Genomic DNA, 72,089 nt, shown 5'->3' on the forward strand with positions numbered 1-72,089 from the left:
AAGGCTTGGGGAAAGGTTTCGGAGCCAGTCCCCAGTCCCACGTGTGCCCTGGGGGTCAGGGGGGAGGCGGCTCCTGTCCTGAGTTGGGGATTTGGTCATGTGCATTCACACTTGAGTCCCCCAACAGGTCTCACTTTCCGGGATCCTGCCCTGCAGCCTTAAGCTCAGACCTTGCTAGAGGTGCTGGAGTCATTCACGCAGCAGCACATCTTAATTTGGGATTGGAAGTGAGTGAGGGCCCAGAGCTCTGATGCTTGCCACTTTGGGGAGGCAGTTAGAGGCCCGCGGGGAGCAGGTCTGGATGCTCGCTTATGGCTCTCCTATTTCAGTCAGGCAGTGCTTACATTTACACAGTGCCTGTGACGTGAAAAGTACCACTCCAGATGTTGGAGGGAGGAGATGGGGAATAGAACACGTGCCCTCTCTCCCTTGTAGAAGAGCTTACAGACCATCAGGAAGTTAGAGCACACAGCAGAAAATATATAACAGAGAATTCCCATCACTGAGTGCATTTTTACGAGCTAGGTCTCTGCAGGGGAGGAGGTGGTGAGCTGAGTTGGGGATGGGGCTGGAGGTGCAGTTTAGATATGGATGAAGCTCACCAGGGAAGATTTTCCAGGGAAAATTAACTTGGGCAGAGTTTGGAGCCACCCAGGGACACAGAATCCTGGAGAGGAGGAGGCGGGGGTACTGCAGAAGGGAAAATGGTATTTGCAAAAGTGTGGAAGCAGGATCTGGACAAGAGCTGATAAACCCCAGGATTTCCCTGGTGGTCCAGTGGTTAAGAATCCACCTTTTAACGCAGGGGACAGGGGTTCGATCCTGGGTAGGGGAACTAAGATCCCATATGCCACGGGGCAACTAAGCCTGCATGCCACAACCTCTGACTGTGCTCTGGAGCCCCCAGGCCACAGCTAGAGAGAAGCCTGTGTGTTACAACGAGAGATCCCACAATTGCAACCCGACACAGCTACATAAATAAATAAATATTATAAAATGATAAGCCCATTGATGTGTCTGGAGCAGGTCATCCTTGCGGGAGTGACACGCTGTCTGTGAGATCACTGTGGAGAAGACTGGTGGGCAGGGTGGGGAGCTGCCAATCTCCTGAGAGGCGAACAGACCATTCATGTACACCTGTGGCAGAGGCAAACCTGTACAGAGACCTGAGATAAAGTAAGATCCATCTGGTATAGGTTTGTGTGTGTGTGTGTGTGTGTGTTTGGTTGAGGTGAGTGGAGAATTACTTCAGACTCTTTGATGGCAAGCAACAGAAACCAAAGTGTGACTGCTGGTCCACCCTGGGGCCAAGATGGGCAAACATTCCAGAGGGTTGCAAGTGGCTGGAAGGGCAGTGTGAGGGGCTGGGCTGCTGTGTGGCTTGTCTGCAGGGCAGTGGAAAGGCCAGGAGACCCAAATTCCAGACCTGACTCTACACAGCTTGAGGTCTTGGGCACACGTCCCTCCTCTCTAAGCTTCTGTTTTCTCATCTGTTACATGAAGGGCTGGTTAACTGATGCCTCCCAGCTCGGAAAGTGTGTTTCTCTTGCCCATGGATGGGACGAGGAGGGCCTGGTTTGGGGTGAGGGCCAGGGAAGTGAAGTGGGTATGAGGAAAGCATCATAGGAACAACTGGAGGATGCTGATGAAGAGCTGGTTGTGGAGCATCAAGACAATTCCAGGGACGCAGAAGCTGGAGGATGGTGGCTTTCCTCGTGGCGATAATGACAGCAGGAAAGAAGACCCATCTGCAGAGAGAAAGAGCTCAGCTTTAGGTGGTGGGGTATCCAGGGTGAGCGACCTGACGATCCCCGCGGAAGGTTGTTTGTTGAAAGCCAGGCGGCAGAGTTAGAAATGGAGATCTGAGAGGCATTTTCAAAGGGGAGATGTTTGGAGCCAGCGAAGACATTGATGTTGAGGGGAAAAAAGAGGAAGGAAGGCAAAGATGCCTGGGAGATACAGACAGAAGAGAGAGAAGAGCCACAGGAGAAGGTGCGGCTGGGAGGAAGGGTTTCAGCTGGGCAGGCACTGGGGTGATGCCCAAATGTCTGTGAAACTGTAGCGGCCAGGAGGAGGGTACCAGCCCCTTCTCAGGGAGCAGTGGGCGTGGATGCCCAGTGGTAAGGAGTTTAGAAACGAGAGGCAGCTGGGGCAGAAAATGAAGCCCATTTTTGAGTAAATGAGTTGGACAATGAAGGCAAGAAGGAAAAAGCAGGGTAGTAGCTTCAGGGACCAGTGGACTCAGTGGATTCAGGAGAAGCCTCTCTCTCCGCCTCCCTCCTTTCCTTTTCCCTGTGAGGACACAGTGAGAAGACGCCGTCTGTGAACCGGGAGGAGGGCTTTCACCCTCTCACCAGACGCTGGATCTATGGGTGCTTTGATCTTGGACTCCCGGCCTCCAGGACTGTGAGAACGGTCAGAAAGCTCTCTTGTTTGAGCCACCCAGTCTGTGGTACTTTTGTCATGGCAGCCCAGAGGGACTTGGCCACCCTCCCGCCCTCTCCCTTTTTGCTTGGGACCCTGAGGAGCTCCTGGGAACACAGAGCCAGCCGGTGCCCTCCGTCACGCACCCTTGGTGGCCTTGATAGTTCAGTGTGGAAATTTGGTGCGAGGTGGGCTGTCGAGGTGAGAGATTTTTTTCGCCCCCTATAGCTCCTGGCCTCAGATCATTAAGACTGGGAGGTTGAACAGTGTCTGGGGGACTCAAAGGATGTCCCTGCTGTCAGTGGCTTGTTCCTGTTTCCCAGGCGTTGGAGTCAAAGCATCTCAGTGAAGGCTGATGGACAGTGGACAGTGGACAGTGTCACCTGTGGGTATCTGGGGAACGGCGGCTCATAGGAGCAAAGGACAGGAAGGGCCTGGACCCTGCCACCAAGCTCTGCGCCGGGCAAGCACGTGGTCTTCGTGGCTCCTCCTCCGACTGCCACCCCTCTCAGCAGCAGAATGCCAGGCTTGATTCCTGCATCCGCTGCACCTTGGGGTGTGCAAGCCAAGAGATCGCGATGCTCCGGTGTTGGGGGTTCAGAGTCTTTGAAGGCACACCCTTAGGATGACTGGATGGCACTGGTTACCCTGGGCCCATCACCTCGTGACTCTCTCAGCTTCCCATGTGGCCGGGTTCCCCAGAGGGTTCTGGGGAGGCCTGTCATGTCCTCCCTGTCATGACTCCTGGAGAGCGTGTCAGAGCGTTTTGTTCATCTCCCATCTTGCTTAACCTGTCTCACTGAGCTTTCTCAAGCAGTGGTTTTAAAAATAAAGGACCGCCTCCTCTGGCTTGAAATTCCTTTCTCCTGAAACATCTCTGCCATCAATAGAGCAAGCCTCCGGGACCCGCCCTAACGCTGCTGCAGGCTGCTGGCAACAATGTTGCTCTCTGAGCTGGGAAGAGGCGGGAAGAGGTCTGGGGGCGCTCCTGCACCTTCACACTCCTGTCCTGGGGTTGGGGAGGACAGGGGTTTGGAGGGGCCTGTAGGAGTTAAGCTGCCCCATTTGGACTTGCCTCCTGGGTCAGTCCACCCTTTATGTGCCCTGGAGGAGGGGCGTCTGATGGAGGCAGGGATGGATCCAGAATCGAGGCTGGAGGAAGCATCAGCTTGCAGGCAGCAGCAGCCAGCAGAATATCTGCCTGCGGCAAGGTGAACGCTCCTGCTAGCCTGACGCCAGGGCTGGGCTTTTGGCTTGTGTTCAAGCTCGGGCTGGTGGGGGCTTGGTAGGCACACCTGTGGGTTCCTTTGCCTAGAAGGAACCCAGCCTTTCTTTTTATCTGGGCTCTTATTTGGAGACGGGAGGGCCCCGGCTGGCTTTGGGCTGGGCTGACTCTCCCCTGGAAGGGCCTAGGAATGAGGAGGGGGAGGTGGATCTTTCTATCCTCCAGAGAAGGGGCTTTTCCAGGGCCGCAGGCCGCATGGAAGGTGGGGTGCGCTGCCCTCTGGCCGCGAGGGTCACACGTGTTCCACCACGGACACGGGGACTTTTCAACTACAGGCCTGCTCCTGCCAACCCTTTCTGTTTATCCACTCAGAGGATTGATTTTCTCATGAAATCCTCCTACTGCATGATTTAGGTTCATTTATATAAATTATACAGTGATTTATTTAATGACCTACTTGGAGCACTATAAATTCTACAGCATCCGTGCAATTTATTATTTAACCCCATATAAATCATGCAAGATGAAGAGCCAGAACAGTGGGTAAGGATCATGGGCCAGGTTCAAATTACCTTATGAAAGCTCAAAGAGGGCTTTGTTTTAAGAACCAAAACAGACAGAATACCAAGATGTCAACTATTTTGGGGGGAGGGGGTATCCTAGCAACGTTTGTTTCAGTTGCTAGAACAGTGCACCCCCCCGTGGGATTCACCACTGCTCTGCCCGCAGGTGGTGGGGTGACATGCATGCAGGTTGGGCTGCTGTTGGAAGGGGACCTCTTGGCTGCCGGTGGCCAGGGACCATGTACCCAGCACTGTGACATTTCTGCACTTGGAGAAGTGAGCCATGCTTCATGCAGAACTGACAGAATAGGCCCCTTGGCTCTTGTCTAAGCCCCAGTACATTTGCTAAAAAATGATCCTCTGGCGTGAAACTACCCACCTCTTCATCTTCCTTTGTTGGTCACCTCCTTCTCCATGTTTCCCTCCAGGCAGCAGTGGGCAAAGGAAACTCATGACTATATATAAGGAGACCTGCTCCTCTCTGCCCCTCCCCAGAGCGAAGAACAGGATACACGTGACCTAAAAATACAGTGTGCAGGATACTGTGAATGTGGCCGGAACATCGTTCATTCCTTCAGCAGCTCATCCCTTCATCCATTCAACAAGAATTTACAGAGCTCTTCCACAATCCCAGGTGACAGGAAGAACGAGGTACTGTGTGTAGTAGTTAAGGCTCTCTTCAAGTCAGGACTGGAGCAGAACAGTCTTAAGATCATATAGCATCCCCAGCATGGAGGCAGGCAGCATTTGCTGTTGTTCAGTTGCTACGTTGTGTCTGACTCTTTGTGACTATGGACTGCAGCATGCCAGGCTCCTCTGTCCTCCAGTATCTCCTGGAGTTTGCTCCAGTTCATGTCCATTGAGTTGGTGATGCTATCTAAACATCTCATCCTCTGCCACCCCCTTCTCCTTTTGCTTCAATCATTCCTAGCATTAGTGTCTTTACTGATGAGTTGGCTGTTTGCCTTGGATGGTTTACGTATTGGAGCTTCAGCTTCAGCATCAGTCCTTCCAATGAATATTCAGGACTGATTTCCTTTAGGATTGACTGGTTTGATCTCCTTGCAGTCCAACGGACTCTCAAGAGTCTTCTCCAGCACCACATCAGTTCTTTGGCACTCAGCCTTCTTTATGGTCCAACTCTCACATCTGTACATGACTATTGGCTAAAACATAGTTTCGACTATACAGACTTTTGTCAGTAAAGTGATGTCTCTGCTTTATAATACGTTGTCTGGTTTTGTCATAGTTTTTCTTCCAAGTAGCAAGCGTCTTTTAATTTCAGGGCTATAGTGATTTTGGAGTCCAAGAAAAGAAAATCTGTCACTGTTTCCATTTTTTCCCTATCTATTTGCCATGAAGTGATGGGACCAGATGCCATCATCTTAGTTTTTTTAATGCTGAATTTCAAGTCAGCCTTTTCACTCTCCTCTTTCACCTTCATCAAGAGCCTCTAATTTAGTTCCTCTTCACTTTCTGACATTACAGTGGTATCATCTGCATTTCTGAAGTTGTTGATATTTCTCCTGGCAATCTTGATTCCAGTTTGTGACTCATCCAGCCTGGCATTTGCCTGATGTACACTGCATATCAGTTAAATGCACCTTAAACAAGGTGACAATGTACAGCTTTCTTATATTCCTTTCCCAATTTTGAACCAGTCCATTGTTTCGTATCTGGTTCCAACTGTTGCTTCTTGACCCACATAACAGGTTCTTCAGGAGACAGATTAGGTGGTTTGGTACTCTCACCTGTTTAAGAATTTTCCAGTTTGTTGTGATCCACACAGTCAAAAGCCTTAGCATAGTCAATGTAGCAGAAGTAGATTTTTTCTGGAATTCCCTTGCTTTCTCCATGATCCAACAAATGTTGGCAATGGATCTCTGGTTCCTTTGCCTTTTCTAAACCCAGCTTGTACCAGTAGCCTTAGGAAAGCTTTTAAGCTCTTGCTGGACCCTTATGTTCTTCAGGTGCAAGATGACAATAAGAGTACTCATATCATCCAAGGTCATTAATAAGTGAAGAGAGGTAAGTGAGATGATGCATACGTCATTGAGAATGGGACTTTGCAGATAATAAATGCTCAAGAATACTTGTTATTATTTGACATGGATTCTGGGTTCTCAAACTGTAAAATATTAAGATCTGCAAAACTCATGCATAAATAAAGATGACATAAGATAGAAAAGTATATGTTCTTGAAGAAAGGTACATATGAAATGCTGGACTAAGCTTTTCTTTTGTATCATCTGAATATTTTGTAACAAGTAAATCATACACATGGTGCAAATTCAAAAGACACAGAAAGAAATGCACCAAAGAGTAACTCTTCCCCCAACAGTTATCCCTGGGCATGCAGATTCCCCACCTGGATGCAGCCACTGTTTAGTCCCTCATGCATCTTTCCAGAAGATCTTTGCAATAAAGGTATATGTGCTTTCTTTTCACAGGAATAAGCAGCACACAACCACTGGCCCAGGAAGCTTTCTTTCTTAACTTAGCAATGTGTCCTGGAGTTTGTCCTGCAGCTCTGCCCTGTACCATTCTGTTCTGTGCCAGGACATTGCTGAGTTAACCTACTCTGCATTGCTCCACTTTTACTTCCAATATTTTGCTATTACCAAAAATGGATGCAGTAAATACCATTTCTTGTTAAAGTACTTCTTGAGTTAAATAATGAGTTGTGTAATAGCTGGGACACAGAGTATAAGCATCTGTGACTTTTACAGCTGTTGCCAAATCATGCTTCACAGAGCTTTTACCACTTTCATTTCTACCAGCCAACAAAACTGAGCCATTAAACTCTTGATCTTTGAGATTGATCATCTTTTCATCTTTAGGAGCTATTCCGTCTTTTAGGGCTTCCCAGGTGGTGCTAGTGGTAAAGAACCTGCCTGCCAATGCAGGAGATGTAAAGAGACATGGATTTGATCCCTGGGTCGGGAAGATCCCCTGGAGGAGGGCACAGCAACCCACTCCAGTGTTCTTGCCTGGAGACGCCCATGGACAGAGGAGCCTGGCGGGCTACGGTCCATAGGATCGTAAAGAGTCTGACACAATGGAAGTGACTTAGCACACAGTCGCTCACCGTCTTTTAAATGAACTGTCTGTCGTTTAACTGAGGGGTTAATTCTTTTCTCTTTGATTTGGAATGGCTCTTTATATGTTAAGGAAACTGGCGCACTGTCGGTGGTGCATCATTGCACCCGTGATAGGACTGCCCTCAGACCCCGTCAGAAGGAGTCTTGTCCTGGCCCCACTCTGGCCTCCTGTGGATATTCACTACTCCATGGGTGAGGAATCTGTAGCCCTGAGTGTGCTCACTCTTCCAGACCATTCCATGGTATGCAGGATCCTGGGGTTTCCTGCTCAAGCAGCACCAAACCCATTACCAGGCTTCTTTCTCGGGTCTGTCATCCTCTAGAGAGTGGACTATGCTGCTGGTATGCACACCCTTGGACTCATTGGTGTGTGTGTGTGTGTGGACATGCAGGCTGGGCTGCTGTCAGCATGAGTGCAAGGCCCCCTTTGAATTACGAGATGGAGCCAGAAGTGGGAAGAAAGGGGCAGCTGGGTTAGTCCCTTCCACTGTCACAGGTAGGGCTCCCCAGGTGGTGCTAGTGGTAAAGAATCCACCTGCCAATGCAGGAGACGTGGGTTCCATCCCTGGGTCTGGAAGATCCCCTGGAGGAGGGCATGGCAACCCACTCCAGTATTCCTGCCTGGAGAATCCCATGGACAGTGGAGCTTGGCGGGCTGCAGTCCATATGGTTGCAAGGAGTCAGATGTGACTGAAGTGACTGAACACACATGCACACATGCACGCGCTGTAATGCGTGGTGTGGAGCTTTGAAGAGTTCAAGAATTCTAAGTCCAACCTGGCCTTCTAGGTGGTTTTAAAGGTATATTTGTCAAGGTAGGAGATCAAAACACATTTTATCTAAATTAAGTTTATTACCTTGAATTCCAACTTTTAAATACTATACATACACTATATGGGCCTCCATTTGTAATCTTTCCGTGACCACTTGCCTTGCGCCCTGCAAATGTCAGGGGCAGGCCTGATCACATCCTCTGGAGTCAGCAAGAACCAGCGGGCACATTGGCATGTGTGTGCATTTTACTTTGGTATGAAATCAAGGCCTCCAATTTGTCATGGTTTTCAGAGCTTGAAGGAAGTACAAAAAAGTCATCTTCACTTTGGACAGTCACTGTCTTACCCCCATTTTACAGATGAGGCAGCTGAAACCTGGGGAGGTTCAGTGACTTATCCAAAGTCAGTCTGAGGCTTTCTTTTTTCAGGCCCTCTGATATCTTTGCTAAGGGTTTCCATGAAAACTTCTTCAATATCCAGCTTTTCATGTTGCCATCAAATCAGAGAGTGAGAAAGTCTTAAGCAAGAGAGAGTAAAGATAGCTTCAAATGCAAGGATCAGACCAGATTTCACAGCAGACTGGAGCTGTCTGTCTTCAGCCGCAGCTCCTGCTGGCTGCGTTTCCTAACGGAGGACCCCTCTCTTTGATGTTTTCCCGTGTGATCACCCGGAAGCACGTGCGCCAAAGAGTTGGAATGACGCCACTAAAAATATTGATACTGGTGTGTTGTTTGCTTCTTAGCCTGTGCGCTGCTCTAACGACACAGTGGCAAACATGACATTTTCCTTGAGTAATTACAGAAGCCAGCAGATGTTGAGAGTGAGTTGGCTGTTTATTGACATGGGAAGCACAGCCTCACAGATCGGGGCTTCTGGAATCACGGCCCTTTGTCACCCAATCGGTGCTCCTTCATGGGAGTGAGCAGAGACCCTGCAAGAGAGCCAGGCCCCCAGCTCAGGTCTGAGAAGCACCCCCAGGTGAGAGAGACGCAGCTTCATGGCAGGAGTCAGGAGCCCTGAGCTGCGCCCCACCCCTGCCCTGCCTCCTCCCCTGTGCTGAAGGGAGTCTGGAGGCTTGTGTGTGTGTGTGTGTGTGTGTGTATGAGGGGGTCTCAGCTGGTGTTACCCTCCTCCCCTGGGGACACTGGCAGAGTGGGTGGGGCTGACCACGTGGTTCCACATCTCAGCCCCTCTGCGCCTGTCTCTGCTTTGTCTTTTCCACTGTCGTTCAGTTGCTTAGTTGTGTCTGACTCTTTGCTGCCCCATAGACTACAGTACGCCACGCTCTCTGTCCTTCATTGACTATCTCCTGAAGTCTGCTCAGATTCTTGTCCATTGAGTTGGTGATGCTGTCTCACCATCTGATCTTTTGCTGTCCCTGCTAAGGCACTCTCTTTACTTAGCAGGGTTGCTAAAGTTAGATTTCTCTCAATACACTCCTAGTCTTGCTCCAAAGAGGAGGAACTGTGTCACCCTAGAATCCAGTTCCTTTTCATCGGGGTGTGGTGGAAGGCACAGTCTGGAGCCAGACACATCTGGGTTGAGCCTGACCCTCCCTCCAGCCAATCACCTAACTTCTCTGAGCCTGTTTTCTCCTCTGTTGAAAGGAATGGTAACACTTCTCTCCAGTGTTAAGGGTTTAAAAGGAAGTGAGGTAAGGATGTACTGATCATAGCTGGCGTTGCTCAGTAGTTCCTATTTTTAGAACCCGATATGGCCAATATGTTTTTAACTTTACAAATATTGTCATTTAGGATTTCATTAGTCATCAAGAGTTATAAGGGAAGAAGGGTGAGTACTATCCCACGTAAGCAGAGGGGTCGAGTAAGGCACAGAAAGGTTTTTACAACTTAATCTACAAATATTCTTGATCATCTGTTGTGTTCAGAGTGCTGAAACTTCCGTCTGTAAATCTTACCTTTGAGAAGTTTATAAGCTCACAAGCGAGACTGCTGCTGCTGTGTGGTCAAGAATTAACTCAGTGAAGGGATGCGCGTTGGCTGTTTTGTTCACGCCTGTATACCCAGCACTCCATAAATGTTTGTTGACTGAATGAATGACGTTTTTAACTCGAGACACAGAGAAGTGTAATAGCAGATTGACAAGGCCCTCTAGAAATTCAGAATTGGGGCGAGGAGTTCCAGCCAGGAAATGTGAGGACGTAGTTAGATTTGACCTGGGCTTTTTTTTTGTAAGATGTTTTTGATGTGGACTATTTTTTAAAAAGTATTTACTGGCTTTGTTACAGTAGTGCTTCTGTTTTGTTTCTTTGGCCATGAGGCATGTGGGATCTTAGTTCCCTGACCAGGGATTGAACCCACACCCCCTGTGCTGGAAGGTGATGTCTTAACCACTGGACCACCAGGGACGTCCCTGGCCTGGGCTTTGAGAGGGTGACTGAATCTTAGGCTGAGACAACGAGAGAGGATAGTCCCATGAGCTGAGAAAACAGGGATAGGAGTGCCAACGTGCCACACTAAGGAAACATGCCTGACGTGTGTTGCCTGGAGACTGGGGTGTGTGATGCCCAAGCTGGGATCAATACTCTGGCAGCCATATACCCAAGTTTGCCAGAAAGCGTCCCATGATGCCTGCTATGGGTCAATGAACACTCAGTGATTATTTTTAGTGCTGCTTTTTACTTTCAAAAGCGTCCTGATGTGGAAGATCATTGCATCAGTAGTGAGAGTGAAGCTGTAAGGAGAGCTTAGGGGACTAAGGAAAGAAAGTCAAAGAGTCAGGGCGTGAGTGAATGAGTATTCAAAAGGTGGCTGTGACCACCCAGCTCCAGCCAACGGCCGCCATGCAAGTAAAGACCCAGGTCATCAACCGTGGCTCTCCAGAGAGACAGAAACAATAAGATCTGTAAAGATATACACATAAGAGAAGATTTATTGTAGGAATTGGCTCGTGTGGTTTTGGGGACCAGGAAGTCCCATGATTTGCAGCCTATAAACTGGAAAACCAGAGGAGCTGCTGGTTTAGGTCACTGAGCCTGAAATGCTGAGAGCCAAGGAGGCAGTGGAGGAGGGAGTGACGGTGAAGGTCCCCATGGAACCAGGAAAGGGGATGGTCTGAGGGCAAGGAGACGGATGTCTCAGCTCAAGCAGGAGAACGAATTCCCCCTTCCTCTTCTTTCTTATTCCATGCAGGCCCTCAGTGGATTGGATGACGCCCACACACACTAGGGAGAAAGATCTTCACTTACTTCTCCCACCAAAATGCTCATCTCTTCTGGAAACACCCTCACAGACACACTTAGAAATAATATTTAATCAGCTGTCTGGGCATCCCTTCGCACATAAAATTAATCATAATTTTGGGCTTACCAGATGTCCTGGTGTTTGAGACAAGTCAGAAGTCTGAATTTTTATGTGTAACTCCTGATTTTAAAGCATTAGTTCAAAAAAATATGAAAAACTATGGAGATCAAACAAAACCTGTCTGGATACTGTAACTGGCCTGAGGCCACCATTCTGCCCCACTGGCGGGCAGTGGGGACCTGGGAGATTTCTGAGGAGAGGGGCAGTGACCTGATTAGATCTGAGGGTCACTGGGACCTGGGTGTCAAGGAGGAGCCATGGGAGGGGGAGTGGGCAGGGAGGAGGGTGGAGGTGGGGCCTCTGGTGGGAGCGTCTGGCCATGGACCAGGTGAGCCATGGGGCAGCTCTGACCAAGGCTGGGGGCAGCGGGGGTGCAGATGGAGACAAGATGCTGGACCCTTTGCAGAGGCCTGGAGGGCAGAAACTGGCTGGTTGTGAGACTGAGGCCCCAGCAGGCTTGTGGGAGTCACACTGTGGAGGTTGCAGTCTCCACAGGAGATGCCTGTGGCACTCAACTTCTTCCTCAGCGGGTCCTGGCACGGTTAGTTGTCACCTATCTAGTTATACCGCCTGGGGCTTTGCTGCTCTGCGCCCTGGTTAATGCCCCAGGAGAAGACATCCAGCCACAGCTCAGACTCCCACTTGACTCCCAGAGTCACCGGTCACACCTCTGGAGCAGGAAGCAGTGCAGTGAGGAAATGGGTGTTTGTGGCTATCTGAAATGTAAGACCTGTTTTCAAAAAAAATAATCTGTTACAAACTGTAAATGCTGCTGGTGATGACTCAGTTAGCATATGTCCCCCAAAGGAGTTAACCAAGCTCATAATGGGTTTTCTCACACACCACCTGAGTTGGGCTGAGAATGAAGGCAGCTCTCAGGATTAAGCACCTTCCACCCGTGCAACAGGCTCAGCCACTGATTTGACCCCCGAGGGGCTGGGTTTTGCCTCTCTGAGGAGCTGGCCGCCGGTGTTTGCATCATCGAGCTTCCGGCCAGCAAAGCCATGGGCAAGATAACTGGATGGGTGATGGTTAATTCTCAGGATCGCTATGTGAGGCAGGGCTGATATTATCCCCATATCAAAAATTAAGGCACTGAGGCTCCAAGGGGAGAGGAGAAATAAAGCAGAAAGTTGGAGGGAAAAAAAACAACCAAAAACCCAAGTGAAGAACCTGTCAAACTGAGGCCTATTGTGGGCGGGACGCACAATACCTAGCGGATACTGCCTGAATACAGGAAGGACGCTGAGCTCTGTCTTCACTCAGGTGCTCAGTTGTGCCTGGCTCTTTTCAACCCCAAGGGTTGTCTTGTCTCCTGCCAGGCTCCACTGTCTGTGGGATTTTGCAGGCAAGAATACTGGAGTGGATTGCCATTTCCTTCTTCAGGGGAATCTTCCTGACCCAGGGATTGAACCCATGTCTCCTGTGTGTCAGGCAGATGCTTTACCACTGAGCCACCTGGGAAGCCACTGTCTTCACTCAGTCAAACATTCTCCTGAGAGAGAGTAATTCTGCACAGCACCATCCCCCTTTCTCCCTGCAGCACTGTTGCTCGTACAATGCAGGGTAAAGACCAGGTATTTGGGGTCTAATCTCAGCCCCACCACATCATATCTGTGTGTTGCTGTTCAGTCACTCAGTCCTGTCTGGCTGTGACCCGATCGGCTGCCGCATGCCAGGTTTCCCCGTCCTTCATCATCTCCCAGAGCTTGTTCAAACTCAGGGACATGAGACTATGATGCCGTCCAACCATCTCAGCCTCAGTCACCCCATTTCCTCCTGCCTTTGATCTTTCCCAACATCAGGGTCTTTTCTAATGAACTGACTCTTTGCATCTGGTGGCTAAAGTATTGGAGCTTCAGCTTCAGCACCAGTCCTTCCAATGAATATTCAGGATTGATTTCCTTTAGGATTGACTCTCTTGATCTCCTTGCAGTTGAAGGGACTCTCAAGAGTCTTCTCCAGCACCACAGTTCAAAAGCATCAACTCTTCAGTGCTCAGCCTTCTTTGTGGTCCAATTCTCACATCCATCCATGACCAATGGAAAAATCATAGCTTTGACTATAAGGACCTTTGTTGACAAAGTAAGGTCTCTGCTTCTTAATATGTTGTCTGGGTTTGTCATAGTTTTTCTTCCAAGGAGCAAGCATCTTTTAATTTCATGGCTGCAGTCACCATCTGCAGTGATTTTGGAGCCCCCCAAAATAAAATCTGTCACTGTTTCCATTGTTTCCCCATCTATTTGCCATGAAGTGATGCGACCGGATGCCATGATCTAAGTTTTTTCAATGTTGAGTTTCAAGCAGGCTTTTTCACTCTCCTCTTTCACCTTCAGCAAGAGGCTCTTTAATTCCTCTTCACTTTCTGCCATAATGGGGGTGTCATTTGCATAGTTGAGGTTATTGATATTTCTCCCTGAAATCTTGGTTCTAGGTTATGCTTCATCCAACCTGGCTTTTTGCATGATGTACTCTGTATATAAGTTCAATAAGCAGGGGGACAATACAGCCTCAACATACTCCTTTCCCAATTTGGAACCAGTCTGTTGTTTCATGTCTGGTTCCAGCTATTGCTTCTTGACCTGCATGTAGATTTCTCAGGAGGCAGTTAAGGTGGTTTGGTATTCCCATCTCTTTCAGAATTTTCCACAGTTTGTTGTGATCCACAGAGTCAAAGGCTTTGGCATAATCAATAAAGCAGAAGTAGATGTTTTTCTGGAATTCTCTTGCTTTTTCTTTGATTCAGCAGATGTTGGTAATTTGATCTCTGTTTCCTCTGCCTTTCCTAAATCAAGGTTGAACATCTGGAAGTTCTTGGTTCATGTACTGTTGAAGCTTAGCTTGGAGAATTTTGAGCTTTTCTTTGCTAGCATGTGAAGTGAAAGCAATTGTGCGGTAGTTTGAACATTCTTTGACATTGCCTCTTTTTGGGATTGGAATGAAAACTGACCTTTTGCAGTTCTGTGGCCACTGGTGAGTTTTCCAAATTTGCTGGCATATTGAGTGCAGCACTTTCACAGCATCATCTTTCAGGATTTGAAATAGCTCAGCTGGAATTCCATCACCTCCACTAGATTTGTTTGTAGTGATGCTTCCTAAGGCCCACTTGACCTTGCAGTCAAGGATGTCTGGCTCTAGATGAGTGATCACAACATCGTGGTTATCTGGGTCATTAAGATCTTTTTTGTAAGTTCTTCTGTGTATTCTTGCCACCTCTTCTTAACATCTTCTGCTTCTGTTAGGTCCATACCATTTCTGTCATTTATTGTGCTCATATTTGCATGAAATGTTCCCTTGGTGTCTCTAATTTTCTTGACGAGATCTCTAGTCTTTCCCATTCTATTATTTCCCTCTATTTCTTTGCATTGTTCAGTTAGGAAGGCTTTCTTATCTCTTCTTGTTATTCTTTGGAACTCTGCATTCAAATGGCTGTATCTTTCCTTTTCTCCTTTGCCTTTAGTTTCTCTTCTTTTCTCACCTCTTTGTAAGGCCTCCTCAGACAACTATTTTGCCTTTTTGAATTTCTTTTTCTTGGGGATGGTTTTGATCACATCCTCCTGTACAGTGTTGCAAACCTCTGTTCATAGTTCTTCAGGCACTCTTTCTACCAGATCTAATCATTTGAATTTGTTTTTCACTTCTACTGTATAATCGTAAGGGTTTTGATTTAGGTCATACCTGCAGATGACACTACCCTTATGGCAGAAAGTGAAGAGGAACTCAAAAGCCTCTTGATGAAAGTGAAAGAGGAGAGTGAAAAGGTTGGCTTGAAGCTCAACATTCAGAAAACAAAGATCATGGCATCTGGTCCCATCACTTCATGGGAAATAGATGGAAAACAGTGGAAACAGTGTCAGACTTTGTTTTTTTGGGCTCCAAAATCACTGCAGATGCTGATTGCAGCCATGAAATTAAAAGACGCTTGCTCCTTGGAAGGAAAGTTATGACCAACCTTGATAGTATATTAAAAAGCAGAGACATTACTTTGCCAACCAAGGTCCGTCTAGTCAAGGCAATGGTTTTTCCCGTGGTCATGTATGGATGGGAGAGTTGGACTGTGAAGAAAGCTGACCGCCGAAGAATCGATGCTTTTGAACTGTGGTGTTGGAGAAGACTCTTGAGAGTCCCTTATACTGCAAGGAGATCCAACCAGTCCATTCTAGAGGAGATCAATCCTGGATGTTCATTGGAGGGACTGATGCTAAAGCTGAAACTGCAATACTTTGGCCACCTCATGCGACGAGTTGACTCACTGGAAAAGACTCTGATGCTGGGAAAGGTTGGGGGCGGGAGGAGAAGGGGACGACGGAGAATGAGATGGCTGGATGGCATCACTGATTCTGTGGACATGAGTTTGAGTGAACTCCGGGAGTTGGTGATGGACAGGGAGGCCTGGCGTGCTGTGATTCATGGGGTCGCGGAGAGTCGGACACGACTGAGCGACTGAAATGAACTGAACTGAACTGAACTGAACTGAAAAGTCTAGAGGTTTTCCCTGTTTTCTTCAATTCATGGTATAAAAGTGGTGAGAGAGATTGAGAACCCTTTCTGAGAGAGTTGTTGGTGAGCGGGGGACCACATGCAACGTTCCCCATCCCACAGGGAGTGGTGGCAAGGTGAGGACCACTTCAGAGAGCCAGAAAAGACTCCCCTTTGGGGCTGCATGGGGAATGATCAGGGCTCACACCTGTGGCTGCAGATGGGGAGTGGCATCTGGAGGCAGCCACACTCTCCTTCAGCCGGACATGCCTCCTGGCCCAGATGTGGGACTTGTGTTAGTACAGGCCTGGAAGGACCCTGCAAAGGAAAGTTTCCCCAGTCAGGGATGGATGTGATGGTTAATTTTATGTGTCAACCCAACTATGTCATGGGATGCCCAGACATTTGGTCAAACATTATTTGAGTGTGTCCATGATGCTGTTTCTGTGTTTCTCTTAGCATTTGAATGCTATTCTCATAGTATTCAAATGCTTTGAGAATAGCATTTGAATCATAGGTGGTTAAAGCAGATTGCTTTCCCTCATATGGGTGGGCCTCATTCAATTAATTAGAGAACAAAAAGGCTAAGGGGGAATCCCATTTGGCTGCTTTGAGCTGCAACAAAATCTGACTTCAAACTTGAAACATCATGTCTTTGTGGGTCCTGAGCTCACTGGCTTCTGGACTGGAACTTATACCACAGGCCTGTCCTTGTTCTCAGGGCCTAAGACAGATTGAAGCCACAACACTGGCTCTCTTGGGCCTCCCCAGCTAGCCAAATGCAGATCTTAGAACCTCTCAGTCCCCACAGCCTTGTGAACCATTCCTTGTACCACATCTGTCTGTCATTGTCTCTGCATCTGTATACCTGCATATCTATCATCTCTACCGTCTAGCTGCCCATCTGTCTGTTATCCGTCATCTGTCTGTCCATCCATATACATCTTACTGGTTCTGCTTCTCTGGAGGGAAACACTGAAGCTGAAGGGCAGGATAGGGAAGGCCAGCAGAAGAGGCATTGCCCACAACGTGGAACCCATGAAAGCGCCACATGAGAAAAACTCAGCTTTGAAGCCCTGCCAGGTCCAGAGAGTGAAAGGCCATCTTAAGTGAGAGCCAGTCAAGCGATTACCTTCCTGCCTCCTTAGTTACTCCCTCTCCTGCTTCTGCAGGAGCTGAGGCTGGGGCTGGGGGGCAATGACTCAGTCGAGGAAGATGGGGGCTGTGGGAGAGGCAGGAGAAGCTGACCACAAATGCCTCTGGGTTGCCACTTGCCCTGTTCGCTAGGAAGGAATAGAAACTGCCATGCAGCAAGGAAGCCTCAGTTCAGATCTCTGAGAATCAAAATACCCATGAAGAATAAAGGGGAAGAAAGCCAGATTATGCAGAGGGAGACACTTTGGGCCATGCTGTTGAAGAGAAAAGGAGGGGGATTTGGGTAAGAAGAATCCCAGCCCACGTGCAATGCTGAGCGAGTCTATGAGTGTCTTGCTAGCCTTCCACTCGTCCCCAGCCAGTCCCCAGCACTGCCTTAATGGACATGAGTTAGAATAAACTCTGGGAGACAGTGAGGGCCAGGGAAGCCAGGCGTGCTGCAGTTCATGGAGTCGTAAAGAGTTGGACATGATTTAGCGATGGAACAACAGCAGTCCCCTAGCAGAGGCTGCCATCAGAAGGGTCCCCTCACAGGCAGGAATGGCCTGGTTCTGGTTGTGCTTGGCCTTCAGTTGGGAGCAGCCCTAGGAAGTACGGCCTTGGTGCAAGTGCGGTGGTGGGTCCCCAGGGTGGGCTGGGCTGTCAGTCAACTCTGCTCCCCACAGCAGGTTCCCCTGAAGGAGAAAGAAGCAGTCACCTTCACGGCCACCAAAGGCCCCGACCACCCTTTCTCACACCCTATTTTTTGCTCCCCAACAGTCATACTCCCTGCAGAGTCCACATGCTGCACAGCCCATCTGGGCAGAGAAGAACATTCTAACTCCAAGTCAGGATTTGATTATTGAGTGGGGTCTGACCGTTGTTAATTGCTGAACTGGGACTGCTTGCATTTGAAAGTGACTATAGAAGTCTTTGTTACCTACGAGTGACCAGAAGAACCATGTTGATTATTTAAGATTTCATCCAAGAAGGACCACTTCCACTGAGGAGGTAAAAATGAACTGTGGGTCTCAAAGTAAAAATACCTTTATGGCACTGTTTCCTGAGTCCTGCTCGTTCAATGTAGTGGTTACAGCTATAAAGTGCTTAGAGTAATGGCCATGCATTAACCACCAAATAATAGAGGTTAGCTTCAGGCAACCTTGAGGTCCTTGAAAGAGGAGAGAGAGGAGACTGGAGACGGGAAAGGATGGGGGAAAGCAGACAGGGCAGGTGGGTGTCAGTGCGCATGCCCAGCCCTCTTGCTAATAGCCGAGCTCTGGGGCGTGCCCTCCCCACACGTGAGGTCTGCGAGAGGCTGGGGCCAGAGGGGGATCGCTCAACATCCATCTCTGGAATTAATTAGATCATGAAACCACTGTATTTGGAGGAAGAGAAAAAGGTCCGTCTGTCCTGCTGGCTGGAGCCCAACTCTCTGGGGAGTGTCTAGTTTCCTAGAAGAGCGAGTGTGTCTTTTGGTTATTCAGGGAGCATATTGCCACCAAGCTGGCCCTAAAACAATATCAGTCACCTCCAATGAACCTCGCCAGCACTCATGAAAGGCTCTGTACATCTTGTTTCTTAAGATGCTGAAAGGATAGTTGGAGAGAAAGACATGTGAATAGAAAATTGATAACAAAGACATAATAAAAGCTCAAAGAAAGAGCTCAGGTGATAATGAAGATCTAGCATCCGGGCACTGTAGGCTTAACAACCAGATGAATGCTTCTGGCCAGAATCGCTACAGGAATTCAGGACTGGGGGACCAAGGAATTGGACAGATGGAGTTAGAGTCACATTCCTACCTTCATCTGCTGAGTGGCCTTGGACACAGGACTTAACCACTTTGAGCTTCTATTTCCTAACCTGTTGCGGGGGCGGTATAGGAAGATGAAAGAATAGAATGATAGGGTGCTGGTAAAAATATATCATAAGTGCTCCACATGCATTAACTTTCTTACTTTCCAGTGGCTGGAGTGCAAGAATGGCCACAGGTTAGTGGGACTTGAGCTGAGCCTCCAGTAAGGAGGATTTGGTGGCTGTGTTGTCAAAGGCAGATTGTTGAAAAAAAGTGTTAGTCGCTTGGTCACATCCAACCCTTTGTAAACCCATGGACCATAGCCTGCTAGGCTCCTCTGTCCACTGGATTTTTCAGGCAAGAATACTGCAGTGGGTAGGCATTCCCTTCTCCAAGGGATCTTCCCAACCCAGGGATCTAGTCCTGGTCTCCTGCACTGCGGGCAGATTCTTTACCATCTGAGCCACCAGGTAGATTATAGTACAAGAAATGCTTGGTGGCGGGTAAGTTCAAGGTGTCTTGGTTAACACTGACTGCAAGAGTTTGATTGTTACGGGAGTAGGAGACATAAAGATGATGGAAAGATTAGTCTGAAGTTGAGAATGTGGGAGTGGAATCACAGTAATAGCTACAACCATTTAGCTTGTGTTGTGGGCTGAATTGTATGTTCCCCCTCCCCACATTCACATGACTAAGTCCTAACCCCTCAGTATTTCAGACTGTGACCACACCTGGAGGTAAAGTCTTTACATAGGTAATTAAGGGAAAATGAACTCTTTAGAATGGGCCCTAATACAACATGACTGGTGTCCTTATAGGAAGAAGAGATTTGGACACACACAGGGGGAAGATGATATGGAGACCCAGGGAGAAGACGGCTACCAACAAGCCCAGCAGAGGGCCTACACAGATCCTTTGCTCACAGCTCTCAGAAGAAACCAACCGTTTGGATACCTTGATCTTAGATTTCCAGCTTCCAGACCTGTGAAAAAGTAAATTTCTGTTGTGTAAGCCACCCTCTGTGATGTATCTTTTGATGGCAACCCTAACAAACAAATACAGTTAGGGTAAGTACTTTCCATGTGTTATCGTATCATTAGGCAGTGGGAGTAATATTTTCATGGTGGAGTGGTTGCAGCCTTGGGGTAAGTGCTGGGAGTCAAGCCCTGGATCCTCCATTTATAGCTTGGACATCAAGTGCAGATGATGGTAATAGTGGAGGTGCGGTTGGAAGAGAATGTAATAAACGGTGGGGAGATTTACTTAGGACCTAAGTTGGATGAAGCCATACCCAGTCTAAAGTGCTGTCCCCTGGGCTTGGTCTCAGGAGGACATCTAGGAGCCCTCAAATGCTGGCGCAATCTTTACTAGTTTTACCTGGATCTTGACCCAGAGTTCTCCTATAATGTGTCACTGAAATGATTTGTTTCCAGGCGGATCCTACCTGTGATGGCTACACCTTGATGCCCCTTGATTTGGCCTGTATTCTGTATTCTGTGGCCCTCAGCTCCCTCTCCTGGTCGCTCTAACCACCTTCCTAGTACATAACACGTTATTGGTCATTTTTACGGACTGAATGGTTTTGTTTCTACCAAATTTTTGTTTTGAAATCCTAACCCCTAATATGATGGCATTAGGAGATGGGCATTTGGGAAGTGGTTAGGTCATGAGTGTGGAGCATTTATAAAAGGGACCTTTTAAAAAGGGTCCTTGTAGAAGGGACCCTGGAGAGCTCTCCTGCCCTCTTTCTGCCTTGTGAGGACACAGTGGGAAGTTGGCAATCTGGAGCCCAGAAGAGGGCTCCCAGGAGAGACTGACCATGGAGGCACCTTGATCTCAGACTTCTAGCCTCCAGACTGTGAGAGATAGACACTTTTTGTTTACACTGTCCAGTCTATGGTAATTTGTCATAACAGCCCAAACTAAGTCATCAAGTGAGTATTGGGGTGAATATAGTATTTAAAGCAGAAAGGGCTATGTTAGTGTGTGTGAAGTATTTAGTCACTCAGTCATGTCTGACTCTTTGTGACCCTATGGACTGTAGCCCACCAGGCTCTTCTGTCCATGGGATTTCTCACGCAAGAATACTGGAGTGGGTTGCCATTTCCTCCTTCACGGGATCCTCCTGACCCAGGGATTGAACCCGGGTCTCCCACATTGCAGGCAATCTCTTTACCATCTGACCCACCAGGTAAGCCCCTGAAAGTGCTAGTCATTGGTAAAGAACTGCCTCTAAACAGAAAAGGAAGATTAGATAACTTCACTGGGCTTTTAAAAAAAAGTGTATCATATTTTTCTTCACTTAAAAGTAAACATTGTGAGAAACTTAGAAAATGTCTCTCATATAAGTAAAAGGAGAGAGAAAAATATTACTCAATCTGATTACATAAGGATAACAAAATAATCAGTGCATTGAGCAAGTGATAATCCTCAGAATGTATGTGAACAACTTCTAAACTGTTGTTGGAACTGCTGTTCAGACCTTATCAAACCTGCTCTCGGCTAGTACGTTTTTGTTCCTTTGGTAACATCTAGAGCAGATGATCATACTCTTTGCCAATTCAAATAATAAAATTCTCTTATAACTTTTAATCACAAAACAAACCCTTTTAGTAATTTAAATGTCTATTCTGTGTAATAGCAAAATTTAGGATTTACTTTAAAGTTTCTCTGTAATAGAGTCTGACAACGATCTACTAAGGTTATTATTTTTTTTTTAATTTCCTTCATAATGAAGTTCTGATCTCCTGACTGGCCAACTGGACTACATTTCCCAGTCTCCCTTGCAGTAAAGTGATCACGTGGCTGAATTCTAGCTAATGGAACATGAGGAGAGAGGATATCTTTCACTTTTAAGCCTGTGTCCTTAAAACTTGTGTGCTCCCCCTTTTTGTTGTTGTTTAGTCACTCAGTTTTGTGACCCCATGGACTGTAGCCTGCCAGGCTCCTCTGTCTATGGGATTCCCCAGGCAAGAATACTGGAGTGGGTTGCAATTTCCTTCTACAGGGGATATTCTCCACCCAGGGACTGAACCTGGGTCTCCTGCATTGGCAGGCAGATTCTTTACCACTGAGCCACCAGGGAAGCTGTTCCATACTGTTTCCTAATTCCACTTGACTGAGATGGAAGCTGTGCATTAAGGATCATCTGCCAGGATTTCTGAATAACTGTGTGCAGAAACAGTGCAGAACTCTACATGCAACCATCTGAATGCAGAGTTCCAAAGAATAGCAAGGAGAGTTAGGAAAGCCTTCCTCAGTGATCAATGCAAAGAAATAGAGGAAAGCAATAAATGGGAAAGACTAGAGATCTCTTCAAGAAAATTAGAGATGCCAAGGGAACAGTTCATGCAAAGATGGACACAATAAAGGACAGAAATGGTGTGGACCTAACAGAAGCAGAAGATATTAAGAAGAGGTGGCAAGAATACACAGGAGAACTGTACAAAAAAGATCTTAATGACCCAGATAACTACGATGGTGTGATCACTCACCTAGAGCCAGACATCCTGGATTGTGAAGTCAAGTAGACCTTAGAAAGCATCACTGTGAACAAAGCTAGTGGAGGTGATGGAATTCCAGCTGAGCTATTTCAAATCCTTAAAAAATGATGCTGTGAAAGTGTTGCACTCAATATGCCAGCAAATTTGAAAAATGCAGCAGAGGCCATAGGACTGGAAAATGTCAGTTTCCATTCCAGTCCCAAAGAGAGGCAATGCCAAAGACTGTTCAAACTATCACAAAATTGCACTCATCTCACACCTTAGCAAAGTAACGCTCAAAGTTCTCCAAGCTAGGCTTCAATAGTACGTGAACCGAGAACTTCCAGATGTTCAACCTTGATTTAGAAAAGGCAGAGGAACCAGATCAAATTACCAACATCTGCTGAATCATATAAAAAGTTAGAGAATTCCAGAAAAATATCTATTTCTGCTTTATTGACTATGCCAAAGCCTTTGACTGTGTGGATCACAATAAATTGGAAAATTCTGAAAGAGATGGGAATACCAGACCACCTGACCTGCCTCCTGAGAAATGTGTATGTAGGCCAAGAAGCAACAGTTAGAACCAGACATGGAACAATGGACTGGTTCCAAATTGGGAAAGGAGTATATTAAGGCTGTATACTATCACCTTGCTTATTTAACTTATGTGCAGAGTACATCATGTGAAAAGCCAGGCTGGAGGAAGCACAAACTGTAATCAAGATTGCCAGGAGAAATATCAATAACCTCAGATATACAATTGATACGACCCTTATGGCAGAAAGTGAAGACACAACCATTACGGCAGAAGTGAAGAGGAATTAAAGATCCTCTTGGTGAAAATGAAAGAGGAGAGTGAAAAAGCTGGCTTAAAACTCAACATTCAAAAAACTTAGATCATGGCATCCGGTCCCATGACTTCATGGCAGATAGATGAGGAAACAATGGAAACAGTGACAGACTTTATTTTCTTGGGCTCCAAAATCACTGCAGATGATGACTGCAGCCATGGAATTAAAAGACGCTTGTTTCTTGGAAGAATAGCTTTGACAAATGTAGACAGCATGTTAAAAAGCAGAGATATTACTTTGCTGACAAAGGTACATCTAGTCAAAGGTATGGTTTTTCCAGTAGTCATATATGGATGTGAGAGTTGAACCATAAAGAAGGCTGAGCATAGAAAAATTGATGCTTTTGAACTGTGGTTTTGGAGAAGACTCTTGAGAGTCCCTTGGACTGCAAGGAGATCCAACCAGTCAATCCTAAAGGAAATTAGTCCTGAAGCTTCAGTACTTAGGCCACCTGATGTGAAGACCTGACTCATTGGAAAAGACCCTGATGCTGGGAAAGATTGAAGGCAGGAGGAGAACGGGATGACAGAGGATGAGATGGATGGCATCACCGACTAGATGGACATGAGTTTGAGCAAGTTCTGGGAGTTGGTGATGGACAGAGAAGCCTGGCGTGCTGCAGTCCATGGAATCACAAAGAGACACGACTGGGCAACTGAACTGAACTGAACTGTATGCAGCAAAGCCTCCTGCCTTCCTCACTACCCTAACTTGGAACTTTCCTGCACTTCTTTAGGAGCAAGAAATAATCCTCTATTTAGGTTGAGTAACTAAATGTTTGCGTCTGTTTATTACTGAGGCCAGTCTCCCCTAATGAATACATTCTCCACTCACGTCCCCATCAGGCTAAAAGCTTGTAGTGGGAAAGGGTCACAGCTTTGTACCTCCCTTCCTACCCTCAGCTCTGCTGACCCTCTGTGGTTTCCGATGCCTCTGGGCTGGGCAGGAGAGGAGAGAGTTCAGAAGTCGGAGAGGTCTTACTTGACTAAGACGGTTGTAAACGTGTTGCTTTTGTCCTTATTGCTTTGGTACATGTTCCGAGTTGACTCTCGTGGGTGGCTTTTATGGGGTGTACTAAAGAGCTTCTGTTTCTCTGCCCAGATGTAGTCTCTCACCCCCTTCAACCTGCTTTTGCCCCAGATGGTTGACCGGTATAGACAGGATCCGTGGGGTTCTTCACCTCTTGTCATCTGCTTGAGTCTGGCCAATGAGGAGCACTGGGAGGAGACTAGGGAGAGGCAGGAGAGAGAGGTGGGGGCCTTTGTTCCTCTGATCCTCTTCCTGTTAGGCTGCACTGTCTTCCTGCATCCCTCTGCTGAAGGTCACAGCTCCTGCTGGGAAGTTCTTTCCGTACACAGCTCTCTGCATCTGGGCTCTCGTGACCACTCTCACCCTTGCCCCTATAGGATGGTAAGGGTACCAAGCTGTTACTCGCTGCAGAGCAGCACTGCACTGGTTCCCAAGGTCTCCCTCTCCCCTGTCCACACCTTCTTATTTTTGTTGTTCAGTTGCTCAGTTGTGTCTGGACTCTTTGCGACTCCATGGACTATAGAGCACACCGCATTCCCCTGTGCTTCAGTGTCTCCCGGAGTTTGCTCAAACTCATGTCTATTGAGTTGGTGATGCCATCCAACCATCCCATCCTCTGAGGCCCCCTTCTCCTCCTGGCCTCAATCTTTCCCAGCATCAAGGTCTTTTCTAATTAGTTGACTCTTCATACACACTTTATTCAACTCTCCTCAAATTATCTAATTTGAGCGACACCGATTCTGCTACTGTGGGATCTTCAGAGATGCCCCAACGGCAGCATCCAGCAGGGTGTACTTCCAGTGATGTGGCCGGGGTGTCTGCCATGCTGCTAGCTTCGAACTCGACCCTTAGCTTCTGAGTGTTCGATGGTATGTCCTCTCCATTGGAGGTCACATTGCCCCTCCAAATGCTCTAGTGCAAGAGGAAATTGAGGCTCAGAGATGTCTTGTGACTTGCCCAGGGCCCAAAAGCTAGTGAGTGGTGGAGCTCAAAGTCAACTGCAGCTTCAGTTACCATCAAAACTAGTGCTCTGCCCTCTGCCATGACTCCACATGCACTACCAACCAGGTCCCCACAGCCTCTTCAAGCTCGTACTCCCACCGGGTAGAAAGTGAAGTCATCCTTGTTTTCAGCCTAACTAGAATTCTGCATAGGTTAGATTGAGTGGTTGGAGCTGGTCTTGGGAAAGCTCCTTTTTCTGACATGAAGACAAATGCCTGATTGATAAGATGATTCCATCAGGAAATTGTGGGAAGGAGCTACAACAAGTAATTTAGCCCAGATTCTGCGGTGCTTCTACTGAACAAGACAGTCAATGATTCAGTGAAAATCAGGCTGCGAACAACAGGTGCCCGCAGCAGGTAGATGGGGACCAAGTGGTGGTGCTTGTCAGCACTTCACTTTGAGCAGGGTCTTCTCTGCTCCCATAACCAATTCTCTCCCCAGCCCCCCCTCCCCCCCCCAGCTCCCAGGCCTGAAAAGATCTTACAGCCTCCTGGGCATCTTTTGGCAAATGCATTATTGACATCGTAGCACTCCAGTCTACCTTTGTATATTGGAAGAGGGTGGGGACGGGTCCATGGTTCTCTTGCCTACACTTCCTAGGGGGTAGGTCTCCTGCCAGCCCCCAGCCCGGGTTTCCCTCCAAAGTGGCAGTGATGCAATAACAGGCATCAGGAGTTCCTCTCTCAGGACGCTTTTCTTGACCCCACCCATGGGCTGGGACCTCTCCTAGGTGCTTTCACAATGCCCTGTTCTTAAGACCTGTTAGTTCAATAAGTGTTTATTCGGCACCAACTATGTCCCTAGCCTGGGACTTCCCAAGTGGCACTAGTGGTAAAGAACCTGCCTGAAAACGCTGGAGACATAGAAGATGCGGATTCGATCCCTGGGTCGGGAAGATCCCCTGGCAGAGGGCATGGCAACCCACTCCAGTATTCTCACCTGGAGAATCCCCATAGACAGAGGAGCCTGGCGGGCTACCGTCCATGGGGGTCGCAGAGTCTGAAGGGACTTAACACATTTGCCTAGTCTTGTTCGATGAACTTGCTCTAAAATCTTAACATAGCATTTGTATCACTGTTTTGTAATTGTCTACTTCAAAAGACTCCAGGAAAATCACTGACTTTAAATAGGAAGTATTCACCTTTTTATTGTTTTAATCAAGAATATTGAAAACTTTCAGACCACTTTATGTAATCTTGCTGCATCTTAGGAGTATATTCAATGGAAATAGAAATGAAGAGACTTATGGACAAAGTTGGTTATTACAGTGTTATTTATGGAACAAAAACATCAAGAAACAATGAAATATAAAACATAGGAAACACAGGTTACATACATTAATGCACATCATATAGTCAAATACTACTAAATTTTAACATTGTGGAAATATTCATATTTTTATCTTGGCTAGAATTCTGCATGAATTCTGAGAAGCCGTGTCTTATTATCATTTACAAATATTCTGTTTAAAAACTATTATTAAAAAATCTTTGCAGACTAGTGCATGGCACAATGCCAGCAAATAGACACTCGGTATGAATTTAGTGAATGAACTGATGTAGCATTTGGGTTGACTATTGGATAAGTTGAGGTTTAGGGTTTTCCTGACTGTGTTGTTTTTTTTTTTTTCCGCAGAGGAAACCAAGTCAGTCGCGTGCTGCTCAGTGTCACATCCAAGGTCGTGGGCCGAGTCTGTACTGGAATGTAGACTCCTGGAGGGTCATCTCCCTCTCCTTCACTCTCCTACTTGTTTCTCTGTCATCTTGTCCTGGTGTGGCCAGTACAACCACATGAGTTAGCTGTGAAGAGAGAGTTTTTGATTCTGAATTGTGTGTAGAGGCCCCAGGAAGTTGAGAAAACTGTGCAGATATCACCATGATCTCTGAACATTCCAAAGGAGGACACTAAGGTCAAGTGGACTGTGGCGCCCCAGGGCCACACAGGTGGAGAGCTGGGGTGAGAAATTGTCAATTACCTTTCAGCCACACAACGCCATTGAGCCAGGGTTGTGGTTTAGTTAGGGGCCTGCCATGCAAGGGTTTATGGTCTCACCATCTCCTTATTGGTCTAAGAAGGACTGATGTCCACCTGATGATTGGTGAGTACTCTGGCCTGGGGGACAGGAGTTTGGGGAAGTATTGTGTGCCCTCCATCCCCCAGCCCTCCCAGCTCCTGGTCCCGCTGTGCGCTGTGCCCTGACAGGGACTCCGTGAATAGGTACAGGCATAAATTGGTATTTTGCCTCAGGAATCTTAGAACAATGCAAAACAATGGAAGCAGTAGTTTGTATAGCACTTCACAGTTCTCATTTCAGGTACCTGCTCTCATTTGAAATTGTTGCAGGCGTCAGCATATAATTAAAATATCAATTAAGTCAGGGTCTGAAATAAATCAGTCTGTGCTCGAACAGGAATTAAAAAATTAAAAGATGACCCTCGTCCATCTAGGACTAATCCCCAGATCTGATCCACAGCACAACTCCCCTCCCTAACAAGCGTGTTCCGACTTCACAGTGCCCATTGACCTGCACATCTATTCAAAAAAAATTGTTTTTTTTAGTTTTTTAAATAGTCACAGGATGCCAACTTTATTTATCTATTTATTTATTATTATTTTATTTGGCTGCATGGCACAGCATGTGGGATCTTAGTTCTCAGGGATTGAAACTATACCTCCTGCACTGGAAGCACAGAGTCTTAATCACTGAACAGCCAGAGAAGTCCCACCATCTGTTCTTTTTTAAAATTAATTAATTTTAATTGGAGGCTAATTACTTTACAATATTGTATTGGTTTTGCCATACATTGACATGAATCAGTCATGGGTGTACATGTGTTCCCTATCCTGCACCCCACCCCACCTCCCATCCCTCAGGGTCATCCCAGTGTATCAGCCCTGAGCACCCTGTCTCATGCATTGAATCTGGGCTGGCAATCTAGTTCACATATGGTAATATACATGTTTCAGTGCTATTCTCTCGGATCATCCCACCTTCACCTTCTCCCACAGAGTCCAAAAGTCTGTTCTTTATCTCTGTGTCTCTTTTACTGTCTCACATATAGGGTCACTGTTACCATCTTTTAAATTATGCATTAATATACTGTATTAGTGTTTTCCTTTCTGACTTACTTCACTCTGTATAATAGGCTCCTGTTTCATCCACCTCATTAGAACTGATTCAAATGTATTCTTTTTAATGGCTGAGTAATAGGGAAAGGTTGGGGGCAGGAGGAGAAGGGGACGACAGAGAATGAGATGGCTGGATGGCATCACCGACTCTGTGGACATGAGTTTGAGTGAACTCCGGAAGTTGGTGATGGACAGGGAGGCCTGGTGTGCTGTGATTCATGGGGTCGTGGAGAGTCAGACACGACTGAGCGACTGAACTGAACTGAACTGAATATTCCATTGTGTATATATACCACAGCTTTCTTATCCATTTATCTGCCGATGGACATCTAGGTTGCTTCCATGTCCTGGCTATTATAAACAGTGCTGTGATGAACATTGGAGTACATGTGTCTCTTTTCTTTTTTTTGCTTTTTATTTATTTATTTTTTAATTTTTATTGGAGGCTAATTATTTTACAATATTATATTGGTTGATTTTGCCATACATTGACATGAATCCACCCCGGGTGTACCTGAGTTCCCCTTCCTGAACCCCCTTCCCACCTCCCTCCTCCCCTTATCCTCCCTCTGGGTCATCCCCGCACACCAGCCCCAAGCATCCTGTAACATGCATAGACCCTGAACTGGCGATTCGTTTCACATATGATAATATACATGTTTCAATGCCATTCTCCCAAATCATCCCACCCTCACCCTCTCCCACAGAGTCCCAAAGACTGATCTATACATCTGTGTCTCTTTTGCTGTCTCGTATACAGGGATATCATTTGCATCTTTCTAAATTCCATATATATGCGTTAGTATACTGTATTGGTGTTTTTCTTTCTGGCTTACTTCACTCTGTATAATAGGCTCTAGTTTCATCCACCTCATTAGAACTGATTCAAATGCTGTCTTTTTAATGGCTGAGTAATACTCCATTGTGTATGTGTACCACAGCTTTCTTATCCATTCATCTGCCAATGGACATCTAGGTTGCTTCCATGTCCTGGCTATTATAAACAGTGCTGCGATGAACATTGGAGTACATGTGTCTCTTTCAATTCTGGTTTCCTTGGTGTGTATGCCCAGCAGTGGGATTGCTGGGTTGTATGGCAGTTCTATTTCCAGTTTTTTAAGGAATCTCCACACTGTTCTCCATAGTGGCTGTACTAGTTTGCATTCCCACCAACAGTGTAAGAGGCTCCCCTTTTCTCTGCACCCTCTCTAGCATTTATTGCTTGTAGACATTTTGATAGCAGTCATTCTGACTGGCGTGAGATGGTACCTCACTGTGGTTTTGATTTCCATTTCTCTGGTAATGAGTGATGTTGAGCATCTTTTCACGTGTTTGTTAGCCATCTGTATGTCTTCTTTGGAGAAATGTCTGTTTAGTTCTTTGGCCCATATTTTGATTGGGTCGTTTATTTTTTGGGGATTGAGCTGCAGGAGCTGCTTGTATATTTCGGAGATTAATTCTTTGTCAGTTGCTTCATTTGCTATTATTTTCTCCCATTCTGAAGGCTGTCTTTTCACCTTGCTAATAGTTTCCTTCATTGTGCAAAAGCTTTTAAGTTTAACTAGGTCCCATTTGTTTATTTTTGCTTCTATTTCCATTACTCTGGGAGGTGGGTCATGGAGGATCCTACTGTGATTTATGTCAGAGAGTGTTTTGCCTATGTTTTCCTCTAGGAGTTTTATAGTTCCTGGTCTTACATTTAAATATTTAATCCATTTTGAATTTATTTTTGTGTATGGTGTTAGAAAAGTTCTGGTTTCATTCTTTTACAAGTGGTTGACCAGTTTTCCCAGCACCACTTGTTAAAGAGATTGTCTTTTCTCCATTGTATATTCTTGCCTCTGTCAAAGATAAGGTGTCCATAGGTGCGTGGATTTATCTCTGGGCTTTCTATTTTGTTCCATTGATCTCTATTTCTGTCTTTGTGCCAATACCATACTGTCTTGATGACTGTAGCTTTGTAGCATAGTCTGAAGTCAGGCAGGTTGATTCCTCCAGTTCCATTTGTCTTTCTCAAGATTGCTTTGGTTATTCAAGGTTTTTTTGTTTTCCATACAAATTGTGAAATTATTTGTTCTAGTTCTCTGAAAAATACCGTCGGTAGCGTGATAGGGATTGCATTGAATCTATAGATTGCTTTGGGTATTTGTTCTTGATTTTTCTCTTTTTGTGCCCTCTGTCAGGAATTCTCTCCCTCACCTTATCTATTCCCCGTAACCTTCAAAGTCTCAGTTTTCTACCTCCGGTTTTGTTATAGTTTTCTTAGCACTTTCTTTTGCCTGCTCCACTCCTGCAGAATTAGTTGCTCACCACACCGAGTGCTCCCACAGACTGTGGTTTAGCACTTCTTACATTATACTCTGGGGATTCCCAGGTGGCACTAGTGGTAAAGAACCTGTTTGCCAATGCAGGAGATGCAGGTTCGATCCCTGGGTGGGGAAGATCCCCTGGAGGAGGGCATGGCAACCCACTCCAGTATTCTTGCCTGGAGAATGCCATGGACTGAGGAGCCTGGTGGGCCATGGTCCATGGAGTCACAAAGAGTCTGATACGACTGATGCGACTTAGCACTTCTTATGTTGTATTCTACTAAATAACTTCCGTTCAGTCCCCTTCATCAGACTGAGCATCTTGACAGCAGAGCTGTTTTATCATCGCCAGCACGTGCTGCCCTATAGGTGTTGGATGCATGTCTGTTACATGAATGAAGACTTGAGCCTGAGGCATTTGGTGGCCAGATGGGAAGTCCCCGGTGGGTTGGCATTTAGTAACCCTGCTGTCCCCCAGGTGCCCCTGTCCAATTCCAAACAGAGTGGGCATCCTGGGGCAGAGGCCAGTGCCGAGGACCAAGTCACTCCTTCTGTGCAGCCCTGTTTCCACAGGAAGCTTGCTCGCCAGGTAAAGAATAAATCTCAGGTTTTACAACTTGTTTGCTTTACTTTGTCAACAGCCTTCTCATTGTAACAAAACAAAAACGATAGAAAACCCCACAAAAATCCATTTTTTTTTTCAAGCAGTAAAATACCTAGGAAGGATTATGGAAGATTTGGCTACTCTGAATGCATCTGGCAATGTGTTCTATATTGCTTTTTCCAAAAAAATTTGCCTCTGTAGACTGCAGATAAGGCATGTGTGTGTATGTATGTGTGTGTGTGTGTGTGTGTGTGTGTGTGTGTGTGTGAGTGTGTGTGTGTGTGTATGTGTGTGTGTGTGTGTGTATGTGTGTGAGTATGTGTGTGTGTGTGTGTGTGAGCCTGCACGCACACAAACACTGAAGACAGGGCGGATGGAGGTTCAAGTCCAGCTGACTCCACCATCTGAAAAATCCACAGCATCTGTAAGACGGGGAGGGCAAGGCCTGTATTGCATTCTGAAGTCATTTGTGAGGGTTGCAACAAAGCCAAAGAGCCAGCACAGTTCCTGACACAGAGACTCTCTCCCCAGAGGCAATGGAAGCACAAAGAAAAGCAGAGTTCTGGAATGTTTTCTCTCCTTGGGAACCTTGTTCACACACATTGTCCTATTTCTGTGTCATTGACAATACTTCCCATGGTCACTTATCTTTCCCCAGGCACATCTCTCCCTAACTGGGCTGGAGCCCCCTGGAGGGCAGGCCCAGCTCAAACTCATCCTTCTATATTGCAGAGGAGATGCTCCCTGGGTCCACAGCCCCATTAGAAAGACCCCTGGGAGAGTGAGCATCTTCTCTGTTTTGCTTCTAGGTCTTACTTAGGATGCTGACGACTGGCCTGGTAGGATGCTGACACCAGAAGATGATACCAGAAGCTGCTCCTCAACCCTTCTTCCTGGTCATAGGTGTGAGGATGGGTAGCATATTGGGTGGACTAGAACAGAGTCTTCGCAGCCCCAAGCCCACCTCTAGAGGGCTACACTTTCCTGATAGGGCTGTTTCTAGTATGAAAGGATAAGGCAGTGGAACAGGGCCTAGACCACATCAAGGGACTCAGTTTTTCTTGTTAATACCACAATTCTTCAATTTTAAGATTCCATTGATTATTAGATGGACTACAGAAAACTGTTTTTCCAGGAAAATTTTGAGAGTCAATTACCAATTAAATGTATATATATCTCAACCTCAGACACACTGAAAAAAAGTTCAGAAATGAGCTCTGAATTGTCTCAACTTTGGCCACAGAGATGAGTTGCTGAGAGAGAAGTATGCAAGGCATGAAGCAATAACCACCAACGTTCGATGACAACCTCGAGAATCACCCTGGTGGTTGCCGTGATGCGGGCACTGCAGATGCTCCCAGGCCTGGGATGGAGAGTATCAGGGACTCTTGGCTGGACCCACTGGGCTATCTGTGTGGTTCAGGTTTTCTGGAGCCCAGCCTGTTGGAGACCAGACACAACACAAAATTGAAGAATTGTGGCTCAGTATCTGTCCCACCATCAAGTGTGACCAACCTTCAGCTGGCATCTGGCAGACCAGTCCCTGCTGCTGGGCATCCTCATTATTCTTGGAGTGTCTTTGCTCTCAAAGTTAGGGAGTGTGGGACAGCCTCTGCCAGAGCTTTGCCCTTTCCTCTGCATTGACTTAGTCTATCGGACTGTGCTTGTGCCTTGATTTCCTTTCCCAGGTTCATGAAATCTACCAGGATTTAGTCAGGAAAACAGAATCCACACTAGGTATATCAAACAGAGAGGATTTAACACAGGATTTGGAATATGCAGGTGTTGGAAGTCTGGGACTGCAAAAGGGTGATCTTGAGGCACCCCAGAATTAATTTTTTTCATTTAATTTTTCTAAATACTTATTTTTGTCTTTTTACTTGGCTGTGCTGGGTCTTAGCTGCAGGATCTTCAGTTGCGGCATGCAAGTGAGATCTAATTCCCTGACCAGGTTTCAAACCTGGGCCCCCTGCATTGGGAGTACAAAGTTTTAGCCACTGGACCACCAGGGAGGTCCCACCCCAGAGCTTATTACCTGCTGGAAGAAGCTACCAGAGCTGGGGCTGGGGAACAAAAGGGAGGAGGAGGGGTGTTACCAGGATCTGGGAGTACAGAAGAGGGGCCACAGTCTCAGGAGCCCCAACTGTGGAAGAGGGGCTATTTCAGCTGGAGTTGGGACGATGGAAATACCACAGCGGCTTTAGAGACATCACCAGGGGAAGGAGAAGAGGGAAGGACTGAGAGAGATGGAGGAAGAACAGTGGCATCTGCCTTCCTCTTGCCTCTGTTTCCCCCAGCATCTTTTCACTGAGAAGCCTTCTGAGGAAGTCAGCTGGCAAAGGAGCATAGGCCTTACAGAGCGGTATACGGAAGGTGGCCTTGGGGCTGAGAGACCGTAGGTAAATAATAAGTACGTTCAGGCAGCTAACAAGTATTGATTGAGTACCTTCTACAAGCCAGACACTGCTGTAGTGCTGGGGAATCAGGAGTGAACAAAACAGAAAGTCCTTGCCCCCTAAGAACCCATATTTTAGTTGGGAGAAATAGACAGCAAACATATCAAGAAAATAACAGTATCACAGATGGTGGTAAGAGTTACAGAGAAAAATAAACCAGGGAACTGGGTAGGGAGTGGTGAGAGTGGGTGGGTGGGCAGGAAATGTTTCACTGGGAAGTGGTGTTTCACTGGAGGAGTGAGGGATTGAGCCCTGACGCTATCTGGGGGAAGAAGGTTATAGGCAGGCACACAGAAGGTGCAGAGCCGCAGGGGCCAGAGCCGAGTGTACGAGGGGAGAGGTGTAGTGGGCCCCCGATATCTGCATCCAGGAATTCAACCAACCGCGGATGGAGAACCCACAGACATGGAAGGCACACTGTCCTGCCATGGAGCCTGAAGCATCCTTGGATTTTGGCGTCTGCAGGGCATCCTGAAACCAACTCCCTGTGGATACTGAAGGATGGTGGTGATAGGAAATGAAGCCCCGGAGATAGCCTGACAAAGGCAGTTTGGGTTCCAAAGAAAAAAGAGACCCCTTGGAACAAGCAGGACACCTAAAAACCTTTACACAAGTTTCTATTCGGCCCTGGCCCCCTCTGGACTGCAGGTCTGGGTTATTTGCACTGGTTTCCCCTCTCACCCCTTGTAGGCAGGGAAGAGAGATAGAGGGTGACTCTTAAGGACACACTCTGCAGGGCCTGGGAGGACACTGTAATGGCTTTATGCTAAATGAGACGGAAAGCTGTGCTCACCTTCTGCCCTGCTGACACCCACTTTCTCCTCCCCCACTCCATATCGGGAGCTGAGGTCCACTTTGAGTCCTAGTTCAATTATCGGAATTCCCCTTCCTCTGGTCTCTACATTCACACATTGCCTGCTAGGCTGTCAGAATGTCAGAAAACAGGAACCTGTCTGTGTTACGTATCACTGTCTGCATAACCGGTGCTTGGCATCCAGTCGGGGCTTAGTAAACAGCTCCTGGATGCATGAACAGTTAAGCAGATCTTCATAGATCTCGTTTGTCACCAGCGCCGTGATGGGTCAACTCAGATGACCCAGTCAAAACCCGTGTCATCCGACAATGACCAGGCTAACTGTCATCAGTACAACTGTTAGTTGGAGCAGGCTAAATAATAGGGCCAAATAAAATGTAAACGATTAAATTTTACAACTGGTTACATGAAACTTGTGTGGTTATAGTCTCAGTATCCATGAAAACTTTGGGGCCAAGGAGTTACATACTACTCAAGTATGTCCACCCCACTGCTTTCTCGTAATGATGGAGGTCTTTTTTCCCCTCCCTTTTATTAGTGATGAAGGGTTTGTTGGAGATAATTGTATTTTTAGCAGCACAGTTAATGAACTAGCTAAGCATCAATAGACAGAATCATAAAACCATTAAACACCAAGAGCAATAATGGGAAACTGTGTCTGGTGGTAATGAAATTAAGTGTCTTTATGAGGTCACTTTATTCCTTTTCTCCTCGGCTCTCTTGCCCTCCTGAGTACGTGGTGACTGCCGCTCCTAATTGCAGTTTCACTAAAATGCACAATGCCATCCATTTTGTATTTTAATTCAATGTATTTCTAGGGCCTTCAGGATCATTAAACCCTTCACCAAGAGAGCACAATGGAAGTGGTGATTATGAAAGCTTCTGGAAATGGCCCAGGAGTGTAGGAGAATGAGGAGCACAGACAAGGCTGAGAAGGAAGAAAAAAGGACCTGCTGGACTTTAGTACTGGATCCAAACTAATGAGAACCAGTGCTCAAGGTTGAGCCCATGGGAGTGTCTGGTACAACTTCTGAAGTTAGGATGGGGCCACTCCTAGCGGGGTGGAACGTCCACAGTTATACTTGTACCTGAACCACACCTTTTAGTTTGGGAACACATTCATATACATAATTTCCACTGAGCATGGTGACAAGCCCACATTCTGAAATTTTATTCTCGGTTTTCTGATGAGAAAACTGAGGCTCAGGGAAATTAAGTGATGTTGACTCCCACTATTCATCAGAAGCCAAAGCTGTATTCTTCCTTTCACTCCAAGATGTTTCATGGGCTATGAGCAAAACCACTTGCCAATGATTTAAAACTTGCCCTACAAAGGTCAATAATTCAGGAAATATTTATTGAGTATCTACTACTTATTGAGTATCTGCTATATTCTTGGGCTCCAAAATCACTACAGATGGTGACTGCCGCAGTGAAGTTAAAAGATGCTTTACTCCTTGGAAGGAAAGCTGTGACAAAACTAGATAGCATATTAAGAAGCAGAGATACTATTTTGCTGACAAAGGTTTATATAGTCAAAGCTATGGTTTTTCCAGTAGTCATGTATGGATGTGAGAGTTGGACTATAAAGAAAGCTGAGCTCTGAAGAATTGATGTTTTTTAACTGTGGTGTTGGAGAAGACTCTTGAGAGTCCCTTGGATGCAAGGAGATGAAACCAATCAGTCGTAAAGGAAATCAACACTGAATATTTATTGGGAAGGACTGATGCTGAAGCTGAAGCTCTAATATTTGGCCACCTGATGCAAAGAGTCGATTCATTAGAAAAGACCCTGATGCTGGGAAAGATTGAGGGCAGGAGGAGAAGGGGGTGACAGAGGATGAGATGGTTGGACAGCATCATCAACTCAATGGACAAGAGTTTGAGCAGACTCTGGGAGACAGTGAAGGACAGGGAAGCCTGGCATGCTGCAGTCCATGGGGTCTCAAGGAGTTGGACTTGACTTAGTGACTGAACAACAACAGTATGCTGGAAACACGATTTTGAGCAAAACAGACACCTTCCCCATTGTCATAGAACCTGGGTTAGCTGGGAGGACAAGCACAGTCAACAACATGCAGTGAATTAGGGTGATAAAAGAGAGAACGCATTGGTGATTGGAGCCCCTCGTCTAATCTATGAGATAGGAAATCTTCCTGGAGTGAGTGAGGTTTAAGCTGAGGTCTGAAATGTGGAAGTTAAGTAGATGAAGGAGGGAGAAGAATATGCAAAGGTGGGCTGAAGCGTCCGAGGCAACGGTGGTTCAGCGATCTTTGTCTGTTTAGGAGATAGCATCAGTTGGTGAGACTAAGGAATGATTTCGTGTGGGGGCTGGAGGGGAAAGAGGAATCAGGAATGCCTTTTCTGTCTTGGCCGCCTGGTGGGGCGATGACAGTTCTGTTTACTGAGACTGAGGGAGGAGCCCAGGGGTAGAGGTGGGTGGGATAAGATGGTAATTACCGGGGATGTCCCATTTTTATAAAAATGAGCCCTAAAAGGCTGCAGCTGGCTAGGTCCAGTGGTATCCCAGGGCTAAGAAGCGAGGTAAAGCCCTGATACAGACATGCTGTTAATTTCTTCATGGAAGTCGCCCTAAAGCTGCGGCACCCTCTGTTTCCACCCCGCTGAGGAACTGAAAGGCAGAACGAAGCCTCAGAATGACCACCACCAACCGGAAGGATTAGGCTAAACATGACATTTAACAGGGACAAATGTAAATGACACACCTCAGGTTTACAAAATCAGTTTCATGTCAAGGATGAAAACCCTGATCTGACAGCAGCTCATATCCACAGAACCTAAGAGAGTCAGCTGGCTGTGAATTCCACCTAAACCAACAGCGTCATTCGGCTGCCCCTTCTCCCGCCTCTAATGCCACCTTAACGTTAGCATCGCCGAGGAGCCCGGAAAGGTGGCTCTCCGAGAGGAACCGAGACAGACCTGTGAGAGTGATGCAGGAGCCAGGAAGGAGAGAGGCCAGCTCAGAGACGTGTCTGCTGGTGCCCAGGATTCTGGGGGATGCTTGGAACATGGTCAATGCGTATCTCCAATAAAATACCTGGAAAAATCAGGCACAAGGGTATAATTCTCAACAAACCAGGGGCCTCAGAGAGAGGGATTTGTTTGGGTTGGGCGTATAAGAAGGTGTGGGCCAAGGAAGTGTGAGAGGGAGGAGGAGCCTGCCACAGCCGCTCAGTGTATTGTTGGTTGTCATCCTGTGTTTGAGTGTTAATTAGGTGCTTAGCTGCTCTTACATGGGAAATACTGTAAAACATCAGCTACGGAAAAACCAGTAGTTCAGACTGTTCAAGTTCAGGCAGCTGGGGCTATTCAGAGGACAGTGAGGTCTGGGAGGACAGAGAGATCAAAGAGGTCACGGAATAACTGGGGGTCAGGGAAGGTGTCACTGGCAAGGCACGAGTTGGGGAAAACGAGAAACTCAGCTGACTGCAGTCTTGGGAAATAAGGCGGGAAAGGTAAGCAAAAGGCCAGAGCTTGACCCGCTTGGTGGGCCAGACAAAGCGTGGAGATGTGATGGAGGTCATGTGGGATAGACAGTGGACAGAAGAGTCTCCTGCCTGGTGAAGCTGACTGGAAGGATGACCCTGAATTTGTGAGTTTCCCCCTGATCAGTTTCTCCCTTCATAGCCCCTGCCCCACATGGCTGATTACCCCTGTGGTGTGCTGAGGGTCTGTAACAGACAGGAGTGCCCAGACAGCAGGAGGTAGGAAACTCTAAGGCAGATCTCTAGAGGAGGAAGCCTAGTGCCTTCTGATGGGAAATCAAACTAAATCAGAGCAAGTGTGATAACAATTTCTAAATTGCAGTGGAAGAGATTTCCCTTCCTTGTTTCCTTCCTTCCTCCCTCTCTCATTCCCTCCCTCCCTCCAACATTTATTGAGCAGTACTCCCAGCTCTCTGTGACGGGGTGGGGACCCAAGATGAGCAGAACACAGGTCCTGCTCCTTGTAGTTCATAGTGGAGAGGGGAAGTGGGACACATGAATAAGTACTATTATTTCTTTGATTTTAAAATGCACTCTCAACATAATAACAGCTTTTCAGAAGCAAAAAAAAAAAAAAAAAAAATCAGAAACACAACCACACTAAATGTACACATTGTTGTAAAATGTCCTACTTTCAGAAACATTCAAATGTGAAAAAATATAGTGTGTTTCAGAATTGAAACATACGAGCAGCATAATTGTTATTATCACAATAGGAGTGGGCGCCGTGACCCATCAGAACATAACAATGTGGGGAAGAATGTGTCTTAGAAGCAGGAGTTGCAGCAGTGTGATCATTGTCACAACAGGGTGGAACAAGGCGCCACCGGAGGAAGTTCTTTCAGCCTCCTGGGGACAGCAGACTAGGCTTCCAGCAGGGGCTGGTGTTGGAAGGCCACCTTGCAGGCAAACAGTGGCAGCCAAGGAGGGTAAGAGGCCAGGGGAGGGGGCTGCAGGAGTGAGCGGTGTTTGCAGAGAGCGCGGTGCATCCTGGGAGCAGCTGCATCTTATCACGGAGATTGTCATTATCAGCCAGGAACAGAGGGGCCTTCAGTCTGGAGGAGTCTGACGTCTCATCACAAAGACAACAGGGAAGGAGATGTGGGCAGTGTGTCACAGGGCCGGGCCTCTCTGCTAAACTTAACCCATCTCTTGAAAGGTTCTTCTGTTTCTGTTTACATAAGGCAGAAGCTGATTGCCTCGTGGAGAAGTGATGTGTTCAATAGGAAAAAAATACAACAGATTTCAGTCAGTAGGCTTGGAATTTTTCCTTAAGTCTGCTTGGCTGTTTGCTCAAATCTTTTCTCCGGGGCAATGATGCCCTATAGAAGTGACTGATTGTGTTGCCTCCAGGGGCACATGGACCTCTTCCAGGTTCTTCTCCGTCTGTCTGTCTGTCTCCCGCTCTCTCTTCTTCCCCGTTGTTGTCAAGAAGCTGCTCAGGCAGGCAGCCAGGAACCTAGATTTTTTTCAAGTGTATGTGTGTGCATGTGAGGCTGTTTCTGAATTGCAGCTGCACAGATTGTCCTTTGGGTGTCAGCAGGATGAGGATGCCATTAGCAAGAAATTAATCTCTGTTGGTCCCAGTTTTCAAAGGAAGCCCAATAAATAGCCTGGATGTTCTTCCCAGGAAAGCCCGGTAAAAAAGACAGATGAAACGTAAAGTGAAGTGTTAGTCTCTCAGTCATGTCCGACTTTTTGCGACCCCATGGACTGTAGCCGGCCAGGTTCCTCTGTCCATGGGATTCTCTAGGCAAGAATACTGGAGTGGATAGCTATTCCCTTCTCCAGGGAATCTTCCTGACCCAGGGATCAAACTAGGGTCTTCTGAATTGCAGGCAGATTCTTTATTGTCTGAGCCACCAGGGAAGCCCTCCCCCTGCCCCCTCTGCAAAAAAAAGACAGATGGTTCTGTATTAATTAGGACATTCTCCTGGGCTGTCTTTTCATCCTCTTGGGGGATGGATATTCTCTTGGGGCAGAGAAGCACTCATCTGGTCCTTTCCACATTCACTCCACAGCCCAATCCCCCTTGGACCTGAATGAAAGAAGCCCTTGTCTGGTCCTCCTTCATACTTTTTCTCAGCCCTGAGAGAGCCTGGAGCTGTCCGAGCAGAGAACCAGGGAACACTGCAAATGGCGCCTGGGGAAATCATCAGCCTGGCTCCTGAAGGTTCTGCCACTGGAGCCTCCTTGGAGCATGTTTCCTTATCTGTTAAATCAGATTGTTTATTATGTAATTTCTGAGGCTCTGTTTCAGTTCTGTGACAGCAAGTCAAACAAAAATAAAGGTCCTTGTTGCCGAATGTTTATACTGTGCCAATACATGAAAAGCTAAAAGCCTTACTTATATTAGCTCACTGAATCCTCATGGCAACTCCATGTAGTTTATACTCTTGCTATCCCATTTTACAAATGGGGAATGGAAGCTCAGAGATGTCACGTACGCAGCCCAGGGAAGCACACCAGTCAGTGGCAGAACTGGAATGAAGGTGAGTCTCTGATTCTCTAGCCGATACTCTAGATGAGTTGTCTTAGCTCATCTTTGCTGCTGCACAAAATCCCACAGACAGGACGACTTAAGCCACCAACATTTGTTTCTCAGTTTGGAGGCTGAGAAGTCAAAGATCAAGGTGCCAGAAGGACTGTTGTCTGGTGAGGTCTGTCTCCCTGCTTCACAGATGGCTGCCTTCTTGCAATGTCTTTGTGCAACAGAGAGAGAGGGAGGAAGAGAGAGAGGGGAAAAAGGGAGAGAGTGAGTTCTAGTCTCTTCCTCTTCTTATTAGGGCACTAGTCTCATCATAAGGACCCTACTCTCAAAAAAAGAAAAGAAGTGTTAGTCACTCAGTCACGTCCGACTCTTTGTCATTCCATGGACTGTAGCCCGCCAGGCTCCTCTGTCCTTGGAATTCTCCAGGCAAGAATGCTGGAGTGGGTTGCCATTCCCTTCTCCAGGGGATCTTTGCCACCCAGGGATCAAACCCAGGTCTCTGGCTTGGCAAGCAGATTTTTTACCATCTGAGTCACCAGGGAAGCCCCACTCTCATGAACTCATTTAAACCTAATCACCACTCAAAGGCCCCGCCTCCTAATAACATCACATTTGGGGGCTTAGGGCTTACACACAAAGCTGCTGTGCCTGTGATCAGGACTCTGGAGGTTGATGAACAGGAGGGGAAGTGTGGGAGGGCCCGTGTGACTGAAGCTGAGAGAGCAGAGGTGAGGGAGCCAGGCGGGAGGTATGGAGAGTTCTATGGGACTTGGTAGGTAATTTAAATATTCTAAGTGCAACAGAAAACCACTGTAAGGCTTTAAACAGGAAAGTAATGTGAACTGAGGAGCATGAAAACAAAATCGCTGCTGTATGGAAGAGGCCCCAGTAGGAACAGGAAACCCAGTTTATAGGCTGTGCCCACCAGTCCATTTTTTTATTTCTGTACCACTTGCAATAATTTATTAATATTCCATTTCTTTAATCAAATAGCTGGCCAATTTGAAATTATTAGGAAAGCCTGGTGAAATTTTATTCACATCACTATATTATGTGCAGAGTATGCTTTTTTTGTGTGATACCTATAAATTAAATATGTAAACTTTGTCTTTCATAAGTATATTTTTGTCCCTAATGGTGCTCACCAATCTTGTAGATTATACAGGAAATAGCAGTGGCTGGGCTAGAGTTGGCAGTGGACATGGAAAGAATAGGAAACTTTAGGGGGGCTTTTTAGGAGGTAAAATCAGCAAGACATGGGGAGGGGATGGCTAGAGTTAGGGCTGCAGGTAAGATAATGTGCAGAGATAGGGATGGGGAAGCTCATTTTGGACCCTGGTGAGGCAACTTGTTTTTAAGAGGTAATGCTCATTGCTAAAGCTTCCCCAAGTGTCTAGCTGGGTCAGTTAGGATGACTTTACCTGCAAGTTGGACAAATCCCCTAACTCAAAGGTCATGGACAATTAGGAACCCTGTCACATAGCAGAAAGTCCAGCGATGGTGTGTCTCCCAGACAGTGGGATCAGGCCTGTGATGCCAGCAAGGGGCCAATTTCTCTTCTCTTCCCTCTGCTGAGGAAGGCTCCCAAGCTGCCTTCCCTTGTGGAGGTAGATGACTCTGGCATTTCTAGACAGCAGACACCTGGTCACAACCACATCCTTGTCAGGCCCAACTGGCCAGACTGGGTTGTATTTCCACCCAGTAAATCAATCTTTGCTCAGACAGTGGATTTTCTCTGACCCCTCAGATGGTTCAGGGTTTTGCTCAGAGCTGAGAAGTGGGGTGAAGAGTGGAAAAGTGGACTAACATGGGGTTCTGTTCAGGGGATGAGATATTCGGGCTCATTGATTTTGTCAAGAGGTCCTGGATAAATGAGACCCCGCTTTTGCATTTCTTAGACCAATAAATGCATCATTAAGGGAGTGGATGTGGGAACTGGCTTCCCATGTGGCACAGTGATAAAGAATCCACCTGCCAATGCAGGAGCCACAGGAGATGCTTGTGTTGAGAAGATCCCATGGAGGAGGAAATGGCAACCCACTCCAGTGTTCTGGCTTGGAAAGTTCCAGGGACAGAGGAACCTGGTGGGCTACAGACCCTGGGGTCATAAAAAGTCGGATATTACTGAGTGACTGAGCACGAGTAGTACACTGAGCAGCTGTGGGAACTGGTAACAGGATCGCCAGCTTTTAACTGTTACCTTAAAGACATTAAACAATTACTACCTGCTGTCTCTATCATTTCATCAAACGAACATTCTAAAGTCAAAGAAAAAATTTACATTTAATAAACTTAGCATTATCAAAATTTGCTCTTTTTTCAAATTTCTTATCTGAAATCTGGAAACCATTCTTTTGGACCACTATGGTCCATAGAAAACAGAATTTCTTAACTGGATTGATGGGCCCACAGAGTCATGGAATTGAAGTCAGAGGGCCTTCTTGGGTAGGCAGAAATTATGGCTTCATTTTTACTATGCTTTATCTGAAATGTAGCATTTCTTTCAATGATGAGTGTGGCAACAGACTGGCAGTGTTAGCATGACCTGTGATTTTTGTCATTAATAGAAATCACAAATATTTTCATATTGTATCACAATTGTGGTAGACATCTGGAAATGTCATTTACGCCAATCACTGTTTTGAAATTATAAGAGCTATTAGTCACCGTTGGAAGCAGGGGATCCTTCTTGACAAATTCTCCTCCAGTGTGGCCACTGTTGTCTGGCAACTCTGTGTATGGGGCGGGTGGCCTCTGGGCAGTGAATTCACATTCTCAAGGGGGTGACCCAAGGCAGTCCAATAGTCCTTAACCATGTTGTTTGTGGATCCTAGGAGTTGAATGAATCATTTTCATAGTTTGCTGAAGTTTTTGCAAATCTGAATCCCTTTAATGTGAGTTTTTTTCTCTTGTTTGGGAATGCAACTTTTGGTGATATAGACGAGTTCAAACATGTCTGGTGGCCTCACTGACTGTCAAAGTGTGATACTTAAAGCAGCGTCTTGTGATTGCTAACAGATTGCAAGTGACACAGGTCATGACAGTGCAGTAAGCTTTCCGAGTAGCATAGTCCTTTCTTTGTTTTCCTTTTTGTTCTCCATTTGCACACTCACTCTGTGTTGTGAAGTGAAGTCTTACCTGCACAGTATATATATGCATGTTGTCCTTGCATCATTATTCTGTGAAAATGTCACACATTAAAAATACATTTGTGGGAAACATTGACAATACGAGAACCATTATTTCACATGAAGCAATAGCTAAATTCCAGGGAGATCAGGTCTCCTGAGCAGCTGGTGTCACCCCTGGTCCACACAAAGGTGAAAAGATGTTACTAGTGCAAACACTGACTAATCATAAAACCTGCCTCCCTTCCTTGTCATAAAATGTAATGAATATTTTATACTTTACTTAATTAACATACAAATAATTCATTTCTAGGTAGATTTATCAAACAAATCACTTAGGAACCACAAAGAAAACATTATATTTCAAAAAATGTCACTGGAACAAAAATATTTTAACTTTATTATTTTTTTATGGACCCAATTTATCTTGAGCTGGCAAAGAAATGAAGGTCTACGAAAACTATGTACCTGGTTTCATTTACATTAATTAAGCAAAAGGACACAAGATCACAATGATTTCTTTACTTTTGTGGAGAAATTATTGCAAAAGGAATTTTGAAGTCAGGAAGACTGAAAGAATACATCATGTCTGCCCATCTAAAAAATGCATCTAAAGAAAATGAAGGGTTTTTTTTTGTGTGTATGTGAATGAAGAATCTCAATTTCAAAAAGGTAGGATACTTTAAGGGCTTCCCTGGTGGCTCAGACAGTAAAGAATCCACCTTCAATGTGGGAGACCTGGGTTCTATCCCTGGGTTGGGAAGATCCCCTGGAGGAGGGCATGGCAACCCACTCCAGTATTCTTGCCTGGGAAATGCCGTGAACAGAGGAACCTGGTGGGCTACAGTCCATAAGGTTGTAAAGTGTCGGATATGACTGAGCGACTAAGCACAGCACAGGATACTTCAAAATGCGGTTTGCCATTTCATGGAAACCTTTTCCAGAAGAGTTCTTGAAGTTTCTTACCAAGTGCTAAACAAAAGCCTCCCGTGACTGGGGAAACCTGAAACCACAAAAGCTGGGAATGCAGAATGGACGGGAAGTGGCTCTTCAGGTCAAGGGAGATGTTTCCATGGAGAACTGGTAGAGTATTTTGAAGTGGGTTATAGAGGAATTGGCAGCTTTGTCATTCTTCTCAGTGAATCACTGGATGCAACTACTAGCATCTTACAATATAGTTACCTCCTTCTTTTGTTCACGATGACCCACATTGAAAAAGAATTCTTGTTCTGTGGGTGACTTGGAAATTACAAAGACCATGACATTTTGGAGATGGTGTAGCTTCTTCTTCTTTTTTTTTTTCACACAAACTTGACTGGACAGAAAATCTACTGATCTTCGCACGGGACCCCTGGTGATGATTAGTTGTGTATCTACTTTAGTGAAAAATGGAGCACCTTATGTTGTTATCACTTGCTGCATTTAACAGACATATTCTGTTTTTACCAAAATCCTGAGGGAAGTTTTGTTGACAGCCATAAAAAGCCATCAACTTTATCAAAAGTCAGTCTCTGAATCAGTATTTTTACAGGTTTTATCAAGAAACCATAGCAGAAAATAATGAGCTTCTCTATCACAGAGAAGCTCATTGAATTCAAGAGGAAAATTTTACTTCTTCTAAAAGAAAAAGAAAATCCATTCTGGGAACACTTTGAAAGAATTTTGTCTGTGTGTTGGTTGGCTTACCTGGCAGATGTTTTTAACCATATGAATGAAATGACTCTTTCAATTCAAGGCCTTGATATCATCATTATGAATGCTTCTGAAAACAGTACGATACGAGGCTAACATCTTTCAAACTTTCAAATGTTGGGGGATGTGCTTTAACCTCAGTGGAGTGGAGTTACAATATGGTGTCAATTTATTTGAAAAGAGTAATCTATAAACAGCTGGAAACACTTTAGAACTCCTGCAAAAGTTATTTCTGTCTTGATGGTAGCAAAATTGAGCCCTAGAGTCACATTCTTTTTCTTTCTGATATAAACTGAATCAACACTGTTAAGCTAGCCAAAGATGAATTCATTGATCTTAGGACCAAAACAACCGCTATAACTAAAGTTTCACTGGAAAGCCTTGAAGAGTTATCCTGGTCCCTGGGAGACAATTATCTCTACTCTGTGAAGTTGCTGACAAGCTTTAATTTCATTTTCAACACTGTATCTTTGAGGACTGGATTTTCAACTTTGTAACCATAAAAATAATCAGTTGGAGTTCAACAGGACGTGTGTTTATTTTGTCAAAGACCAGTCTGCCATCTTATGTTCTTATTCTAGGTAAGCAAAAAGTGTTCATATGGGTATGTCTTTAAAAAATAAAATCTGAGCTTCCTTGGTGGCTCAGTGGTAAAGAATCCACCTGCTAATGCAGGAGACATACGTCAATCCCCGATCCTGGGAGATCCCCTATACCTTGGAGCAACTAAGCCCGTGTGACACAACTATTGAGCCTGTGCCCTAGAGCCCGGGAACCGAAACCATGGAGCCCACGTGCCACAACAGCTGAAGCCTGTGCACCCTAGAGTCCATGCTCCACAATAAGAGAAGCCAGAGCAGTGAGAAGCCTGTGCACCAGCCCCCACTCTCCACAACTAGAGAAAAGCCTGCAGCAACGAGGACCCAGCACCGCCCAAATAAATAAATAATTAAAAAATAAAATTTAACTTGACTGTGTTTCAAATGTAATGTTTCATTTTTAATGTCATACACAGTATCAAATTTATCACTATATAATGAATATATTTAAAAACAATTGTATTTCAGTATATTTAGAAGCGACTTAGCATGCATGAATGCACTGGAGAAGGAAATGGCAACCCACTCCAGTGTTCTTGCCTGGAGAATCCCAGGGACAGAGGAGCCTGGTGGGGTCACACAGAGTCGGACATGACTGAAGCGACTTAGCAGCAGCAGTTTTTTTTTTTTTTGGTAACCTTGCATGTTTATTTTGGGCATTGAAAACCTTTATTCTAAGATAGGTCCACAAACTTCACGAGACTGTCCAAGGGATCCCTCTTGATAAAAACAACAATGAAGTCCTGATCTAAGAGGACATGATTTAAGCTCTCAAGTTGCTTAAATATGGGAAAAGGGGAGATTGGCTGTGTCTTTTAGAGGCTGGAGAAAGAGAAGCTCCCCTGACATCAGGCTAAGCCATCCGTAAGAGTCCTCTGCTTCCTGGAGAACCCACTGACAGCCATGTATGTTCTACCCCTTCACACCCAGGACAAGGGAGGAAAGGGAAAGATAGCCCCCAGTAAGAAGGCAACCCTTCTATCTTCCCATAATAATTGGTTTTAGGAAACTTGGCCACTTTTCAATCAATCCCAAGTACTGAAATGAAATGCACTGTTGAGCTCTTCCTGTGTGTATGGAGCGTGGCATTGTAGGGCCACAGAGAAGAGGATCACAGTGTTCCTTCCCTCTAGGAGTTAATGTATTTGTGGAGAAAAAACTAGTGCATAAAACAATTAAGGAGAATTAAATGCAAAGCGAGGTGGTGTCTTGAGAAAAACCTGACTGTTGACTTTTTAATCACAGTATTCCCAGAGTTTAGAGTAATGCTTGGCACATAGAGTGTGCTAGAAAAATATTTTTTGAATGAAAAAATTGATGACTGAATTTTAAAAATAACACTTATTGTTATGAGAGTAATACATGTTCATCAGAGAAAATTTGAAAATACAGAGGAATATAAAGCATTAGCAAAGAAAAAAAGCAGCGAACATTTTCCATATTTCTTTTTTCCCCCTATATACACATGTACAACACACACACTCACACTTTTTTTACAGAACAGAATTGGGGCCTGAGTTTTATTGCTTGAATTTTTTTTCTCTTAAAATTATACTGTGAATATTTTTCTGTGCCATTAACTATTCTTCAGAACATTATTTTTAATGGCTTTGTTATACAGTATTCTATAAATAATAAATCATGATGTAGCCTAACTTATTAACCACTTTCCTATTGTTGAGCATTTGGAAACGTTTTATAAGATCAAGAGCTGCATTTATTTGTCGCTTGCTCTGTTCCAAGTGTTACGATGAGTTTTCCCCCTCTTCATATGTGATCTCATTAAATTTCCTTCTCGCAGTGATCCAATGAAGAGGAATTCATTACACCCACCTTACAGAGGGAATACCTGGACATGGGAGGAATAAAGTACCAGAGGTCACGGTGCTGGTAAGTGACAAAGCTGGGATTCAAACCAGGTCGTGTTTAACGTCAAGGTGCAGGTCCTGCAAGCATGACGCTAGACCCCTCCCCCGGCGTGTGTGAGGGAGGCACATGACTCCTTGGGCACATCCGCAAGGCAAGTGGGTGGGATGGCAACCAAAGCCGAGACGTGAAGGAGGGAATGCTTTTCAGGTCCGCAGCTACAGAGACATCGTGATGGACTAGACCAAAGCAGAGCGTCTCAAGGAGTCTGTTTCAAGAGAGGCATTTCAGGAGTGACAGCCAAGGTGTGTTCCAAGTTCTCTGCTCCTAACTTCAGGCAGGGGAGAGACCAAACCCCTCTTTTATATCTTCTTGCTATTGAGTCATCTGACCAAGAGCCTTCATGCAATGGCTGAACAAAGGGACATAAAAAGCAGAGAGTGGCTCTGCTCTCAAGCCTTCCTGCACCTTCTCCTGGGTGAATGGTGTCAGAGAGGAGCTCAGAGGCTTGACAGGGTGGAAGGCAGGGACCCCAGCTCTACCACAGGGAAGAACCGCGGGGTCTTGAACTGAGCACAGCTCTTCAGTTGGACCAGGTTTACGGGATCAGGTGTCCTGGTCTAGCTGGGAAGGAAGTGGGGTGGTTTCTCTAGATGCAGGACTTTCTTTGTTAAAATTGAGGAAGTCCCAGGCAAAATGGAATGGTTGGTAACCAGAGGCCTAGGCTCTTCTCCATGTGAGGGCTCATTCTGTGGGAAAGGTCCAAGCAAGTTTATTTATTTACTTGTTGGTTGATTGATTGATGGGTGGAAATATAACAAGTCCTTTATATACTAACAGGTTCCATTCAGAGAGTGTGTTTGTAAGTCCAATTTGTTTGTTAAGTCTAACAAAGTTAGCCTAGGTATCCAACTAACACAATTGGCTATAAGCACTATACTGTGTTAGGTTTATAATACTGTTCACACAAATAATATATTAAAAAACACAAAAAATAAAACATTAAAAATCTTACAGTACAATACCTTGAAAAGCACAGTAATACAGCATAACAGCTGGCATACAGGGGCTGGCATCGTGTGAACAGATAAAAAGAGTTCCTGACCAGAAGAGGAAGAGGAGGTAGGAGATGGTAGAGCTGAAGGATCGTCAGCAAAAGGACACAGAGGGCCAGCTGCAGTGTCACTCAGGCCTGACTTTGATGGCACAAGTTCTGGTTCCTGACTGGATTCAATTCTATCCACCTTCTTGAAAAAAATGATCCAGTGATGTCTGGGTAGAACTGTACCAGTGACATCACTGCTGCTTTTGTTTGCTTCCGGACATCCGGGGCTTGAAACAGAAATATTGTACTATTGTACTCCTTACGGTATTGCATAGTACTGTACTGAACTCTGTAAAGTACACAAAAGCACAAACACTCATAGAGGATGCGTGCACGTGACAATGTATGCCAGATGCATGAACAGACTTTACGTGGTTGGACATGCAAATGCACGTTTGCATCTTTGAAAGCTCACGACTTGAAATTTCATATGTAAAAGGCTTACTGAATAGTTGACTGGCAGTGTCATATTAGTGTCAGATATACAGTGTAGTGATTTGACATTTTTATAGATTATACCCCATTGAAAGTTGTTATGAAATATTTATTATAGTCCCTATGCTGCACATTGCACTCTGATACTTTATTTTATACCCAGCAGTCTTGGCCTCTTAGTCTCCTTCCCTAGCTTCCCCCTCCCCAACCCTCTCCCCACGGGGAACCACTAGTGTCTTCTCAGGTATGAGTCTGGAAAGAGTCGTTTGTGATCCAGGACCCAGGTCTGTCTGCGCATGCTCACCTCCATCCCTCACCCTTGCAGCCTGTCTCTCCCTTTGCGCCTGCATTGAAGCTGTGTCCACCAGGGTCACTGATGGCCTCTGTACTGCTAGATTCTGGGCACTTTCAATCTAAGTCATGTCACTCTCGCCCAGGGGCCTCCCTGCTTCCAGTCTGAACCCCAAAGACAAAAGTGATCCATTTTTTCTATTGAGAAATAATGTGTATGCAGCAAAATTTACCTATATGAGTATACAATGTCTTGACAAATGCATCCAGTGGTTTAACCATCAGTGCAATAGAGAACAGTTCTATCACTCTGAATAATTTTTCTGTGTCTACCTCTTCACTTACTCTCAGCTCTGATAACTACTGATTTGTTTCTGTCTCTGTCCCTTGCCTTTTCAGAATGTCATATAAATAGGACAAGGTAGTGTGTAGCCTTTGAGTCTGGCTTTTTTCACTTGGCACATGTATTTGCAATTCATTCATGTTGTGTATGTCAGCAATTCTTTCCTTTTTGAGACTGATTAGGGTTAGGATTCCATTGTATAGATATTCTACATGGTTTATCTATTCCCCAGTTGAGGGATATATAGTATATTCCAATTTGGGGAAAATAGAAATGAAGTTGCTCTAAAAATTCACATACAGATTCAGATTATTTGGTGCATGTAGGTGTCCAGTTTACTTGGGCAAACACCTGGGAGTGTTATTGGTAGAAGTGACGTGACAGAAGTATGTTTCACTTCATAAGGAATCTTTACACTACTTCCAAAGGGACTGTGCTTATTCCAAATCCCCTCCAGCACTGAATGAGAGCTCCAGTTGCTCTATATCCTCACCAACACTTTGTGTTATCAGTTACAAAGATCATTTTCGCCATTCTACTAGATGCATAGTGTTATCTCATTGTGGTCTTTTAAATAAAAAATTATTTAATTATTTATTTTTGGCTGCTCTGTGTCTTCCTTGCTTTGTGCAGGCTTTCTCTAGTTGCAGCAAGCAGGGGCTACTCTTCCTTGAGGAGTGTGGGCTTCTAATGGCAGTGGCTTCTCTTGTGGCAAAGCACGGGCTCTAGGCATGCAAGCCTCAGTAGCTGTGGCTTGGATTCGGTAGTTGTGGCGCATGGGCTTAGTTGCTCTGAGGTATATGGAATCTTCTCAGACCAGGGACCAAACCCATGTCCCCTGCATTGGCAGGTGGATTCTTACCCACTGCACCATCAGGTAAGTCCTTGTTGTGGTTTTAATTTGTATTTCCCTAGTGGTTAGTGTTCATGTACTTACTGCCACAATTCTTTTGCCCATTGAAAGCATCTGTTCAATTCTTTTACCAATGAAAAAAATTAGACTGTTTGCTTTTTTATTATTGAGCTTTGAGAATCCTTTATGTATTCCATGTCAAGTCTTTTATCAAGTATGTGATTTATAAATATTTCCTCCCAGATCATAGCTTGTCTTTTTATTTTTGTAATGATGTCTTAAGAAAAGCAGAAGTTCTTAATTTTGGTGAAGTTTATTTTATCAATATGGTGTCAGGGCTAGGAAATACTTGCCTAGTCCAAGTTCACAAAGATTTCATCCCATGCTTTCAAGTAATAGTTTTAACAGTTTTTGCGTCTAGGTCCGTGTTCCATCTTGAGTTAATTTCTGTTATATGATATGAGAAATGGATAGACGTTCCATTTTTTTCTTCTTTTGCTTATGGATTTCTAGTTGTTCCAGTGTGGGACAGTGAATTGAATTGCCTTTGAGCTTTTGTTTAAAATGAATTGCCCAGATATATGTAGGTCAGTTTCTAAATGCTCTGCTCTGTTCCCTTGATCTACATGTAGAAGGCTGCTGCTAAACCTTTAAGAACCAGCTTTTGGGAAAAGAGCAGGGGTGGGCTGGAGGAGTCCTAGTTTGTAGTGTTCGCTGATGTTTATTTCTTAAATATTCTCAAAATAGATAGTTTCAAACAGCCAATTTGACATCAACCAACTTGTAAAACTCTCGAAAATTTAACAGATGGCTCTCATGAGCTGCTATGAGCTGGCTCCGGCACACCACTCTGTGCATCCTGTTTTCCTACGCCACACTGTTGTGATCACCATGATTTTATCCTAAGTCCTGAAGTCAGGTAATGTGATATCTCAAATTTTGTTCATCAGAGCTGTTTTGTCTATTCTAGTTCCTTTGTCTTTCTGTAAACATTTAAGAATCAAAGGATCGATTCCCACAAAAATTCCTGCAGAGATTTTGATTGAAATGTGTTGAATCTGTAGCTCACTCCAGGGAAAATTGGTATCTTAAAAACCCCAAGCCTTCAAATCCATGAACAATATAGCTTTCATTTATTTATATTTTTTTATTTCTTTCATCAGTGTTTTCTAGTTTATGGCATACTGATCTTGCACATATTTTGTTAGTCTTATACTTCAGTGTTGCATGGTTTTTGGGTGCTACTATAAATAATATTTTTGCAAATTCCCATTTCTAATTATTCATAACAAGTCAATATGAATACAATTGCTGTTTGTATACTGTGAGACGTTGGGGAAATCACTTACATTGATTCTAACTAGGTTTTTGTTGTTTTTGTAGATTCTATATGATTTTCTACCTGGACACTCAGGTTGTGGATAAATAGAGTTTGTACTCCATTTCCAATTTGCATTCATTCATCCATTCATTCCGCTGGCTGGGACTCCCAGTGTGATGATGAATAGAAGTAGCGAGAGTGGACATCCTTGCTTTGCTCCCCATCTTAGGCAGAAAGCATTCAGTGTTTTACCATCAAGTATAATATTATCTGGAGGTTTTCTGCAGTTGTCCTTTGTCAGGCTGAGAAAAACTGCTTCTATTTCTAGTTGGCTGAGTTTTCTTCATGAGTGAGTACTTTTTCTGCATTTATTCAGATGATTAATGGTGCTTTTTGTGGGCTGAATTGTAACCTTCCAAAATATATGTTTAAATCCCTAAGCCCAGTTCCTACAAATGTGGCCTTACTGGGATATAGGGACATTGCAGGTTTGTCGAGTGAAGATGAGATCATGTTAGACGAGGGTGGGCCCCAAATCCGATGGCTTGTTCCTTCTACGTAGAGAGAGCTTTGAAGACACAGAAGAGAATCCGTTCCAAGACCCTCTCACTGGATGCATCTCTCCAATCTCTGTCTTCACGTGGTGTTTTCCCTTGTGTGTGTGTCTCAAACCACCCTTTCCTTTTTCTTGTAAGGACAGCAGTCACTGAATTTATGGCTCAATTTAAATCCAGGATGATTTCATCCCGAGTTTCTTAATTGAATTACATCGGCAAATACCCCATTTCCAAATAAAATCACATTCATAGTGCCAAGGGTCAGGACTTGGATGTATATTCTTGGGGATCACTATTCAATCCAATACATATACTAAATTTCATATGTATATATACCATATACTTATTTATCTGCGTAAGCTTTCTCTCTTCAACCTGAATGAAATTTCCACTTGGGTGGGAGTTTTGCCTGTTAGGTTCTCTCTCAGTACCTGGAACGGTGCCAGTCATATCCTAGCTGTTCAGTAAGTCTTTGTGGAATGAGTGAATGACTCTCACTTCTCGCTCCGGCATCAGACAGGGCTGTGCACGTCTTTTATTCCAAGACTGCTCTTCCTTGGTTTCTAAGACCATCCACTCATTCTTTGTTTCTCCTTTGCCTTCTCTGATTGTTCCTTCTTCTGTCTCCATTGTTGGAGCCCCTTTCTGTCTCACTCCTTACCTAGTGTGTCCCCAATCTTCTTTCTTTTCTTTTTTTAAAAATTGAAATATAATTGATTTACAATGTTGTGCCCATCTCTGCTGTACAGCACAGTGGCTCAGTTATATACTGTAGACATTTTTTGGTATTTGTTTCCATTATGGTTTATCACAGGATAGTAAATATCCTTCCCTGTGCTCTTCAGCAGGACTCTGTTGTTAACCCCAATCTTCTTTTCTGCTCCTCCCCAGGAAGCTCACTCAGCTCTGACCAGTCACTTCTAGACGTGTGTGACTCACATAGCTGTATCTTCACCACAGCATTTCTTCTGAGTCATGTTTCCACTTTCCCCTTTTATCTGACTCATCCTTATAATTAATGTTCCCAACACTCTGACACATTTTTTTTCTCAAGCCCTCTTTCCAGGGTTCAGTATCGCCAACCCATCATCGCTGTTGCTGTTGTTTAGTTGCTAAGTCGTGTCCTGCTCTTTGCGTCCCCTTGGACTGTAGCCCACCAGCCTCCTTGATCCATGGGATTCTCCAGGCAGGAATACTGGAATGAGTTGCCATTTCCTTCTCCACCACCAGCCTCCCAGTTACCAGAGTCAGACCTTGGAATCAGCCTTGACTGTGCTGTTACCGCATCCTATCTCTCACTCGGTCCTATAAATTTCACCTCCTAAGGACTTCTTGGATCTGTCCACCTCTCCCCAGCCCCACTGCTACAGCCCGGCCACTCTCATTCTCTCCCAGTCTCTCTGCTTCTTTCCAAGATGCAAAATTTCTCTACTGCTTTTCATCATAAACCCCTCTAGTGACTCTGCACTGCCTACAGTTAGGACAGACACTTACCCTCTCCAGGCTGTCTCCTGAGGCCTGCTGCTTGGTTTTTGGGACCCAGTTGCCCTGACCTTGCAGTTCCCCAAGTTCACAATTACATGGATTAAACCAGAGGGCCCTGGGAAGCAGACCAGTCCACCAGACAAATTCCTTGTCCCCGCCTGCCTGTTTGCTTCCCGGTCCCTTGGACCCTGGGAAAATTGTGTTGCAAATTGTTGGGACAGAAAACATTACCAAAAAGAGAGAGCAGGTTTGAACTTTTGGAGGTGGGGGAGCTGTCTTCAGGAGAGATCTTGGGTTCTGGTTCACTGTCAGGCTGTGGCAATTTCTTGGAGAACTACCGTTCCATCCCCACTCTTTGGCATTAATTGTTGGGATCGATGCTGCAGCAGTTATATAATGTTTATTGCAACCACCAGATATCTGAGGCTTAAGTGTTGCTAAATGTCACTTTCACGCTCCCCAGTGTGTGGTGTGTAATTATAACTGGTTCACTACCTTCTTTGTGAGGGAGGCAGATGCTTTTAGCCTGAAAAGGAGAAGAGAAATGCATTTTCTCTAACTTTATGAAAAGCACTCATTTCCGGAGAGATCCTGGGTGGAGGGAGAGGAGCGTGACATGGACTTTTCATCACAAACACCCTTTGCTGGGTGTCTCCTAGAACGTGCAGGACCCCTCCACCCTGCCTTCCCCCCCCAGGCTGCAGTGGGCATCTGTGACCCTGAGATCAAATTCAAGGGCAGAGAGAGATGGACCAACTGGGGATCAGAGTGACAGCCAGTGAAGCAATGAAACAGGTGTCATCACGTTAGAGAAATGTGACCTGACAGAAGGAGCCGTGGGTGGGCTGGCGGTCATGTGGCCTGGGTCTGCATCTAGCTGTGTGGCCTTGGATAAGTCACTTTGACTTTCTGATTTCACTTTTGTCACACATCAAATGGGAATAATCAATCTTGCTGCACTACCTCAGTTAAATCCAACCCTAAGAGTATGATTTATTGAGCGCTTCTGTATTCCAGGTACCAGAGGACCCAGCACTGCACACAGCAGGCATGGTCCTGCCCTTGGTGAGTTGAGGTCTAGGGCAGGAGTTGGAAAACTGTGAGTCGCAAGCCAAATCTGGCCCTGGCCCAGTTTTTGTACAGCGTCTCAGCTAAGAATGGATTTCACATGTTTAAAGGGTTGTAAAAAAAACCAAAAATAAGAATATGCAATAGAATGTGTGTGGCTAAAAGGCTTAAGATGTTTATCTGGTCCTTTACAGAAGGACTTTTGATGACCCTTGGTCTGGAACTTGACAGCCACCACATGGGCACCGAGCACTGGGCACCACCACGTGGGCACCGTGCACCACCACTGCATGGCTGGAGATGCACTGTGATCCTCCGTGTCCTGTGGTGGGGCTGGGGTATGTGCCAGGCAGGTTCCTCCCTGCTTCTCACTGCCCCTCTGTGCCCTCCTCCCGTTGCCCAGCCACCAGGTCTCTCATGCCCTTGGTCTGTAACCTTTGGGCTTCCCATGTGGCTCAGTGGTAAAGAATCCACCTGCCACTGGAAGAGATGCAAGAGACACAGGTTTGACCCCTGGGGCAGGAAGATCCCAGGAGGAGGAAATGGCAACCTACTCCAGTTTTCTTGCCTAGAAAATCCTGTGGACTGAGGAGGCTGGCCATGGGGTCCCAGACAGTTGGACATGACTTAGCGACTGAGCAGGCAGGCTGTAACTGTTAGAGCCACTCTTTCCTCCTAGCGTGCCTGCATTTGATCTTGGAAAAGCAAAGACTTCAAAATCCTAATGAAAATGCCGTAGGAGAAATACATTTTATGAGGAACCAGGAAATCTAGATGAATGGTAATAAAACGCCAAAGAACCACTAACATTAAGGTCTTGCTAAGAGTTTCACAAGCATTGTTTCACTGAATCCAATAGCAGTAGCAGGAGAACTCAGTGTCCTGAGTCTACAAATGAGAAAAATGGGAGTGCAGAGAGCTAAGTGGCCTTCCTGGCTGGCAGGGGGCAGAACCTCCAGCCACTGACCTGAGTATGGTGCTCTTCCCGTGACCTCAGAAGTCACTCAGGGTCCAGGGCGTGTCCTGCACGAGGGGAGATAAGGGAAAACAGGGAGTGGTGCTGGCTTAGTCAGTCTGGGTAGCAGACACAGCTGTGGCCAAGGAGTGAAAAGATGTAGACTCTGTCCCCAGGGCTGCCTCTTATTTACTGGGTCAGGCTCGTCCCTCAGGCCTGGAGGTCCTCATCTGCAGTAAGTGTGGCACTGTCTCCTCCCAGGGGCTCTTAGCACTCACATCCTGAGAGTTAGAATCAAGGCCAAGTACAGGGCCTCGCAATGCCAGCCCAGGCACCCACTCCCTCCAGGTCACCTGGGAAGTGGAATGCAGGTTTCTGGGCCCCGCTTTGAACTGCCTCCTCCGGTGCCTGTGAAGTGAGGTGTTAGAATCTGTGTTTTTGAATCTTTCTGTTGAACCTTCAGGTTTATGAACCAGTTAGTTAGAGATTGTGGTTTATTTTTACTAGAACTTTGGTATCAGCACTTTCGAAGCAAGGGTCTCCAACTGTCTTTTCTTTGTTTGTCTCATCTAATTAAGATGATTATCTTGTCAGTACTAGTTTCAAAATATAACTGGGATCCAGCCATTTCTCACCCCCTCTATTGGTTGTCATCACAGTCCTGGCCACCGTGATCTCTCACCTAGACTGCTGCAGAGAGACTGTGTCCCACAGAGGTTAGGGACAGGGGACCTGGGTTCAGAACCTGGCTCCATTGCTTGCTAACCTCTCCATGCCTTGGTTCCTTAACTGCGATGTGGAGATTATTACATGAGTTAATACATGATAACATATGACATGATAATTCCTCAACAGATATCGCGTACATTGAAAAAAAATCTCTAACTGATGTCTCTTCTAGGCCTAATATGATCCACCTTCCACCCAGCTTGAGAGAGATTTTAAAACGTAAATCAGGTTATGTCACTATCCAACTTAAAACCCTCTAAAAGCTTCAACCTCTCCATTATACTCTGGGTGAAATCCAAACTGTCTTCTACAGCCTGGGAACCTTTACAGGTTCAGCCCTTAAACACTCTCTCACCCGTTCTTACCCTTACATGCTCCATTGTAGCCATGATGACTTTCTTGCTGCTTCTTAAACATAGCAAGAGCATTTGGGCCTCAGGACTTTTGCACTAGCTCTACCTACTTATGGCCTGAGATTATATATTTGTTTACATTGTTGCCTTGCCCACTAGATTGGAAACTCTATGAGGGCAGGCATGGAGAACAGTGCCTGCATATCCCATGTGTGGATGAGTCCTTATCCTCTTCCTCCTGCCTCCCCAGCTCCACCTTCTACCCCTCGCCCCTCAACTTGAGCTCTGGCTGGCTTCTTTTCTGCTTCCGCTTCTCCCAGCTCAGACTGTTCTGTGGTGAGTGGTCTGGGCATTTAGCTGTAATTTATCAAGGCAAAGGAATTTATTCTCTGGGAAATCATAACTTGATATACACGTTGCTTTTGCACCACATTGGTGTGCTCTAATGAATCCCGGAGAGGAAGAAATATTTCTGGAGACACAAGTTGCCCTGCCAGGCCTTTTGTCTTTCCTGTCAGAAGGGATGGAAGCTATTTATTACCCTCACCTTCCTCCTGGAATCATGGGCAGGAGGCTGCTGTAGGTGCGACTGGAGCCTTCATCATTCATTTGAGTTTTCATCTGATCAGTAAATCTACCTCTTGAACATGGCTGTCTGTATTTAATGTATCTAGGGAGTGGGCTAATTAAGCACCTAGTTAGATGGCCTCTTCATAGGCATTTTATGGTCTAGAATTTTCCCTGTGACTCATGGAATTTCTCCCCAAAGGAAATAAATCCAAGTTCAGCTTCTTGAGCCGTGAGAGATCAGATGCCAGCCATTCATTTTCCTGGCTGCCCTCTCAGCTCATGCCAGCTTCTTAGCCCTTCTCTCCCACGGCCACTGCTCTTATGCTGTGGCTAAATCCCCCAAGCTCTGTGTTGGTAAAATTGAGATCATACGATCCATCTCATGGTTGTGGTCAGGGTTCAGTGTGTCACTTTCATAAGTCCTTATCTTAGTGCAAGGGGTGATATGCAAAAATACTTACCTGCTAGTGGCCCAGGCTGGCAAGTAGTGCCAATGTTGGGGCATTGGAGATGTTGGCAGTGTAGCTGTTGAAGTGTAGGGGGCTCTAGGGGGTCTCAGAGGAGAAGTGGTGAGGCCAAGGTGATGGGAGCCCTTGTGAGGTTGGGAGTAATGAAGTATAACTGGTATGACACACTTCAATATTGCAACAATGTGGATGTCTGTACAGCAGAGTCCTGGCCAATGGCTAGCAGGCACATGAGAGCTTCTGCTGGCTCCTTCTGCCTGCCCCTTCATGGCAGCCTTAGCTTCCTTTATTTCTTTTCTTGTTCCTGGTTCTGTCCCACATCTCGCTTGCTGCTGTTGACCTTTGACTTTTTCTCCCACGTCTGTCCTCACTTCATCTTGGGATGTGACTCTGGGTGCCACTCTCCTGGCCACAGACCTGTCTTCCCTGGACAAGCGGGCCTGCTTCTCCATTAGCCCTCGGGGCTTCAGGTCATCTCATGCAAACATCCCTTGTGTTTGCCCTTGTCTTGGGGTCCGCCAACCTCAGCTCTAAGTCTCAGGAACAGGAAGGGGCTCTGCCTGTTCAAACCTCGCTTGTCCCAGTCAAGATCCACCTTGAAATTTGCCTCTTCTGAAAACTTTTCTCTGCTATTCTCAGTTGTCTAGATGGGACAGTGGACTATCCAGCCACCCCCAAGGGCTCCTCAATCCAGGGCAGTTTGTGGCATGTGGTAGCAATGATAAATGCTATAGGAGTTAATGCGCAGGGAGCAAATGTAAGGAACGGGGTGTTAAAGCGTTAAACAGATCTGGGGGTGAATCTTAGTTTTGCTTGTCATTGGTTGTATTGTCTTGGGCTTGGTGAGTGCCATAGTTTCCTTCTCTGTGAAATGAAGGGTCTTCGTGAGGATCAAGTCAAACAATGTTTGTGAAACGTGGAGCTCAGGACCTGACATACTGTAGGCTCTCAAAAATGGTGCCTGTTGCCGTTGTCCCATGTGCCTTTTTGGTTTCTTCCTTGAGGAGTAGTGTGATGTGAAGGCAAGAGCATGGACTTTGGAATCTAGAGAGCTACGAGTTCAACGCTTCTTCGACTACCAAGTTGCTGTGAGGCCTTCAGTAAGTCAGGAATCTACCTGGGTCCCTGCTGGTAGGACAGGCACTCACGCCTTCCTTGTGAAGCTTGAGGGGGTCATGAGACAAATGCCGGGAGAGCGGCCGGCACACAGCAGGCGCCCCACCGTGCCGGTCCTTTCTGACCGCTTTCCACCGCTCAGTGCCCCATGACCACAGTATCTGGCAAAGAAACATGGATCCACTCACTTGATAAGGGATAATTTTCCATCCTCATTTGGTTTTTATTTTTTTAACCTGGCAGAAAGGTACTAGAGGAAGTGGAAGTATTGGGAGAATTGCCTTGTTTTCAGAAACATTAGATAAATTAGCTTACACATTTTATTGTTCCTGAATGCTGTGACTAATTTATCTCCCTCCTTTGAAGGTGCCTGTTCCAACACCCCAAAGCAATGCTTTATTTTGTGCATGGTCGATGTGATCTCCTCACCTGATTTACGCCTTGTTCAAATGAACTTGCTTTAATACAATTTTAATTGTTTCTAATTCTTTAAATTAATTATAGCCGTTTCAGAGACTCCTCTGAGTCTGTGCTGTTTCTCTGTTTTATCTCCATGGAAACGTTTCTTACAAAGAGGAGTGTGTGTGTGTGTGTGTGTGTGTGTGTGTGTGTGTGTGTACGTGCATAGTCCTTTTCTGTTCTGGATGCTGACTTGAGTGTGCTTTTAAACTCTGTGATATCTGCTCTTGGAAGGAGAATGCTGGGTGACAATGAGTGAAAGCTATTTGTTTTCCATGCAGAAACACTGCCTGGACTAGAAAGTCAGCTGTGAACTCTGCTCCACTGACGCCCTGCCCCATCCTGCCTCTTCCCAGCCTGCAAGCAGCTCAGAAGGACCGTGTCGGGTTAGTGCGGAGATGACTTAGTGCAATATTTTGAATTAATAAATTAATAATCATGGTGTGCTTTTGTGTGCCAGACAGGGCTCATTACGAATGTTAGTTGATTTAATCCTCGTCACTACTGTGTGAAGCTGGAGTCATTATTCTCAGTTTAGAGATGAAGGAAAGGCACCAAGAGGTAAAATAACTTGGCCAGAATTGCTCAGAGGGTGAGCGGTATGACCAGGGTTTGATCTCAGGTTTTGCCGATGTCAGAGGACAAGTTCCCTTCACTCTGTTGAGTGCAACACTCAACACTTTCCCTCCACTACTGAGGGCTGTAGACTCGCTCTGTCCTTTGGGGCCCCTCTTCTTGAAACTTTCCTGACACCAACAAGCCCATCTGTCCCTCCTCAACCCCTCTGGCTCTCTGTTTGGGCTCTCTTTGGCCCGTCCCTTTATTAGCCTTTGCATTCATCTCTGGTCATCTCCTAAAAACAACCTGAGGGCAGCCTTGAGTTTCATCATTTTTCACTCCCTGGGCACCCAGCACAATGCTCCCCACAAATTGCCTGGGTAATATTGAACCAAGTTGGAAGGAAAAGCGGAGGTGTTTTGAACAATTATATTGTAACCATGAGAGTGGTTATTGTCTAAGCCGCCAATTCACTGACTTGTGTAGGCACTCGGTGAGGCATATTTGGGAAAGTGGGGTGAAACCCGACCAGGCGCACTGTGAAATTAACTAGGTTCCTGCACGTGGGGGGAAATGGGGCTCTTGCCTTCTTAGTAGCGAGAATACCCGCTGCCACTTCATTAGACCTGGCAAGTCTTGGCCTCAGAATGTGGTCTCTGATTCAGGAGATGGCAGGAGGTACAGGTTTCTCCATTCTGGCTGTCCAGGCAGGAAAGAGGGCGGGAGATTAATGGGGAAAGCTAGCAGAGGTGAGTGTGGGCTTGGATCCAGGTGCCCACCCCCTTCTTTCTTCCAGCTAGAATTCTGTGGATTCGGTGAGGAGGCACCAGAGAGATTCTAAAAGGGAAGTAGGAGAATTTTAAAGGTAAGCAGAGCTACATGAGGAGACAAGATGTACAGGTGTATTTTGAACAATTATTCTAGCACCTACATCCCTGCAGACACATGCCCCATCCCTTTTCTTCCCAGCCCGGGGCTAGGCATTGATCCCAGAAGGGCTGCCTTGCTCAGAGTTCTATTGAGAGCTTCTCAGTAGGAACAGCCTTCAGAACCAACTGGCTTATTTACTGAGGAAGCAGCCAGTCTCGCTGCCTGGCTGATACACCTCATATAATACATCTCTGCTCCCCTCCACACGGAGGTCTCCGCCACCCCCTGTACCACTGTGAACCCTCCCACTTGGCCATCCACACGCAGCCTGAATGCAGACACATCATGTGGCTGCTCCTGTGATGTGGTGGCAAAGGCTCCCTTGGGTTCTTAGTGATGAGGTAGAATCTGGTGGCAATTTTCTCAACTGGTGTCAGCAGGGCCCATCGGCTCTTGTGTTCAGGGTCTGGGGTAACTTTTGCCCCCAGAGGGCTTCTTTTTGTTCCTTGTTGTTCTTCTGTTGCTCTTTCTGACACAGCAGGCTGCCTTTTGTGCTGGATCTTGGGGGGAAGTGGGCCAGCAGGGCGTTGGGGGCTGACATCTGCGGGCTGGTTTCGGTTCTGTGACTGCCCTGGCTTGGCTGGCTCCTCAGTCTTTCCTGTCCGCCATGAGTCATATGAATGTTCAGTTCAGCTTCCCTGAAGGGAGAGCCACCCTGTGCCTCTGCCCGCATCACCTGATGTTTCTTACTGGATTGGCGGCCAGTGAAGCTGTTGGTCCTGGAGCTTGGGTATCTGGGCAGGACCTTAATGTGGTCAACCTCAGCTGCATTGAGTCACCACACCCAGATAGTCATCTGCATGGTGGAGACTTCTAGAAGTCTGTTGTCTATCAGCCCACCTTTCAAATATCTATTCTGTCCACCGCCACTGGAAGAATTTCTCGATCAGCTGGTTATGCCTGAATGTTGCTTGTGGGGCTCTGTGGGCCATCTTCTCAGCCTCAGGGCTTTACACAAATATCCACTCAACAGGTAGCAGAGGAGGGGTTTCAGGAAGGTTCGTTCCTGAGGTTGTGAGGGGAGAGAGGAAGGTGTCCTGTTGATGTTTTTGCTTCTCCCTGTCTCTGAAAGCACAGAGAGAAAACTCTGACACACTGGGCTGTGGGAAAGACATAGTGCCACCTCAGCACAAAGGTGAGCAAGCACAAATGCACCAGCACACAACAAGACACACAGCAACACACATTCACTGGCACACACACACACAAACACACACACACCAGCAAAACAGTAGCATACACACCAGCACACACACACCAGTATACACAGCCCAGCACACATGTACCAGAATACACAGAGCAGTACACACAAACCAGCACACACACCTGGGTATCTGGGCAGGTACCTGGGTTGACCTTGGTCAACCAGCATACACACACAGCAGCACACATGCACCAGCACACACACATGAGCACAAACACACACCACCACACAGACAGTAGCATACACACCAGCTCAATCACCAGCACGCACACACCATCACGCACCAGCACACATACACCAGCACACACACCAGCACACACACCAGCACAAACTCTAGCACACATGTTCCAACACACATACCAGCACACACACCAGCACACAGACCAGCACAGACACAACAGCACACACACAAGCACACATACATACACTAGCACATACATACAGTAGCACAAACACCAGCTCAGACACCCCAGCACAGACACCCCAGCACATTCGCCAGCACACATGCCCCCATCACACAAACACCAGCACACACACACACCAGCATATACATCAGCACACACACACCATCACACACCAGCACATACACACCAGCACACATATACCAGCGTATACATCAGCACACACACCAGCATACACATACCATCACACACCAGCATATACATCAGCACACACACACCAGCACACACACACCAGCACACATACACCTGCGTATACATCAGCACACACACCAGTACACATAGCAGCACATACACACCAGCACACATACACCAGTGTATACATCAGCACACACATCAGCACACACACACCATCACACACCAGCATATACATCAGCACGCACAGACCAGCACACACACCAGTACACACAGCAGCACATACACATCAGCATATACACCCCAGAACATACACCAGCACACACAACCAGCACACATATACCAGCATATACATCAGCACGCACAGACCAGCACACACACAGCAGCACACACACCAGCAAACACCAGCACATGCACATCAGCGCACGTGCACCAGTACCCATGCGCCAGCATACACGCATCAGCTCACACAAACACAATGTCAGAATTCACGGCTCAGCATCCAGTCTCCTTACAATGACCCCTGGCTGCTTGGGTTTCCAGTTGTTAGTGGACCAGTAGCCTCTGGTCCCTTTACTCCTGTGAAGACCCAAACCTCCTGAGGCCCAGAGTGATCAGCAAACAGAAGCCTGGAGGGAAGAACTGCCCCATCCCTGGAGCACAGAGGGTGGGGCCTGCTCAGGGTCAGAGGGGGCTTGATTTGGGTTTTCCTCCCACCGCTCTTCTCAGAACCTTCCTCTCCGCAAAAGTTCTGGCACTACGGAGGTCACAGAGAGGGACATACATACAGAAGCCTGTGCCTTGATTGTCGTGTTGCACCGTATTTCACATGAATGCCCTTTGAAATTCCTGGGAAGCATGCACCACCTCTATTTGGGCCTTGTCCCTTCTCTGGGCCACATCTAGTCCTGACCTGCATGTCATCCAGGCTACTCTATCCTTACCCCTTGCCCTCTGGGTGAGGCTAAAGGTGTCTGAGCCTTGGAGGGAGGGTCAGGGAAGGGTTGAAAGCTCAGGCATGAGATGGGAGAGTTAAAACTAGACACAGTCACAATTTCCTCAGGTCCTGGCTTAATGGATTTCTTTAAAAATTGAGGTATAATTGACAAACTTTTTATTAGTTTCAGGTGTAGAACATAATGACTCAATATTTGTATCATTGTTGGCTTAATGATTAATGGCACTCTCCATTGTTTTCAAAAGTGCCCTAATTTGGGTAAGTTATATAATCATCCAATTTAAGCCCACCTTACTTGCCACTGATGTACGTAAATTGTTCTCGTATTATCTTAAGATGTTCCTAGATCCAAAAGGATACTTTCGGGCTTTCCCTGGTGGTCTGCTGCTGCTGCTGCTGCTAAGTCACTTCAGTCATGTCCGACTCTGTGTGACCCCATAGACAGAAGCCCACCAGGATCCCCCGTCCCTGGGATTCTCCAGGCAAGAACACTGGAGTGGGTTGCCATTTCCTTCTCATGTGTGAAAGTGAAAAGTGAAAGTGAAGTCGCTCAGTCATGTCCGACCCTTAGCGACCCCACGGACTGCAGCCTACCAGGCTCCTCCATCCATGGGATTTCCAGGCAAGAGTACTGGAATGGCTTGCCATTGCCTTCTCCGCCCTGGTGGTCTAGTGGTTAAAAATTCGCCTGCAGGGGACACGGGTTTGATCCCTGGTCCAGGAAGACCCCACCTGCTGTGGAGCAACTAAAACCATGTGCCTGGAGCCCACACCTCGAGTCCACGCTCTGCAACAAGAGAAGGCACCGCAACGAGAAGTACGGTAACTAGAGAGTAGCCCCTGCTCACCGCAACAAGAGAGAAGCCCGTGTGCAGCAACAAAGACCCAGCCAAAATAAATAAATACATAGCAAGTTGCTACGGAACGTCTCTTGTCCAGTGGCAGGGCCCAGCTGAGGGTTGAGACGATGGAGGCAGGAGTATAAGTGACCCCAGGACAGGCCTGGGGACGCACGTGACTCTCCTCTAGGGGCACCGTGTCCATTTCACAGGAAGTTCTTGAAGACCCTTCCCCAACGATCAAGGCTGCAGGGCACAGAGCTGATGCTGGAGAACCCAGGCCATAGTGAGCTATTTTGGGGCACAACCTCCTCACCTCCTCCTCCCGCCTCTGGGCTTCTCCAGGCAGCGGAAGCTACCCGAAGGCTCTTGGCCTGTCCAGGAAGCAGCCTGCAGGTGAATCTGTGTGCAGGCAGCTGGGGTTCCCAGGAGCTGGGGTCCTGACCTCTGTGGGGAATGCTGGGCCCACTGGGGACATGAGGAAGATGGTTGATTTTTCTGCCACACCTCACAGCTTAGCTGGAGCAACACTGTCCGCTCTGTCATACTAATAAGAAACAAGCACATTGTTTTGTTGTGTTTGATTTCTGTGTTAGGCTGGAGTCTTCAAGGGCTGTTTAAAATTTAATAAGTGAGAATAAAATGAGGAGAAAAAAATATTCCTCTGGGGCATCTGACTGCATCAGACTTGTTAATTCCAGCTCTGCATTTCCAGGGGCTAATAGCTGACCCAGCAGCAGGGAGGGTGCCCACGCATCTTCCACCAGGGCTCAGGGCTGGTTCCACCATCTGTTCTGGGAAAAGACCCACCTCAGGAGGGTCACCTGATCATGCGTCAGGTGGAAGCTGAGGTGGCAGCTCAGGGAAGGAGTGTTTCCAGGGACCCAGGAATGCATTTTGCTCCTTCTTCTCCTTCAAATCCAACAGTATTTTATTAAGCACTTATTGTACGTCAGATAGTGTTAGATGCTGGACTGGAGAGTTGAAAAAGGTGTGAACTGTGTTTAGAAGGCAGAGAATGGAGTCAGGCAATGTGCAGAGCTGTGTGAGTGAGTACAGGGTACAGGAGGAAACAGCAGATGTTCCTGGAAGAGTCCCAAATAGAGACCAAGGATGTACCCCCTCAGCTGCTGGGAGCTGGGAAGGCCTTCAGCCATGGGCGCCCTGTGGAGGTGCCTATCTCTGGGGAGAGCCATCTGGTCCCAGATAATGCTTCTTCTCAGGGTAGCCACATCCAATGACTGATGGATTGTGTGTATGAAGGCCCAACCCCTTGCCCCAACTTGGGACAGTTCTGAAGGGTCATCTGAGTTGCAGAATCCCTGTGAGATCAGCTGAGGCCTCTTGGGGAGCTGCACCACAGCTCAGCATCTCCCTTGGTCCACTTCTGCTCTCTTCTCACCCACTGTGTTGATTGGGAGAGCATCCTCTAACAAACCTCCTGTGTGTTCATCTCTGTCTCCGGGTCCACTTCCTGGAGAACTAGCCTGCAATCGGACCTAATATGGTGAGCATTGTTCAGGGAGGGCTTCTGGAAGAAGCGACTTTCAGGCTGAAATCTGCAGGATGAGTAAGAGTCAGTCTGGTGACACCTATGAGTCTGGAGGGAAATGGTATTGGTTCCAGGTAGAAGAAGAGAATGTGTACTGAAAGGCATGCCCAGGTGGGAGGGCAAAGCAGGAGGCTCGGGGCTGGACATTTCCTAGGGCTCTGTGAGCTGTGATGCTGGCTTGGGTCTTATTCCAAGGGCATGGTGATGCCATAGCAGGGTTTTAAATAGGGGTTGACACATGACATGGTTGAAATGTTTTCTTATAAAAAGAACTTGAGTTGAAGAAGGTAAAAGCAAGCAAGGAGTCCAGCTCAGGAAGCTGTTGTGGTAAGGCAGAAGAGAGATGATGATGGTCTGAATTGAAGTAGCTGGAGAGAGATACATGGATTTAAAAGATATTTACTCAGAAGGAAGAATCAATTGTCAGAACTGATGATGGATAATACACGGAGGGAGAGACAGGAGGCAGGGATGATATTTGGATTTTTGGCTTCAGTAACTGTGAAGATGCTGCCGCCATTCAGTGAGCTGGGGAGCAGGTGTGAAGTGGATTTGGGAAGAAGGTGATGGAGGGAAAATGTGTGTAGTTCAGGAGCGCTAAATTTGAGTTGTCTTTGGGCTATTAGAGAACAAAGCTAAGACATCTAGGCATGTGGATACAAGGCTCAAGAGAAAGAACAAAGTTATTTATTTGTTGAGAGTTGGACCCTAAAGAAGGCTGAGCACCAAAGAACTGATGCTTTCAAATTGCGGTGTTGGAGAAGCCTCTTGAGAGTCCCTTGGACTGCAAGGAGATCAAACCAGTCAGTCATAAAGGAGATCAGTCCTGAATATTCATTGGAAGTACTGATGCTGAAGCTTCAATACTTTGGCCACCTGATACAAAGAATTAACTCATTGGAGAAGACCCTGATGCTGGGAAAGATCAAAGGCAAGAGGAGAAGAGGGGTGACAGAGGATGAAGTGGTTGGATGGCATCACTGACTCAATGGACATGAGTTTAAGCAAACTCAGGGAGATAGTGATGGACAGGGAAGCCTGGCTTGCTGCAGTTCATGGGGTCACAAAGAGTCGGACACGACTTAGCGACTGAACAATAACACCACCACCACCACCCCCTATTGCTTATGGTAAATTGCCCTCAGTATTATTAAATAATAATACATATTTTTATTATTTCAGTTTCCATGAATGAAGACTTGAGCAGTGCCTTAGCTTGGAGATTTCTCATTGGGTGGCAGGCAAAATGCTGCTCAGGGCTGTGGTTATATGGAGTTTCAACTTAGGCTGGAGGATGTGGTTCAGGATGGCTGTCAAGTTGGTGCTGTTGGCAAGAAGTCAGAAATTCTCATCATGTGGAGCTGTCCATAGGTGGAGGTTTGAGTGTCTTCACAACCTGAGAACTGACAGCAAATGATCTAAGAGCAAACGATCCCTCAGAACAAACGATCATTTGCTTCCCTCAGAGCAAATGATCTAAGAAAGCAGAGCAGAAATGGCAATGTCTTTATTGATCTATCCTCAGAATCACACACCATAACTTACCACATCCTAATGGTCACACAGACTGACCTTGATACACTGATGGAGAGGACCGCACAGGGTGTGAATACTGGACTCAGTGGCCATTGGTGCCTTCTTTGAGGCTGCCTACAGCCTCAAGATACAGAGATATCAAATCTCGAGATACAGAGACTTGAAAATTATTAGCATTTAAATGATATTGGAAGTCTTGGTAATGAAAGAGATTGCTTGAGAGATGTGTGCAGAAGGAAAAGAGGAGCATTTAAGGACCGTGTCCTGAGAGACACTGGCCTTTAAGGATAAGCAGAGAAAGAGAAGCCAGCAAAGAGACTGATGAAAAGCATGACCATGTGTCCTGGTTTGCCAGTGGTTAGTTCTGCTTTATGCCTGTTGTGTCCGCATGACGGTTTACTCTGCCCCTTTCACTTTCTAAAGGGCTGTGGATTAGATGAAACTTACATGGTCACCCTATGATAACAGGCAGCCAGAGTAGCAGAGGAAAACCAGGAGGAGCCAATATCATGACGGACGTTGGATTTCACAACAAGGAGGTCCCTGGAGACTTCAGCAGCAGATGTTTGAATTGTGAGCATGCAACCGGGTTTCAGAGGGTAAGGTGAGTGAGAAGCAAAGTAAGTTATTTTAGTATTGTTATTTTCTAGAGGCTTAATGAAAAAATGAAGGGAGAAAGCGGATTTTCAGAATATGGGGAGTAGTGAATTTTTTTTAAGATGTCAAGCACTAGACTATGTATAATTGACGAAGAAAATGCTCAATAGAGACAGAAAGGTGTTTTTTATCACCCAGATTCTCCAGAGCAGGGGAATAATCTGGAAGAGAATTCTGGAGGCCTCAGCATCTCAAAAATTAAAACCAAAATGAAGGTGCAGCAGCTGATTGGTAAGGAATAATAGCCTCTCAGATCTCTGGGCTCTGCCTGGATCTGAGCTCTGTCTGGTGATCTGGTGGGCTTTCTAGTCTGGAAATCCACGTGACCTGGCACGAGAGGTGTTTCTGGGTTTGTTAGCTACCATATTTCCCACCCTCCTTGGAAAGGTTGCTTCTTTCCAAGGTTCTGGAGATGCTTTGGCTTCTGAGCTGACTCAGGGGAGCAGCAGGACTCTGCAAAAGGGGATGGCATGATGTAGGGATGTTGGAGATGCTTCTATTTGTATGAGCTGCAGAATGAACTGAAATGGTCCTTAACCTCATCCACAATCGTAAGTGACATCTGGGAGCCTGGCTCTATTGTCCTAGAGAGCTCAGGCAGGGGTATTTGTGAGTTGGTGTTAGTCACTCAGTCGTGTCCAACTCTTTGCGACCCCATGAACTGTAACCTGCCAGGCTCCTCTGTCTATGGAATTCTCCAGGCAAGAATACTGGAGTGGGTTGTCATGCCCTCCTCCAGGGGATCTTCCCAATCCAGGGATCAAACCTGGGTCTCCTGTATTGCAGGCAGATTCTTTACCATCTGAGCCACCAGGGAAGCCCAGGGACATTTGAGGGCCCTTTGTAAAGAGTTGGCCCAGGAAGGAGAGAAAGGATTCTTTGTCATAGAAAGGCCAGGATAATTGCTTCACAAGGAACACTGTCCAAGTCCCAGAGCTGAAATGAATATATGAGTTTCGAAAGAAGTTCTTGTGAGCAAGGGGTGTCTGCCCCTCAGAAAATCAAGAGGAGGCTGGCTGTAGCTGGCTTGCGGGGGAGGGAGTCCTTAGTGCTTTTGCAGCACCCACGTGGCTCCCTCCACCCAGGAGACAACAGCTGCCCAGATCACCCCTCAACCCCCACCGAGAGAGAAGCTCACACGACTTTGCTGACCTCCAGCCCCTATCAGAGACTCGCACAAGAAGCATTCAGGGCGGGGCCGCCATTTCTCTGTGGAGGAGAATCCTTAGAGGATTGAGGTGAGGTTTGTCCTCACCGCCCACCATGTGGTACGAGGGGTAGAGTCTCCTTGCGAGTTCTCTGACGCTATCACGGTACTCTCTGCAGCCCTCCATCCGGAGGAAGCTTGCCTCCGTGATGGAACGGGGGCCACGTTCATCCTCTGGGTGAGGAGCCCCGTCCATGTGTATGAGCCGCCGACTTGACAGTGGCCTTACCGCGGATGAGGAGGGAGCTGGGCCTACACCCGGGGAAAGCCGGAAGGCCCGCTCCTTGGATTGCCTCCCCTGCCCATCTCAACCCTGTGTGAGTGCGCAGACACACACAGCAGGGGACGGGAAGCGCAGGCAGGACGCTCGGGTTTGAGGAGGACGCCTCTGGCGACTGTGCACACTCTGGGCCAGCCGGCTGGGACCTTCGCAGGCCCGGAGCTCCCGGAGCGAGCTGCGGCGGCCCCTGAGTTGGCCCCGCTGCGAGGGGCCCAGCGTGCGCTGCAGGCGCAGCCAACCGAGCCCTTAGCGTTGGGGCGGCTGGGTGGTCGCAGCGCGTCGCGGGGCTCCTGCCTCGAAGCACCGCGCAGCCTCTTTCCGGCGGGGAGTCGACTCTTCCCGGCAACCTGATAATTTAAAAACAAATTGATATGGTATAATTGCAAATGTCTGGGTTGTCTGGCCCTGACAGGAATCGTCTGAAAGCAAACAGTCTGGTCCAGCCGAGGGCGAGGGAGGTGTTTTCTGACAAATGCGCGCTGCTAACAGAAGGATCCCTCTGCATCCTGAGTCCTTCCCTGTTTTTATGGCAGGATGTAAATTCTGCATCGGGGATTTTTTTTTTTTTTTATGATTCCTTTTCTTGACGTGTGGATTCTGAATTTCATTTCTCCCCAGAGAGGCGCCGGAATCATCCAGCCGTCCTCCTCGTCAAAGTTATGGGCAATTTGACCTGCCATTTAGCTGTTTCCTGGAGCCGGTTGAGTGGTTCTTAGGGCCGTTTCTGCCATGAAGACAACACGGGGTATGTTGTAATCCATGCAGATGAGGGCCCAGGACCGCTGGCTTGAGACTTAACGAATGTTAATTCTGCCTCAGCTGATGACTGAAGGTTTCACCAAGTTCACAGACCTTAAGTGGAGGCAGGGGTCCCTTCCCCGCGTGACTCATTTAGAGGGCAAGGGGTTGAATAGGCAAGTCAGAGAGAACAAACCAGAAAGAGCAGCATATTGCAGAGAAAATTTCAGAAGCCTGAGTAGGTTCCACAGCTTTCTTCTGCGTCCAAATTGATAGGAAGATGTGAGCTGACCCTATGTGTAGTATGCTCCTGTAATGTGATTTATGATAAGAAGTGCATTGTTCCTGTTCTTGGCCCAGAGCAACTAAAATCCTTCGTATTTCTTCAGTAATGAGTCATAAATGAAAAAGAGTCTTTTGTTCTTCATAACAAGCCCCCCTTCAATCATACCTGAGTTTATGTTATGGGGTAATTTTTGAATGGCCCTTAGATATGGCAGGATGGGAACTGGTTGCCAGGGAACCAACCAAGTGATTAGCAACCTGGAACTTTCAGCCCTACGGGACCATCTCCCAATCTCTGGGGAGGAGAGAGGGGCTGAAGGTGGAATCAGTTGTCAGTGGACAATGATTTAATCAACCACACCTACCCAGTGAAGCCTCCATAAAAATCTCTAAAGTATGGAGGGACTTCCTGGTGGTCCAGTGATTAAGAATCCACATTCCCAAAGCAGGGGGCATGGGTTCATTCTCTGGTCTGGGAACTAAGATCCCGCATGCAGCAAGAGGTGGCCAAAAAAGAAAGAACAAAATCCTAAAGTATGGAATTCAGAGAGCTTCTGGGTTGGTGAACAAGTGGAGATGCCAGGAGGTGGTGCACCTGGAGAGGGCATGGAGGCTCTGTGCCCCTCCCCTATACTTTGCCCTACACTTCTCTTCTATCTGGCTATTCCTGAGTTACATCCTTTTATAAAAAAAATGGTGATCTAGTAAGTATACTGTTTTCCGGAGTTCTGGAAGCTGCTCTAGCAAATCAGTTGAACCCCAGGAAGGAGTCAAGGGAAGCTGTGATTTATAGCCAGTCTGTCAAAAAGCACAGATGACGTGTGATTGGGGCTTAAAGTGGGGTGTGTGTGTGGGGTTTTGT

General features: G+C 46.4%; 1 long non-coding RNA gene across 2 annotated transcripts; it reads left to right on the top strand.

The window, feature by feature from the left end:
• The first annotated feature begins 4,643 nt into the window (after positions 1-4,643).
• On the top strand, positions 4,644-19,836 carry LOC148775552 (uncharacterized). 2 transcript variants are annotated; one of them, XR_016039035.1, is made up of 3 exons: positions 4,644-4,863; positions 17,803-18,033; positions 19,639-19,836. It is a non-coding gene; the product is annotated as an uncharacterized LOC148775552 (long non-coding RNA). The 2 variants fall into 2 exon arrangements; XR_016039034.1 differs by having other exon boundaries at positions 4,644-4,846.
• Positions 19,837-72,089: the final 52,253 nt, after the last annotated feature.

Source organism: Moschus berezovskii, chromosome 14, assembly GCF_049115385.1.
Source record: "Moschus berezovskii isolate FMDL1 chromosome 14, NW_MosBer_1.0, whole genome shotgun sequence".
Classification (NCBI taxonomy): Eukaryota; Metazoa; Chordata; class Mammalia; order Artiodactyla; family Moschidae; genus Moschus; species Moschus berezovskii.